Below are 71,694 nucleotides of genomic sequence, written 5' to 3'. Positions count from 1 at the left end.
GAAGTTCCCACATTTTAGAAGTAAGCAAAGGACAAAAAATTAGTTCCAGCCCTGGCACACCACCTGCGCTTTGAAGCCCACCAGGGTACATGAGGCATGGAGCTGAGGACCAGATGCCCACCCACAACCACTCACACTGCCAGCACCTTGGGGCCCACCCAAGGATCTGAGGTATGGAGCTGAGGACTGGACCCCCCTCCCACAACCAGGCACACCGTGCTAGTTCCTCAGGGCCCACCCAGGGACCCAAGTCATGGAGAAGGGGACCTGATCCCCCCTCTCACAACCAGACACACTGTGCCAGCACCTCAGGGCCCACCTGGGGACCTGAGGCATGGATCTGAGGACTGAATGCACCCCTACAACCAGGCAACTGCACCAGCACCTCAGTGCCTACCCAGGGACCTGAGACATGGATCCGGGGACCAGACCCCCTCCCACAACCAGGCACACCATGCTGGCACCTCAGGGCCCACCCAGAGACCCAAGACATGGAGAAGGGGACTGGACACCCCCCAACCAGACACACTGTGCCAGCACCTTGGGGCCTGCCTGGGGACCTGAGGTACGGATCCAGGGACCAAACAACTCCCCCCCCCAACAAGGCACACTGCACCAGCACCGTGAGGCCCACCTGGGGTCCCTAGTCATGGAACCGGGGACCAGACACTCCCCATAAACAGGCACACTGCCAGCACAAAGGGGCATGCCAAAACCATCACCTCTATGTGGGTGTCCCACCACAGCTACCACTATAACCTTGGCTGCTGCAAAAGTGGCCAGATGCCGCAACCACCACACAGATGGTCCACCAGCCACTGGAGTGCATCCTTGTGGAGAGTCACCAGCAGAGAAAAAGAAAAGAGGATGTTTCTCTCCACAAAGCCCATTCCAGAGTGACAGAAGAAGCATTTGCTCTATGATAATATTGGGGGACCTGATCACACCTCTCAGCATTGAACAGATCATCTAGGCAACAAATCAACAGCATAGCCATTATTCTTTCAGAAGGAGAGAAGAAAACTAGGGTAATTTAGAGGGGGGATGGGGAGAGATTGGACAAGGGGCATAAAGAATAATTATGATTTCTAACAGTGTATATGCTAGTAATATTGATTTGATCAACATATCTCAATGTTGAACCCCCAAAATTTGTATAATCAATTTTGATTCAATAAAATTTTTTTTTAAAATACAAATTTTAGGAGATACACACATTTATAGTATAGCAGATAGATAGCTGGGATAAAAAGATGACAGATACACAAACATACATGCATATACATATGTATATATTTATATTCCTGTGAAACTACTACCCATCTGAGGTATATACCTTGAACACTTTTCTTATTCTACATCATTTACTCATAACTTATGGTCTGTACCCTTTCTTCTCAGTTTGAATCCCCCATACTTAGAGAAACCACTATTCTTTTATTATTGATTTGTTTTCTTGTTTGAGAATTTCATTCATGCTGCATCTACCTCCTTTTTACTTTGTCTTTTTCTCAAAATGTTGTCTATAAAATTTATCTACATTCTTGCATGTGTCTGCAGTTGACTGTTTATTGCTGTGGATTACTTCATTGTAGAAATGTACCACTATTTATTGATCTCATTTTATAGAGATAAACATTTGGGTCGATTCCAGTTTTTCAACTATTATGAACAGAGCTGGTACAACATTTTTGTACATATTTTGGGGTGAACACATACACTCATTTCCTTTGGGCTGATACGTAGGAGTGCAATTGCTGGGTCATACAGTGAGTGGTGTTTAGCATTAGTGGATACTGCCCAACAGTTTTCCAAAGTGGTTGTATTCATATAAGTTTTCACCAGCAGTGTTGGAGAGTTCTGGTTCCTCTATCTCTTTGCCAATGCTTGGTCTGATCAGTTTTCAATTTTAGCCATTCTGATGTATGTACATAGATTGTGTTTAATGGGTCTTAAAAACAGTGGTACATAGGTCAGGACTTTTTTTTTTTTTGTCTTTTCTTTTGGGGAACCACTACTTCTTGTTTTCAGTTGATTTTTAAATATATTTCATGCATTTTGTAGCTTATATCTAGAACTCCATTTTGAGCTAGTTATTTTTATTTTATTTATTAAGAAATATATTTTAGAAGACTTAAATTTGTGTTTCCAGCATAACCTAAATTGTCAGAAAGCTGGCAGTAAAACACAAATGATCTCATTACTAGTTTTCATAGCTGCTACATTTTGGATATATTAAGATAATTTCACAATAGTTTTAAACATCTATAAGTTAACTTTTTGAATTCCAAATTGTCATTATCATACTTAAAGTTCTATTTAAGCCAATGATAGTTCCTTTATCTCTGGAGTGGTGTCTTCCCAGTTTCATTTGATTGCGTTCATATATCTACTTGCCCACATATATTATTGAAAATCTGTCCTTTTATCACTTCCGTGTATCACCTCTTCTATCGTACGTGATCTTTCCTATGGTTGTGGTCTATCTAGGATTTCCATTCTGGTGTCATTGGTCTACTGGTCTATTCCTGTGTCAATACAACATCATCTTATTTTCTATAATATTGTAATATCTCTTACTATCTTGTTGATCAACTCATTGTTTTTCTTTATTACTGCCTTGGTTGTACATGAAAACTTCTACTCCAATATAAGTTCTACAATAGATTTATCAAGTTTCAAAAAAATTACCTGGGGTATTGTGTGACATATTGCTTTGACTCTGTAGATCAATGTGGCTCGAATTGACGTTTATACAAGGGTACTTAAAGAAGTTCATGGAAAAATGAAATTAAAAGATAATACAAACCATTCCATGAACTTTTGGAAGATTTCTCATAGAATATTATTTTCAAACCCATTAACATGGCATATTTTTCAATTTATTTACATCTTGAATGTCCTTAAATACAGACTTCTACTTTCCTCCACAGAGGTGGTGCATATGATATTTTTCTTAGATACATCTATAAATAGCTAAAAATATTTCAGGTACATTATAAGTTTTGAAGCCATTGTCAACGACATATTTTATAAAATTCCATTTTTATTTATTACTAAGATATGGAAATACAATTGACTTTTCTCATTTTATTTATCTCCAGCAGTCTTGCTAACTCTCTTATTAAGCCCCCCAATGTATCTGTATATACTTTAGATTTTTCTATATATGCAACGATATCAATTATGAAGAAAGACCTTTTTTTCCTCGATTCTTATAACTTTTACTTATGTTTATTGCCTTACTATGCTAGGTCCTGATGCTATTCATTAGGTATGATGTTTGCTGAAGATACCCTTTATCTTATTAGGGGAATTCTCTTTATTTGTAGTTGGCTGTGAGTTTTATCATGAAGGAATTTGAAATCACCCAATGATCATTTTTTTCATCTCTTGGGATTTAATCAGTTAAGGGTTAATATGAGAACAGAAGCCATACTATTTCTTTCAGCAGAAGGAATTTAATATACAGGTTTTGTTATTCGTGTGCCAGAAGGCTTGTGAAACACAAAAGTAACATTGCTTAGAAGTCTTGAACCACCCTAAGGACACAGCTTCAGATTTGCTAGACCACCGGTAATGTGAGTTTGTGCTGCACACCCACGTGAAGCCTGGCTTGTAGTTACAACTGCTTCTCTTCTTGAGTCCCTGCTCTGCCCAGCCCAAGGCAATCTTCCCTGCACTATGTATAGAGTGGGCAATAAAGTTGCTGACTTCTTGGTCACCTCAACCCCGAGGCAGGGGAAGACCGGGTTTTGTGGAGCCCAACATTTGTGTAAATGTGGAGATCACTCCTGTTAAAGAGAAAATTATTCTGACACTGGTTACCATGGAAAGGAAGATTGTATCCAGGACTATTGGGATAGGTGCCAAGACTATTACAGTAAGGGAGCGTGATCCGGCTTAACTCTGATATGGCAATGACAGGTGAGGGTTTGTAGCCAGGAGCATGGTGCAGCGGGGAGAGGGGTGTCCGTGGATAGAAAATTACTTAGAGGAGACATCAAAGGTAGAAAGAATCTTGCTAAACCAACTTAACAGGATTCTTGCTGAAAGTAGTCTAGGGTGATCAGATATCAAGAGTGAGAGATGAAGAATTTGATCAGATATTAAGAATGATCAGATATCAAGAGTAGGGGGATTCTTGCTAAACTGACTTGGCAGGATTCTTACTACAATTGGACTGGGCAGGACCAAGTGCTGGAGTGAGCAGGACCAAAGCCATGTTAGGACCTAAAACCGCCTGGGCTTTAGGAAAAAAAGTATGCTGTATTTTTATGATAGCATGCATTTCTCTGAGTTTCCTCTTTTCCCGTGGTTCTATTGTATTTTGAAACTTGGTTACAGAGCAAGATGACATTATTCACATAAATGTAAAGTTGTTTTCCTGTCAGCCTGTAGCTGCAAACTTGCCATGAGATACCTACTATCCAGATCCAGAGAAACCAATTATGACATTATTGGGAATGTTGTCAATAAATCTATGCTGATTCCACCCTGAAGCAGGACCCTGAGATAACATCAAGGATGAGAACAGAAGCCAGAGGAGCCTTGGCAGGAATTTGCACCTGGCCCCTTACATGTCCTCCCGCTTCTGCTTTTTATTTCTCACATTACATTCCCTAAAATCTCTCTTTAAAAACCCCTCAGTAAAGCTGAGTTTTGGAGATGGCTTTAGTCTGGCCAGTTTCCTTCAGATTTACTAGAAAGCTGGGTTAACCTCACACTTCTCCTCAGGTCCCAGTACTCCTGAGTAGAAGCTGACTTCCTATTCCACCAACATTTGACTTTTGGGTTGTTTGTTTTCGTGTGGGGGCAGGCAGCCAGACTTGGGTTTGGTAACAAAATTTCGTTGAGCCTAAGCCAGGAGCTCAGTGCCCTGGGTTCTGTAACAGAGGTTGGCAAGCCAAGCCAGAGTTTTGTTTAGGGCAGGCAGCCAGACCTGAGTTTGGTAACACAAGGACAAGGCCTAGTTGAAAAGAGGCTCAGAGACAACTCTCTAAAATTTGGTCAACAAGAGAGTCTTTGTCACTCTTTAGGAAAAGAATACTTTTGGGAGCTGAGGGCTTCAGCCACAGCCCCCTGACAACTGTAACCAACCAAGTGATGACCACTGAGCCACCAGTGGAAGCCCCCTGGCCTCCCCTGCAGGAATGAGGGGGGTGCCACAGGCCTCAGTCATGCCCCCTCCTTCCTCCTTCACCTACCCTATTTCCTTCCCCCATCTCTTCTCCCCCCCCACCAACTGCTCTGCAACATCTTAGAATGCAAAAACAATAATAATATTAATAAATAAATAAACCTAAAAGAAAAAAAGAAAACAACACAAAAGTTGGCAATTTTTCTTTTTTTTTCTTTTTTTTAAATTTTTTTTATTTTATTTTTTTTATTTTTTTATTTTTTTTTAATTTTATTTTGTCGATATACATTGTGGCTGATTATTGCTCCCCATCACCAAAACCTCCCTCCCTTCTCCCTCCCCCCCTCCCCCCCAACAATGTCCTTTCTGTTTGCTTGTTGTATCAACTTCAAATAATTGTGGTTGTTATATCTTCTCCCCCCCCCCCCGGTTTGTGTGCATGTGTGTGTGTGTGTGTGTCTGTGTGTGTGTGTGTGTGAGTGTGAATTTATATATTAATTTTTAGCTCCCACCAGTAAGTGAGAACATGTGGTATTTCTCTTTCTGTGCCTGACTTGTTTCACTTAATATAATTCTCTCAAGGTCCATCCATGTTGTTGCAAATGGCAGTATTTCATTCGTTTTTATAGCTGAGTAGTATTCCATTGTGTAGATGTACCACATTTTCCGTATCCACTCATCCGATGATGGGCATTTGGGCTGGTTCCAACTCTTGGCTATTGTAAAGAGGGCTGCGATGAACATTGGGAAACAGGTATACCTTCGACTTGATGATTTCCATTCTTCTGGGTATATTCCCAACAGTGGGATAGCTGGGTCGTATGGTAGATCTATCTGCAATTGTTTGAGGAACCTCCATACCATTTTCCATAGAGGCTGCACCATTTTGCAGTCCCACCAACAATGTATGAGAGTTCCTTTTTCTCCGCAGCCTCGCCAGCATTTATCGTTCATAGTCTTTTGGATTTTAGCCATCCTAACTGGAGTTAGATGGTATCTCAATGTGGTTTTGATTTGCATTTCCTGGATGCTGAGTGATGTTGAGCATTTTTTCATATGTCTGTTGGCCATTTGTATATCTTCCTTAGAGAAATGCCTACTTAGCTCTTTTGCCCATTTTTTAATTGGGTTGCTTGTTTTCTTCTTGTACAGTTGTTTGAGTTCCTTATATATTCTGGATATTAATCCTTTGTCAGATGTATATTTTGCAAATATTTTCTCCCACTCTGTTGGTTGTCTTTTAACTCTTTTAATTGTTTCTTTTGCTGTGCAGAAGCTTTTTAGTTTGATATAATCCCATTTGTTTATTTTTCCTTTGGTTGCCCGTGCTTTTGGGTCGTATTCATGAAGTCTGTGCCCAGTCCTATTTCCTGAAGTGTTTCTCCTATGTTTTCTTTAAGAAGTTTTATTGTTTCAGGGTGTATATTTAAATCCTTAATCCATTTTGAGTTGATTTTAGTATACGGCGAGAGGTATGGATCAAGTTTCATTCTCCTGCATATGGATATCCAGTTGTCCCAGCACCATTTGCTGAAGAGGCAGTCCCTTCGCCACTGAATAGGCTTGATGCCTTTGTCAAAGATCAGCTGACAGTAAGTGTGTGGGTTGATTTCTGGATTCTCTATTCTATTCCATTGGTCAGTGTGTCTGTTTTTATGCCAGTACCATACTGTTTTGTTTATTACAGCTTTGTAGTATAGCTTAAAGTCAGGTAGTGTTATGCCTCCAGCTTTATTTTTTTTGCTCAGCATTGCTTTGGCTATGCGTGGTCTTTTATTGTTCCAAATAAATGTCTGGATAGTTTTTTCCATTTCTGAGAAAAATGTCTTTGGAATTTTGATGGGGATTGCATTGAATTTGTATATCACTTTGGGTAGTATGGACATTTTCACTATGTTGATTCTTCCAATCCAAGAGCATGGGATATCTTTCCATCTTCTTGTATCCTCTCTAATTTCTCTCAGCAGTGTTTTGTAGTTCTCATTATAGAGATTTTTCACCTCCTTGGTTAACTCAATTCCTAAGTATTTTATTTTTTTAGTGGCTATTGTAAATGGGCAGGCTTTCTTGATTTCTCTTTCTGCATGTTCACTATTGGAGAAAAGAAATGCTACTGATTTTTGAGTGTTGATTTTGTATCCTGCTACTGTGCTGAAATCATTTATCAATTCTAGCAGTTTTTTTGTAGAGGTTTTAGGCTGTTCGATATATAGGATCATGTCATCTGCAAACAGGGACAGTTTGACTTCATCTTTTCCAATCTGGATGCCCTTTATTTCCTTCTCTTCTCTGATTGCTCTGGCTAGTACTTCCAACACTATGTTGAATAGGAGTGGTGAGAGTGGGCATCCTTGTCTAGTTCCTGTTCTTAAAGGAAAAGCTTTCATCTTTTCCCCATTCAGGATGATATTGGCTGTGGGTTTGGCATATATGGCTTTAATTATGTTGAGATACTTTCCCTCTATACCTAACTTATAGAGGGTCTTTGTCATGAATGAGTGCTGAACTTTATCAAATGCTTTTTCAGCATCTATAGAGATGATCATATGGTCCTTGTGTTTGAGTTTATTAATATGGTGTATCACATTTATTGATTTGCGTATGTTGAACCAACCTTGCATCCCTGGGATGAATCCCACTTGATCGTGATGAATAATTTTTCGTATGTGTTGCTGTATTCTGTTTGCTAGTATTTTAGTGAGGATTTTTGCATCTATATTCATCAAGGATATCGGCCTGCAGTTTTCTTTTTTGGTTATATCTTTACCTGGTTTTGGTATCAGGATGATGTTTGCTTCATAGAATGAGTTTGGGAGATTTGCGTCCGTTTCAATCTTTTGGAATAGTTTGTAAAGAATCGGTGTCAATTCCTCTTTGAATGTTTGGTAAAATTCTGCTGTGAATCCATCTGGTCCTGGGCTTTTCTTTGTTGGGAGCCTTCTGATAACAGCTTCAATCTCCTTTATTGTTATTGGTCTGTTCAAATTTTCTACGTCTTCACGGTTCAGTTTTGGGAGCTTGTGTGTGTCCAGAAATTTATCCATTTCCTCCAGATTTTCAAATTTGTTGGCGTATAGTTGTTTGTAGTAGTCTCGAATGATTCCTTGTATTTCAGATGAATCAGTTGTAATATCGCCTTTTTCATTTCTAATTTTTGTTATTTGAGTCTTCTCTCTTCTTTTTTTTGTTAGCCATGCTAATGGTTTGTCAATTTTATTTATCTTTTCAAAAAACCAACATTTTGATTCGTTGATCTTTTGAATTGTTTTTTGGTTTTCAATTTCATTCAGTTCTGCTCTGATCTTAATGATTTCTTTCCGTCTGCTAACTTTAGGTTTGGATTGTTCTTGTTTTTCTAGTTCTTTAAGGTGAAGTGTTAGGTTGTTCACTTGCCATCTTTCTATTCTTCTGAAGTGAGCGTTTAATGCAATAAATTTCCCCCTCAATACTGCTTTTGCAGTATCCCACAGGTTTTGGTATGATGTATCATTGTTTTCATTAGTTTCAATAAATTTTTTGATTTCCTGCTTGATTTCTTCTTGGACCCATATGTCATTAAGTAGAATGCTGTTTAATTTCCATGTGTTTGTATAGTTTCCAGAGGTTCGTTTGTTATTAATTTCTAGTTTTAATCCATTGTGGTCTGAGAAGATACATGGGATAATTCCAATTTTTTTGAATTTATTGAGACTTGATTTGTGACCTAATATGTGATCTATCCTGGAGAATGATCCATGTGCTGATGAGAAGAATGAATATTCTGAGGTTGTTGGGTGGAATGTTCTGTAGATATCTGCCAATTCCAATTGGTCTAGAGTCTTGTTTAGATCTTGTGTTTCTCTACTGATTCTTTGCCTAGATGATCTGTCTAATATTGACAGTGGGGTGTTCAGGTCCCCTGCTGTTATGGTATTAGTGTCTATTTCCTTCTTTAGGTCTAATAGAGTTCGTTTTATAAATCTGGCTGCTCCAACATTGGGTGCATACATATTTATGATTGTTATGTCTTCTTGATGGATCAGTCCTTTTATCATTAAGTAGTGTCCCTCATTGTCTCTTTTTATGGTTTTTAGTTTAAAGTCTATTTTGTCAGATATAAGAATAGCTACTCCAGCTCGTTTTTCTTTTCTGTTTGCATGGTAAATCTTTTTCCATCCTTTCACTCTTAGTCTGTGTGAATCTTTATGGGTGAGGTGGGTCTCTTGTAGACAGCATATAGTTGGGTCCTGCTTTTTGATCCAGTCAGCCAGTCTGTGTCTTTTAATTGGGGAATTTAAGCCTTTTACATTAAGAGTTGTTATTGAAAGGTGTTGATTTATTCCTAGCATTTTATTGGTTGTTTGGTTGTCTTAAGTGTCTTTTGTTCCTTGCTTTCTGATTTACTGTTTGTTTTCTGTGTTTGTTGGTTCCTTAGGTTGTAGATAGTGTTTTTGTTAGCTTGTTTTCTCTTCATGAATGCCATTTTTATTATACTAGCGGGTTTAGATTTTTCTTGGGTTTTTATGGCAGTGGTAGTTATTTTTCAGGAACCAAACCCAGTACTCCCTTGAGGATTTCTTGTAAGGGTGGTCTTGTGGTAGTGAACTCCCGCAGTTTTTGTTTGTCTGAGAAATATACTATTTGCCCCTCATTTCGGAAGGATAGCCTTGCAGGGTAGAGTATTCTTGGCTGGCAATCTTTGTCTTTTAGTATTTTGAATATATCATCCCATTCCTTTCTAGCTTTTCGGGTTTGTGATGAAAAGTCTGATGTTAACCTGATTGGGGCTCCCTTATAGGTGATTTGACGCTTCTCTCTTGCAGCTTTTAAGATTCTCTCTTTGTCTCTGAGTTTTGCCAATTTGACTATGACATGTCTTGGAGAAGGCCTTTTTGGGTTGAATACGTTTGGAGATCGTTGAGCTTCCTGGATCTGAAGATCTGTGATTTTTCCTATACCTGGGAAGTTTTCTGCCACTATTTTGTTGAATATGTTTTCAATGGAATCTCCATTTTCCTCCCCTTCTGGAATACCCATGACTCGGATATTTGAGCGCTTATGGTTGTCTGATATCTCTCTCAGATTTTCTTCAATGTCCTTGATTCTTTTTTCTTTCTTTTTGTCTGCTTGTGTTATTTCAAACAGCCCATCTTCAAGTTCAGAGGTTCTCTCTTCAACTTCGACAAGCCTGCTGGTTAAACTCTCCGTTGTGTTTTTTATTTCGTTGAATAACTTCTTCAGTTCAGCAAGTTCTGCTACATTTTTTTTCAGGACATTGATTTCCTTGTACATTTCCTCTTTCAGATCCTGTATACTTTTCCTCATTTCATCATGATGTCTAGCTGAGTTTTCTTGTATCTCATTCAGTTTCTTTAGAATTATCATTCGAAATTCCTTGTCAGTCATTTCAAGGGCTTCTTGTTCTATAGGATCTAGAGTTTGAGATTTATTAACTTTTGGTGGTGTACTTTCTTGATTTTTTGTATTTCTGGTATCTTTTTTTTGGTGTTTATTCATTGTGGCCGGGGGTTTCACAGTCCACCAGTTTGAGACTAATGACTAACTAGGATGTTGCTGTGGTTGCCAATTTCGTATGGCTCCCTCCGTGACTGCTCAGTTGGCCTCTAGTGCCTTGTGTGTGTGGTTGCCTCAGGTCTTGGGCTTCTCCGGGGAGCCACCTTTCTGGTCAGCTTGGACTCTGCTGGGCTGGTGGGTCACGTACCACAGGGTGTGTGATCTCTGTTGAGCTTTCACTTCCTGTGCAGGACTTCTCCCTGTTCCGTGTGCTCTGGCCCAGGCTGTTAGATCGTGCAGTAGCGGCCCCACCGGGTGTGTGGTTTTTGTCGAGTCTCCGCCTCCCTGGCCGCACGTCTCCCCACTCTGTGTGCACTGTGCTGGGCTGGGGCGTGTCTTCTGCACCCCTCGTCTAACAGCTGGGCCTTCAAGACCCTGCTCGGTACCGCCTCGTCCAGGAAGTCTACCAGGTTTCTGCTGGGCACAGACAACCAGTCTCTCTGGGTGCCTTTGTGGCACTATGTAGATCTTTCTCAGGTCTTGTTCACCTTTGTATCCCCCCAGTATAAACCGAGTCTAGCGCCCACCTGCAGCCTGGTCTCTGGCAGGTTCAAGCGGACCTGGGAACTCTCCTGCCACACTATTCCCAACCAGAAATTCGTTAGGCTTTTTTCCAAACTGGTGGCCGCACAGATGGTATCTGCCTCCCAGTAACAGGGAGTTTACCTGGGGCCGGAATCCAGGGTATGGTGGAGTGACAGTCGGCCCGCCCGTACTTCCTTGCCCTCCCAAAACTGGCCCGGGACGCCCTCCGCCACCAGCCCCGCCAGAGAACCGCGGAGGGAGTGGGAGCCAAGGCCGGTCCGCAAGCTCCGGAAAGCCTGGCGCCAGGCCAGCAAGTGGGAGGGCTCAGTGATGGCCAAGCAGGGCGGAGCTGCCCGCACCTGGGAAAATGGAGGCAGCACCGGCGGTGAGTGGGCTGGTGGTGCAGGCGGGGGCCGCTTGGGCATCCACCCCCCGAACAGAGCTGTGCCAGGGGTCACTCACAGTGCTGTGCCAGGTCGGGTGCTCGCTCTCTGTCTCTGGTTTGCCGCCTTTCCCAATTCTCGGCTGCTGCCGCCTCGGGCTGTTCAGTCGCAGCGCGGCTCGGGCGCTCCCAGGAATCTTCTTTAATGCTGGCCTGAAACCTCGAATCCTGAATAGGGCAGCTGGCTGCCTTCAGCGCGGCCCCGGCCTCCGGGATCCTGGCTGCATCCACAGCAGCCCTGGCGCCGTGTTCCCTGTTTCGAGACTCACTTTTGCAGCTAAGAAACAGTTCTTTTCCTGCTCCACACTTTAAAGCTGTTGTCTGTAAATGAGGCAGCCTCTCCTGCCGGGGGCAAAGTGGCGGTCACCCCCCACGACCGGTCAGCAGCAGCAGTCCTCCCTTAAGAGATGGCGAGAGGAAGGACCACAAGTTTTCCGACTGCCTGAGTCCCAGTGGCCGCCTTTTCCACCTCAGCTACTCCGCGCCAGCCGCCGCAGCCGCCGCCATCTTGAAAAGCCGGCAATTTTTCTTAAATGAGAAAACATATCACATCAAATCACAAAACCTAAAATGTTAAAAAATATTGAGCTATAAGACAATTCGGAAAAATGACATACTATTTTTATTAATAGTGTGGTCTATCAATCTCATATACCTGCACACACTCCATCTATATTTTTGGCTGATACTCTTTGATTACCTTCATATGTGAGAGTAATTTTTTAATATAATTTTGTAGGTAGAATATAGATAGAAGTCAATATTTCTTCTGGCATAGTTGATTGAAATTTCTTTTGATTATTGATAGTTTTAGAGACCTTCTTTACACCCACAACTCATTATTGGGAATGTCTCAAAGTTTTGAAGATCATTGATAAATTTGGGCAAACCTTTATTATGTTCTTTCATAAAAGAGCAGTAAGTTTACAGGTTATTCCCACACATTGCTTGGGCCTCCATCAGGGTTTTGAAAAGGAAAGGGCCCTGGAAATGAGCTTCATTAGCTTCATGGTGACAAATTTGCTTCTTAAAGCCCTTTGCGCTCTCTGCTTAATGGGGTGAAGTTCTCCCTTTAGGCATCTCAATTGGAGTGGGTCTGTGTTTTATCCCTGCCCCATAGAACCTTCAGGACCATGAAGACCAAAACTACAGTGTACCATGTTCCAAACATCCCTTGGGGCACCTGAGGCAAAAATGCTTTAGCGTTCAGCTCTCCTTCTTTCACAGGTACTCACCCTTCACTAGATTTTGGTCTGAAAATTCCTTTCTTTCTTGCCAGAAATTTATAGGAAATTAAAAATTATGTTTTTCTAGAATGTTCAGTGTTTTTCTAGAATGTTCAGTGGTTTTCAGCTGAAAGGTGGATCTGAATACATCTCATGGAATCACCAGGACTGGCCCCCATTTCTCTTTTCTATCAGCATTCACTCTCTTAGTGATCTTGTTCTTGATTTAAACATCATTTAAAGGTGATCACTTCCAGATTTGCATCTGGACAAGCCTTTGACACTCCAGGGATTTCAATATCTTCACCTGCAGTGTTCAGTGAGGCTAGGGTTACAGAATGATTTCCCAGCCCCGCCTCATTCCCCAAGGGCACATGGCACCCAAGTTCCCCTTTCGCGGATGGCTCAGCTGTCACTCATTCATTGGCTTCCTGTTAGTGCTTCCTTGGCCCCACCCCACATTTGGGGCATTTCCTTCCCTGAAAGAGGGACCTGGACCCAGGCTCTGGCCCTGGCAGATGCAGACATGCTGGCCCTGCTGCTGCTGCCCCTGCTGTGGGGGGGTGAGTGGGCTGTGGAAAGAGGGGTGAGCACAGGTGGGGGAAGACTGGGGCTGCATCTGAATCTCTGTGTCCCCCCAGGGTCCCTGCAGGAGAAGCAAGGGTACGAGCTACAATTGAAGAAGACGGTGACGGTGCAAGAGGGCCTGTGCGTCCTCGTGCCCTGCTCCTTCTCCTACCCCTGGAGGTCGTGGTATTCCCCTGGCCAACTCTATATCTCCTGGTTCCGGGACAGCGATCACATATACTATGATAAACCTGTGGCCACAAACAATCCAGACAAAGCAGTGAAGACAGAGACCCAGGGACGATTCCACCTCGTTGGGAATGTCACGACCCAAAACTGCTCCCTGAGCATCAGAGATGCCAGGATGGAGGACACAGGAACCTACTTCTTCCGAGTGGAGAAAGGAGATAATGTAAAGCATAACTACATACATAAGAAGCTGAATGTGCAGGTGACAGGTATGGCAGGGGCCCCAGGAGAGGACCCTGGAACGTGGAGACCCCTGTATTAGGAAAGGGGTAGGAAAGGAGAGCATTCCCCTGCTCCTGGTCTTGGGGCTAGGGTGGTCAGAAGAGACATGGGACCTGGAGCCAGCTCAGGCCCTGAGGCCCTGGTCGCTCTCATGGTCCCACTGTGGATCCCTCCCCCTGCCCCCTGGGGCACGGGCATCTCCCTCTCTCCTCCTCAGCCCTGACAGAGAAACCTGACATCCACTTCCTGGAGCCTCTGGAGTCCGGCCGCCCTGCAAACCTGAGCTGCAGTCTGCCAGGGTCCTGCGAAGGGGGACAACCTCTCACCTTCTCTTGGATGGGGGATGCCCTTACTTTGATGGGCCCCAGAACCCTCCGCTCCTGGGTGCTCAACCTCACTCTGAGGCCCCAGGACCATGGCACCAACCTTACCTGTCAGGTGAAACGCCAAGGAGCTCAGGTGTCCACAGAGAGAACAGTTCAGCTCAATGTTTCCTGTGAGTGCTGGGAGAGATGACTGGGTCACTGAGGGCAGTGGCAGTGTGGTGAGTGTGTGTGTGTGGTATGTGTGTGTGTGTATATTGTGTGTGTGTGGTATATATGTGTGTATGTGTGTGTGTGTGTGGTGTGTGTGTGTGTGTGTGTGGTGTGTGTGGTGTGTGTGTGTGGTGTGTGTGTGTGGTGTGTGTGTGGTGTGTGTGTGTGTGTGTGTGGTGTGTGTGTGTGTGTGTGGTGTGTGTGGTGGGTGTGTGTGGTATATATGTGTGTGTGTGTGTGGTGTGTGTGTGTGTGTGGTGTGTGTGTGTGTGGTGTGTGTGTGTGGTGTGTGTGTGGTGTGTGTGTGTGTGGTGTGTGTGTGTGGTGTGTGTGTGGTGTGTGTGTGTGGTGTGTGTGTGTGGTGTGTGTGGTATATATGTGTGTTTGTGTGGTGTGTGTGTGTGTGTGGTGTGTGTGTGGTGAGTGTGTGTGGTGTGTGTGTGTGTGGTGTGTGTGTGGTGTGTGTGTGGTGTGTGTATGTGTGTGGTGTGTGGTGTGTGTGTGTGGTGTGTAGTGTGTGGTGTGTGTGTGGTGTGTGTGTGTGTTGTGTGTGGTGTGTGATGTGTGTGTGTGGTGTGTGTGGTGTGTGTGGGTGTGTGGTGTGTGTGGGTGTGTGGTGTGTGTGGTGTGTGGTGTGTGTGTGTGTGGTGTGTAGTGTGTGGTGTGTGTGTGGTGTGTGTGTGTGGTGTGTGTGTGTGGTGTGTGTGTGGTGTGTGTGTGGTGTGTGGTGTGTGTGTGTGGTGTGTGTGTGTGGTGTGTGTGGTGTGTGGTGTGTGGGGGTGTGTGGTGTGTGTGGGTGTGTGGTGTGTGTGGGTGTGTGGTGTGTGTGCTGTGTGGTGTGTGTGTGTGTGGTGTGTAGTGTGTGGTGTGTGTGTGGTGTGTGTGTGTGGTGTGTGTGGTGTGTGGTGTGTGTGTGTGTGTGGTGTGTGTGTGTGGTGTGTGTGTGTGGTGTGTGTGTGGTGTGTGTGTGGTGTGTGGTGTGTGTGTGTGGTGTGTGTGTGTGGTGTGTGTGGTGTGTGGTGTGTGGGGGTGTGTGGTGTGTGTGGGTGTGTGGTGTGTGTGGGTGTGTGGTGTGTGTGCTGTGTGGTGTGTGTGTGTGTGGTGTGTAGTGTGTGGTGTGTGTGTGGTGTGTGTGTGTGGTGTGTGTGGTGTGTGGTGTGTGTGTGTGTGTGTGGTGTGTGTGTGTGGTGTGTGTGTGTGGTGTGTGTGTGTGGTGTGTAGTGTGTGGTGTGTGTGTGGTGTGTGTGTGTGTTGTGTGTGGTGTGTGTGTGTGGTGTGTGTGTGGTGTGTGTGTGTGGTGTGTGTGGTGTGTGTGTGTGGTGTGTGTGGTGTGTGGTGTGTGGTGTGTGTGGGTGTGTGGTGTGTGTGGGTGTGTGGTGTGTGTGGTGTGTGGTGTGTGTGTGTGGTATGTAGTGTGTGGTGTGTGTGTGGTGTGTGTGTGTGGTGTGGGTGGTGTGGGTGGTGTGTGTGTGGTGTGTAGTGTGTGGTGTGTGTGTGTGTGTGTGTGGTGTGTGTGTGTGTGTGGTGTGTGTGGTGTGTGGTGTGTGTGTGTGGTGTGTAGTGTGTGGTGTGTGTGTGGTGTGTGTGTGTGGTGTGTGTGGTGTGTGTGGTGTGTGTGTGGTGTGTGTGTGGTGTGTAGTGTGTGGTGTGTGTGTGTGTGGTGTGTGTGGTGTGTGTGTGTGTGTGTGTGGTGTGTGTGGTGTGTGTGTGTGTGTGGTGTGTGTGTGTGTGTGGTGTGTGGTGTGTGTGGTGTGTGGTGTGTGTGTGTGTGGTGTGTAGTGTGTGGTGTGTGTGTGGTGTGTGTGTGTGGTGTGTGTGTGTGGTGTGTGTGTGGTGTGTGGTGTGTGTGTGTGGTGTGTGTGTGTGGTGTGTGTGGTGTGTGGTGTGTGGGGGTGTGTGGTGTGTGTGGGTGTGTGGTGTGTGTGGGTGTGTGGTGTGTGTGTTGTGTGGTGTGTGTGTGTGTGGTGTGTAGTGTGTGGTGTGTGTGTGGTGTGTGTGTGTGGTGTGTGTGGTGTGTGGTGTGTGTGTGTGTGTGTGGTGTGTGTGTGTGGTGTGTGTGTGTGGTGTGTGTGTGGTGTGTGTGTGGTGTGTGGTGTGTGTGTGTGGTGTGTGTGTGTGGTGTGTGTGGTGTGTGGTGTGTGGGGGTGTGTGGTGTGTGTGGGTGTGTGGTGTGTGTGGGTGTGTGGTGTGTGTGCTGTGTGGTGTGTGTGTGTGTGGTGTGTAGTGTGTGGTGTGTGTGTGGTGTGTGTGTGTGGTGTGTGTGGTGTGTGGTGTGTGTGTGTGTGTGTGGTGTGTGTGTGTGGTGTGTGTGTGTGGTGTGTGTGTGTGGTGTGTAGTGTGTGGTGTGTGTGTGGTGTGTGTGTGTGTTGTGTGTGGTGTGTGTGTGTGGTGTGTGTGTGGTGTGTGTGTGTGGTGTGTGTGGTGTGTGTGTGTGGTGTGTGTGGTGTGTGGTGTGTGGTGTGTGTGGGTGTGTGGTGTGTGTGGGTGTGTGGTGTGTGTGGTGTGTGGTGTGTGTGTGTGGTATGTAGTGTGTGGTGTGTGTGTGGTGTGTGTGTGTGGTGTGGGTGGTGTGGGTGGTGTGTGTGTGGTGTGTAGTGTGTGGTGTGTGTGTGTGTGTGTGTGGTGTGTGTGTGTGTGTGGTGTGTGTGGTGTGTGGTGTGTGTGTGTGGTGTGTAGTGTGTGGTGTGTGTGTGGTGTGTGTGTGTGGTGTGTGTGGTGTGTGTGGTGTGTGTGTGGTGTGTGTGTGGTGTGTAGTGTGTGGTGTGTGTGTGTGTGTGTGTGTGGTGTGTGTGGTGTGTGTGTGTGTGTGTGGTGTGTGTGGTGTGTGTGTGTGTGTGGTGTGTGTGTGTGTGTGGTGTGTGGTGTGTGTGTGTGGTGTGTGTGGTGTGTGCGTGCGTGTGTGCGTGTGTGTGTGGTGTGTGTGTGGTGTGTGTGTGTGTGTGTGTGTGTGTGTGTGTGTGTGTGTGTGTGTGTGTGTGTGTGCAGGAGAGAGAGAGAAAAAGAGAATGATAACTACTAACAGCTCATGTGTGGGTCTGAGCCTTGGGAGTCTGGGTGGGGAGTGGGCCAGAAGGACAGCCATCACCACCGCCCTGGTTTTCACGGCCCCTCCCTGGCTCCCTCCCTGGCCCACGCTCATCCCACTCCTCACCTCTGAAGTGAGATCCATATCGTTCTATCCCAGATGCTCCACAGAATCTCACCATCAACATCTTCTTCAGAAATGGCACAGGTAGGAAAAAACCTTTCTTCTCCTAGGCTGGGACCTACCTTAGTGGCCCCCTCAGAATGGAGGTAGAGAATCAGGTCATGATATGGGAGGTCAGATATGGGAGGAGAAAGGATGAGATTGGCCACCCTCCAGACCCCATCTTCTGCATGGCTCATGTGCACACGTGCATGCACACGTGCATGTACACACAACCCCTCACATTCTGCTCTAAGCTGTGAAGGGACTGGATCCTACCCACCACCACCCCTCCCGTGGTCTGCTTCTTACCACTGTGATCAGGGACCGATCCAGGCCTATCTGATTTCACCATGGCTGTGCTTTGTGTTCTCCTCCTGCCCTCTGCAGTCCTATTTCTTGCTCTGCTAATGTAACGTATTTCCCCAAACCATTGGCTGCTGTCTCTTCTCTCTCTGCCACACAATCCAGGCATGTCCCAGTGAGATATTGAGCCTCTCTCCAAAGATATGAGGCCCAAATGCTTTTGGTCAACCTCCTAAGTGTTAAAGACCCAGCTTTTGGACCAAAGCACAACCCAACCAGCATGGGCCGGGGATGGAGAGGGAGGTGCCAACCAGGTCCTGAGAAGGAGAGAAGGATGGAGACTGTCAGCCTCCCCTTCCTTATCTCTTTTTTCTCTGTCTCTCTTTGCATCTCTCTCCCTAAAGACCTCAAGATCCTACAAAACACCCCATCCCTCCCCATCCTGGAGGGCCAGGCTCTGCAGCTGCTCTGTGCTGCTGACAGCAACCCCCCTGCAGAACTGAGCTGGTTCCAAGGGTCTCTGGTTCTGAATGCCACCCCCGTCTCCAATACTGGGACCCTGTATCTGCCTCGAGTAGGGACCACAGAAGATGGAGACTTCACCTGCCAAGCTCGGAACTCACTAGGCCACCAAAGTGTCTCTCTGAGCCTCTCTGTGCTCTGTGAGTATGGAGACCCCTGGGAACAGGACTTTGGGGCCCTGAGGAGGGGGCACCTGCTGACCCCTCTCCTCCCTCCGTACAGACCCCCCACAGCTGCTGGGCCCCTCCTGCTCCTGGGAGGCTGAGGGTCTACACTGCGGCTGCTCCTCCCGAGCCCAGCCACCCCCCTCCCTGCGCTGGCAGCTTGGGGAGGGGCTGCTGGAGGGGAACAGCAGCAACTCCTCCTTCACGGTCACCTCCAGCTCAGCTGGGCCCTGGGCCAACAGCTCCCTGAGCCTCCACAGGGGGCTCAGCTCTGGCCTCAGGCTCAGCTGCAAGGCCTGGAATGTCCACGGGGCCCAGAGGGTCACGGTCCTGCTGCTGCCAGGTCAGGGGGCCTGCTGTGGAGGTTGGTTGGGGTGGGGAGGGGTGAGCCCCAAGGGGAGGGGCATGGATCCCAGAGTGAAGGAAGGTGGGAGAGAGGGGCTGGGGTTCAGACAGGAGGTGGTTGGTTGGGAGCTCGGGGACCTCCATTTCCTGGCTGAGCAGGGGTCTGGAGCGAGTTTCACAAACATGTGGGAAGACTGAGTCCTGAGAGTGAGTCATCTCACGCTCCTCTTCTCTGCAGAGAAATCAGTATTGGGGGCAGGAGTGGTTCCTGCAGCCCTTGGAGGTGCTGGTGCCATGGCCCTGTTCTCTCTCTGTGTGTGCCTCATCTTCTTTTGCGTGTAAGCTTTGGTCCCAGGGAAGGTACAAAGGTACAAGAAGGTGTGTGGTAGGGACAGAGGTCTTTAAATCCCAGCAATGCAGAGCTTGGTAGCTTCTTTTTCTAACTTTATGGAGATATACTTCACATACCACACACTCATCCATTGAAAGTGTACAATTCAATGGCTTTAAGTATATTCAGTGTTTTGCACCCATCGCCACAATCAATTTTAGAACATTTTCATTAGCTCAGAATGAAAAAAAAAAAAAGAAACCCCACACCCCTTAGCTTTCACCAGCCCCACACCCCATATTTCCCCAAACCCTAATCAATTCCCTGTCTTTCTAGATTTGCCTATTCTGGACATTTCTTATAAATGCAATCATACAATAAGTGGTCCTTTGTATCTGGCTTCTTTCACTTACCATCATGTTCTCAAGGTTCATCCATGCTGTTGCCTGTATCAGTACTTCATCCCTTTTTGTTTCTAAATAATATCCCATTGTATGGATGGAGCACATTTTATTTGTCTATTCATCCATCCGTAGATGTCTATCAATGTTTCCACTTACTGGCTATTAACACTGCTGTGATTATTTGGGTATAAATTCTTGTGTGTAAGAACTAGGAAGATGGAGCCCTCACTTGCATCTCAGGAAGGTCCCCAAGTCCAGTTCCAGGGCCTGGACGCCTGTCATCATTTTCACCATCTTAAAAAGGGGGGCGGGGGGAGGCAGCCTGTTTCCTCATGCCTGAGCTGTTCTCGCTGCAGTGTGCTTGTTTCTTCCCTTAGAGTGAAGGTCCACAGGAAACAAGCAGCCAGGAGACAAGAGGGCATGGATGATGAAGACCCTGTCATGGGTTCAGTTGCCTGGGTGAGTGAAGTGGGCATCTTCGCATGCACAGGGGGCCCTGGTGCATGTCAACTTTGAGAGTCTCAACTAAGCTCCACAGCATTTCCCCAAACTCACTCCTCCCTGGTTCCTTGGAAAGACACCTGGGAGTTGTCTTCTCTCCTGTTCTTCTCCTTCATCTTCTAGAGCCAACAGATCGTTATGTACCACCCAACCTTCTTTCTAAGGCCCTTCTCCTGCTCCACCTTTGCTGACCCCTGAACTCACCTTACCCCCTTGCCTCCATCTGTCATCCTGGACACAGTCTTCCTCTGTCATCTTCCCCAAACTATTACTTTCCATCCAAACTATTACTTTCCATCCAGCCTGGAATTTCAATGCTGCTGCTGTTTGCTGCTATTGCTTAGAGAATCAAGTCCACGTTCCCTGGCCCATCACCTGATGGCCTCTCCAGCCTGTTTCCTGCCCTCCGATCCTACCCTGTCGTCGGTCCACACTGGCCTTCTGTCTCCATGCAGACCTACCCTCTTACAACTTTGAGCCTTTTTAGGTATAGTTCTTTCCATCTGAAATGCCCTTCCTTCCCCATTTCTACCAGTTCACCTTGTCTGATCCTTCTAGCTCTAATCTCAATATCTCCTACTCTGGGAAAACTTTGCCATCTCCCTCCAAATTGACAACTATCCCTCCTGCTCTGTGTCCCCACAGCCCCACGTGCTTCCCTGCCCTGAGGGGCTCATCACACAGTGTCACTGCATTTACCTGCTCTTTGTACTTGTGAAGTTCTTGAGGACAGGAGCTGCATCTTCTTCAGCCCTTGTAATTTTCTCTCACTCTGTTCCTGTCCAGCATGTCCCCTCTTTCCTTTTTTAACATTGAGCTCGTGTTGCCTTGAGTGGAATTATCCAAAATGCTTGGTTCATGACCAAGCTGTCATCACTAAAATGAGCATTTTTCTCTTTTACTTATTCATTTTTATTCATAATAAGATAAATATCTGTGGACCCACCATTCAGTCTGACACCTAAAACATTGGTGGTAACTTATAGCTCCTCATTTTGCTCCCTGATGCATCCTCAGTAACCACTGTTCTGAATCTTTTCTTTCTAGTGTTATCACATAATACTTGAAATGTGCTCTCTTTAGTTTTAATTGCTTCTGAGCTTTCAAAGAGTATCACACTCTGTACATTCTTCGTGGACTTTCTTTGTTCACTGCACTTTGTATTATGAAGATTTATTCATGTTATTGCACAAAGTTGCAGTTTATTTATTTTCCCCACTGTATAATATTTCGTTTTATAATGATGTCCATTACATAAGCTCATATTGATGCACATTTCACTTTTTCCTGATGTGGCTGTTATGAACATTCTTACTCATGTCTCATTGTATTTATTTTCAAGAACTTTCTTTAGCATTACCTAAGAATTTAATTGTTGGATCACAGGGAATGAGAATGTCCATTTTTATGAGATTACGTCAAATGGTTTTCCAAAGCAGGTGTATCCATTTACACTCCCATCTATGCCTATGAGATTCTGTTTTCCGATAATCTCTCCTGCACTTTGCTTTCTCAGTGTTCTCCATTTGTGTGTGCATGTGTGTGTGATCCCTCTCTCTATCTCACTGTAGTATTTATTTGCATTTCTTTGGTTATCAATGAGGATGAAAAGTCTCTCTATGTTTTCATTTTCATACGAACACCTCCTCCATAAAATGAGTGGTCACCTCTGGAGTCTACTTTTCTGTTAGGTGTTTGATCTTTTCTTACTGAATTTTTCAGTGAACTTTATCATTTTATACTATTTTTTTTCTGGTAGTATGTATTATAAATATCTTCTCCCAGTCTTCACTTTTCTTTTTTATTCTTTTTAGTGGCTGGTTGGTATGGGGATCAAAACCTTTGACCCTGGGGTTGTTAGCAGCATGCTCTATCCAATTAGCTAACCGGCCAGCCTAGCCTTCACTTTTCTTAAGGTGGCCTTTGATGAACATAAGTTCTTAATTGTAATGTAATCGTATTCACCAATCTTCTCTTTTCTATTGAGTATCTTTGGGTCTCATTTAAGAAAATCTTTCTCATCTTAAGATTAGAAAGATACTCAAGCATAGTTTCTACTAAAAGTTCCATGTTTTCCTTTTGACATTTAAGTACTTAGTCCACCTGGGTTGATTTTTGTATGTGAGGTACTGTATTGATTCATATGTGCTCCTTCTTTGTTTTTTTTTTTAACACTTCCTTCCTCCCTTCTCCATTGATCTGCTATGCCACTTCTTTCATGTATCTACACTCTATATATGTTTTGACCTCTTTCTTTGGTCTCTAGCTAGTCCATTCCAATGGTCAATTTTACTGTCCCTGAGTCAGAACAGTCTATAGAGTCAATAGAATCTATAAATTCAAAAATAAGTCCTGATATTTCCTAGAGAAAAATCCTCTCCTTAGTCTCCTTCAGTCGTGTCTTGGCTATTCTTACCTCTTTGTTTTTCCACGAAAATGTTAGAATCAGTTTGTCAAGTTCCTAAAAATATTCCTTTTGATGTTTTCATTGGAATTACATATACTCTGCAGCTCAACTTGGGAAGAATTTACTTGTTAGTAAATGCAAGTCTTCCTGTCCACAAAAGTAGGTATCTCTCTATTTGTTTAAATCTTTTTTCATGTTTTCAAGAAAGATAAAGAATTTCTTTACACAGATCTTGCATATCTTTTGTTATTTTTCTTCCTAGGAACTAGTTTTTGCTATCCTTTGAAAGGGCATTTTCTGATTCCTTATTGACAAAACACAGCACGAAAGTATTTTTAAAACTATGAGATTTTCTTTTTAATTAAAAAATGTCTCAAGTTATTCTTGGATGTCCTTTAAAATCTTGTTGCATTGGTAGCTGAAGAACTCTTAGACCTTACTGATAAGTCGGCTGCTCTGTTCTTTTTAAGAGATATAAATACCAACTGAAAAATTAGTGATATTGTTATTTTTAATTGTCATAGATTGTTGAAGCAAAGCAGCTGAATGCGATACCAATGTAGTGTTACTTCCTGCAAGAATCACCTCATCGTTCTGGGCTTCAGGTTCTGAGCAAGAAATAACTGGCCTCATTTATACTCTGCAGATGTGTTTGTATTCTAAGAGATTTCAGATTTCAGAAACTATCCACTTGTCTGAATAATCACTTTGATAAGGAAGTGAGGACACACAGACCTAACTTCACCTGCCAACGGAACTCCATGTGACACCTCAGACTGTGGGCAGAACATGACTATAGATAGAACAGCAGCCAGTTACTTTTCATTTCCCCACCATTTGGCAACACAGAGCTTCTCCTTTTTCTTTCCCACATTGATGGGGTTGAATTTCTCTGCTGGGTTGCCCTAGGGCATTCACTACAACTGTGCAGCTTTTTATAGTTTCACCCACCCCTTCCAGAGTGTCAGCTGTCTGTGTGCAAAGAACTGTCTTCATTCTCTCAGTAGATTCAGAAAGTGAAATTCAATTACATTTTTAATTGGTCATATATCCTTGAAACTTGCTAAGTTCTTCTATTAGTTCAAATAATGTGTGTATACATACATACATATATATATATACACATATATATATATATAAAGTATTTTAAATAATTTTTAATGGAAAAATCACAAATTGGTCTTGGATATTATTTAGAATCTTCAGGGATTTAAAATTAGTATATCATCTGCAAAATCATAACAGCTTATTTCTTCTCCTTGTATACCAAGCACTTCATCCTTTCTCCTTGCCTTAATATGCAGGATAAGACTGCACTCAAAGTCAAATGGAAGTGGTGGTTATGGTCATCTTTCATTATGCCTGACTTTGAAGGAAATGCACCCACTATCCCGCCATTTAAGTTGGTTTTTGTTAACCTTCATAAGGTTAAGGAAATTTCTTTCTATCACTAAATAAGTTTTTCTCATAAATTTCTGTTGAACTTGAAAAAAATTTTTTTAAATTATGAATATTCATGAGATACAAAGCTAATTGTCACCACTTGTGCCCATGATGTGAGGGCCAGATTCATACTGGGAGCATACCCATTATGGAAATTAGTTTTGTACCCCGCGTCCCCCACCCAATTATCCCCCAACCTCCCTCCCCCCCCACTCCACTTTGTAGCACTAGGAATGTTCGCTACCTCTGTAACAGCAACGCACTACTGTGGTCTTTCTTTCCTTCCTTCTTTCTCTGTTAGCTCCCACATATGAGTGAGCACATGTGGTATTATCCCTTTGTGCTTTGCTTATTTCACTCAACATAAGGTTCTCCAGGCTCATCCATGTTGTTGCAAATGGGAGTACTTCAAACTTTTTTATGGCAGAGTAGTATTCCATGCTGTATATATACTACAGTTTCCTTATCCAATCATCCATAGATGGACATTTAGGTTGGTTCCATGTCTTGGCTATTGTAAACAGAGCTGTGATGAACATGGGAGTGCAGGTATCTCTCTTCTGGTATATACCCAGCAGTGGGATTGCTGGATTGTATGGAAGATCTATCTGTAGTTGTTTGAGAAACCTCCATACTGTTTTCCATAGTGGTTGTACTAATTTACAGTCCCACCAACAGAGTAGGAGTGTTCCCTTCTCTCCACACCATCACCAGCATTTGTTATTCGCTGTCTTTTTAATTATAGCCAGTCTATCAGGAGTGAGGTGGTATCTCAATGTCATTTTAATTTGCATTTCCCTGATGACTAGTGATGTTGAGCATTTTCTCATGTATCTGTTGGCCATTTGTATGTCTTCCTTTGAAAAATGTCTATTCAGCTCCTTTGCCTATTTTTTAACTGGGTTATTTGTTTTTTACTGTAATTGCTTGAGTTCTATGTATATTCTGAATACTAATCCCTTGTCAGTTGCATAGTTAGCAAAAATTTTCTCCTACTCTGTAGGTTGTCATTTCACTCTATTGATTGTTTCCTTTGCTGTGCAGAAGCTTTTTAGCTTGATATAATCCCATTTGTTTATTTTTTTCTTCTGCTGCTTGAGTTCTCAGGCTCATGTTCATAAAACCTGTGACAGACCTAATTGCTGAAGTATTTCACCCATATTTTCCCTTAGTAATTTCACAGTTTCAGGTCTTATACTTAAGTCTTTAATCCATCTTGAGTTGATTTTAGTGTATGGTGAGAGATGCATATCTAGTTTCGTTCTTCTGCATGTGGATATCCAGTTTTTCCATCCCCACCTGGTGAAGAGGCAGTCTTTTCCCCAGTGTAGATTTTTGTTGCCATTGTCCAATATCAGATGGCTGTAAGCCTGAGGGGTAATTTTTGGGTTCTCAATTCTACTCAACTGGTCTGAATGTTTATTTTTATACCAGTACCATGCTGTTTTGGTTATAATAGCTCTGTGGTATAATTTGAAGTCAGATAGAGTTATGCATCTGGCTTTATTTATTTGTTTATTTTTTGCTCAGGATTGTTTTGGCTATTCAGTGTCTTTTGTTTTTCCATATAAAGGTAAGATTGTTTTTTCCATTTCTGTGAATAATGACATTGGTATTTTGATGGGGATTGCACTGAATCTATAGATCGCTTTGGGTAGTGTGGACATTTTTGCAGTGTTAATTCTTCCAATACAAGAGCATAGAATATCTTTCCATCTTTTTGTGTGTTCTTTCTTTCAGAAGTGGTTTGCAGTTCTTATTGTAGAGGACTTTCACTTCCTTTGTTAAATTGATCCCTAAGTACCTTACTTTTTTTGTGACAATTGTAAATGGGTTTACTTTCTTTATTTCTCTTTCTGTTAATTCATTATTTGAGTGTATAAATTCTACTGATTTTGGGCATTTATTTTGTATCCTGCAACATTACAGAAGTTATTAACCAGCTCTAGGAGCTTTTTGATAGAGACTTTAGGTTTTTCTATATATAGTATCATGTTATCTGCAAATAGAGAAAGTTTGACTTCATCTTTTCCAATCTGGATTCCCTTTATTTCTTTCTCTTGCCTGATTGCTCTGGCTAGTACCTCTAGTACTGTGTTAAATAGAAGTGGTGAGAGTGGGCTTCCTTATCTTGTTCCTGTTCTTAAGGGAAAGGACTTCAGTTTTTCCCCATTCAGAATGATACTGGCGGTGAGCCTGTCATAAATGGCTTTTATTGTGTTGAGATATTTTCCTTCTATACCTATTTTGTTGAGAGTTTTTATCATGAAGGGATGTTGAATTTTGTCAAATGCCTTTTCAGCTTCTATTGAGATAATCATATGGTCTTTGTCCTTGAGTTTGTTGTTGCGATGTACCACATTTATTGACTTTCATATGTTAAACCATCCCTGGGATGAATCCCACTTGATCATAGTGTATAATTTTTTAAATATGTTGATGTATTTTGATTGCTAATATTTTGTTGAGAATTTTAGCATCTGGGTTCATCAAGGATATTGGCTTATAATTTTCTTTTTTTGTTGTGTCTTTATCTGGTTTTGGTATCAGAGTTATGTGGGCCTGATAGAATGAGTTTGGGAGAGTAGCATCTGTTTCAAGTTTTTGGAATAGTTTGAGGAGAATTGTTATTAACTCCTCTTTAAAAGTTTGATAGAATTCAGCAGTAAAACCATCCAGACCCAGACTTTTCCTTGTTGGAAGATTGCTAATTACCGCTTCAATCTCCTTGCCTTTTATTGGTCTGTTCAGTTTTTCTGTCTCTTCTTGGTTCAGTCTTGGTAGTTTGCATGTGTCTGGAAACTTATCCATATCTTCCAGATTTTCATATTTTTTTGTCATAAAGCTGTTTATAATAGTCTCTAATTGTTGTTCATATTTCCGTAGTATTCATTGTAATGTCTCCAGTTTCATTTCTGATTTTTGTTATTTGGATCTTCTCTTCTTTTTTTTTTTTTTTTCTTTTTGTTAAGCTAGCTAATGGTTTATTTTATTTATTTTCTTGAAAAACCAACTTTTTGTTTTGTTGATCTTTTCTATTGTTTTTCACTTCTCTATTTCATTTAGTTCTGCTCTGATTTTAATTATTTCTTTCCATCTAGTACATTTAGGTTTGGATTGTTGTTGTTTTTCATGTTCTTTGAACTGTAGTATTAGGTCATTTATTTGAAGTCTTTCCATTCTTTTGATAAAAGCATTTATTGCAATAAATTTGCATCTTAGTACTGCTTTTGCAGTATCCCACATGTTTTAGTATGATGTATCTTTATTTTCATTAGTTTCTAGAAATTTTTTGATTTCCTTTTTAATTTCTTCTTGGACCCACAGGTCATTCAGGAGCCTGTTATTTAATTTCCATGTATTTGTATAGCTTCTAGAGTTTTTCTTATTGTTATTTCCAATTTTAGTCCATTGTGGTCTGAAAAGATAGTTGGAATGATTTCAGTTTTTTTTGAATTTGCTAAGACTGGATTTGTGACCTAATATGTGGTCTATCCTGGAGAATGTACCATGAGCTGATGAGAAGAAAGTGTATTCTGTAGTGGTTTGGGTGAAATGTTCTATATATATCTGCCAAGTCCAGTTGGTCTAAGGTGTGAATTAAATCCTGTGTCTCTTTGTTGACTTGCTGCCTAGAAGATCTGTACCATTCTGGGAGAGGGGTATTCAGATCACCCACTATTAATGGATTAGGGCCTATTTCTTTCTTTAGGTCTAAGAGTGTTTGCTTTATATATCTGGGTGCTCCAGCACTGGTTGCTTACATGTTTATGATATGTCTTCTAGCTGGATAGATCCCTTTATATAGTGGCCTTCTTTGTCTCTTTTTATGTTTTTTGGTTCAAACTCTATTTTGTCTAAGACTAGGTACTCCTGCTCATTTATGTTTTCCATTTGCATGGTATATCTTTTTCATCCCTTCACTTTTAGTCTGTGTGTGTCTCTACAGGTGACTTGGGTCTCTTGAAGACAGCATATACTTGGGTCTAGCTTTTTAATCCAATCAGTCAGCCTGTGTCTTTTGAACAAGGAGTTTAGTCCGTTCACATTTAGGGTACTTACTGACAAGTGTTGCTTAATTCCTGTCATTTAATTGCTTCTTGTTTAGATGATTTAAACATCTTTTGATCATTATTTCCCCTTTTATTTCTCTTCTTCAATGTTAGTTGGGAATTTAAGGTGGAATCATTTAGCTTCTTTCTCTTTCTTGCTGGCATTTTTGTTTTAACAGTGGGTTTTGCTCTTTCTTGTGTATTTGTGATAGTGGTCACCATTATTCAGATTCCAGTTGAATGACTCCCTTGAAAATTTCTTGCAGGGCTGGTCATGTGGTCAGCTTCCACAACTTTTGTTTGTCTGGGAAATACACTATTTCTCCCTCATTTCTGAAGGTGAGCCTTGCTGGGTAAAGAATTCTTGGATGGTAATTTTTCTCTTTTAGTATTTTGAATATATCATTCCATTTTCTTCTGGCCTGTAGGGTTTCTGTTAAGAAGTCTGCTGTTAGTTTGATGTGGTTTCCCCTATAAGTGACCTGATGCTTTTCTGTTGCTGCTTGTAGAATTCTCTCTTTGTCTTTGAGCTCTGCAAATTTAACTATAATGTGTCTTCAGGAGGATCTTTTTGGTTTGAATCTGTTTGGGGACCTTTGAGCTTTCTGGATCTGAAGGTCTTTATCTCGCCCTACACCTGGGAAGTTTTTTGTTACTATTTCCTTGACTAGGTTTTCAATACCTTTTACTTTCTCCTCCCCTTCAAGGATACCCACGATTCAAATGTTAGAACACTTGAGATTGTCTGCTATCTCTCTTAGATTTTCCTCATTATTTTAAATTCTTTTTTCCTTTTTTTGTTTGCCTGAGTTATTTCAAAAAGACCATCTTCAAGCTCTGAAATTCCTTCTTCTGCTTGCTCTACCCTGCTGCTCAAGCTCTCAGTTGTGTTTTTTATTTCATTGAGTGAACCTTGCATTTCTAGAAGTTCTGCTATACTCTTTTGTAAGGTATTAAGCTCTTTGTAGATTTCCTCCTTCATATTCTGGATATTATTTCTTGTTTCATCATGCTCTCTAATTAAGTCTTCTTTTATTTCTTCAAGATTTTTTAAAGATCATTGCACAGAATTCTTTTTCAGACATTTCAAGGATTCTCTGTTCCATGGAGTCTGACTTTGGAGCATTACCGTATTTTTTTGGTGGTGTCATTTCTTCTTGTTTGTTTGTACTTCTAATATTTTTTCATTGATGTTTGGTCACCTAGTAGAGGATTTGCTTTTTCTGTTACACTGAGGTTGGCTGTGGAGTGGCTCTGGTTGCAGCTGTGGTGGTGAATTGTTTTTGCTTTACACTAGGTGTGGTGGTGGTGATGTTAAACCACCTTGGTTCCTGTTCCAGAATCTGTGGTTGTAGAATGAGCCCCTAGTGCCATTCAGTTCTGCTGGGCTCACCTCAGTGGGTCAGACCCCGGAGGCTGGTGCTCCCCTCTGGGTCCAAGGAGAGCGGAAGGGCTGCCTCTGTTGAACTTTTAAATGCTCATAGGATTTTTTTCTTCTTAACCTGTTACCATGGTGAATGACAAAGACTTTCTTTTTTTTTTTTTTTTTTTTAAGACCTATGTTCTTTTTTTTTTTTTTTAATTTTATTTTGTCGATATACATTGTAGCTGATTAATGCTCCCCATCACCAAAACCTCCCTCCCTTCTCCCTCCCCCCTCCCCCCCAACAATGTCCTTTCTGTTTGCTTGTTGTATCAACTTCAAATAATTGTGGTTGTTATATCTTCTTCCCTCCCCCCCCCCCGGTTTGTGTGTGTGTGTGTGTATGTGTGTGTGTGAATTTATATATTAATGTTTAGCTCCCTCCAATAAGTGAGAACATGTGGTATTTCTCTTTCTGTGCCTGACTTGTTTCACTTAATATAATTCTCTCAAGGTCCATCCATGTTGTTGCAAATGGCAGTATTTCATTCGTTTTTATAGCTGAGTAGTATTCCATTGTGTAGATGTACCACATTTTCCGTATCCACTCATCTGATGATGGGCATTTGGGCTGGTTCCAACTCTTGGCTATTGTAAAGAGTGCTGCGATGAACATTGGGGAACAGGTATACCTTCGACTTGATGATTTCCATTCCTCTGGGTATATTCCCAACAGTGGGATAGCTGGGTCATATGGTAGATCTATCTGCAATTGTTTGAGGAACCTCCATACCATTTTCCATAGAGGCTGCACCATTTTGCAGTCCCACCAACAATGTATGAGAGTTCCTTTTTCTCCGCAGCCTCGCCAGCATTTATCGTTCATAGTCTTTTGGATTTTAGCCATCCTAACTGGGGTTAGATGGTATCTCAATGTGGTTTTGATTTGCATTTCCCGGATGCTGAGTGATGTTGAGCTTTCTAATATGAAACTATTCTAGCATTTCTGGAAATAGTTCATGGTATATATTTTTTAATATCTTTGTAGATTCAGTTTGATGATCTTTTGCTTAGCACTTCAGCATCTATAGGAATGAATCAAGTAGACCTGTCATTTTCCTTTCTCCTCCTGTTTCCTTTGTTTAAACATCAAGATAATACTGAGGAATAGGAGACTATTCTCTCTTTTTCTATTATCTGGAAGACAGCCTAAAAAATTGGAATGACTTATTTCTTAAATGACTGATAGATGTCACTTATAAAACCATCTGGGCCTGGTGTTGTCTCTTTGTGCAATTTTTCTAATTCAATCTTCAGTGAGCTTTTGTTCTAGAGATTTGTTCATTTGCCCTAGGTTTCATAATTTTTTGACAAATGGTTATGAGTGGCATTCTCTTGTCTTTATACTATTTGTTTTAGTTGGAATTACTTTCCCTATTATATTCCTGATATCAGTTATTTGTGACTTTTCTTTTTTTCTAGTTCAATCCTGTGAACTGTTTGCCTATTTTATTATTAGTTTCAAAGAACCAATGTTTGAGATTATTGATATTCTCACCATATATTTTTTTTCTATTTTATTTATCTTTATTTATCTCAACACCTTTCTTCTACTTACTTTGGTTTATTCCAGTATTCCTTTACTAATTTTTAAGGTGGATATTTAGCTTGTTAATTTATACCTCTTCCCTCTTCATAACAGTGGTGATAGATAAGTTTATCTTATAACACAGCTTTCACTCCATTTCACGTTCTGTCATTTCTGGATATTGTTAAAACACTACTGCAAGTTCTTCTTTAAATCTTAAATTATTTGGCATTAAAAATTCCATATGTGTGGGGATTTAAAAATATCTTTCCATACTTAAATTCTACCTAGATATTTTTTGGTCTGAATACATGGTTTTTTTGATATCTATTTTTAATTTATTTAAAATATTTTTTATTGTAATATACTTGATTGTACATATCTGTGGGTACAGAGTTGAATATCAATACCTGTGTGCAATATGTGATGCTCAAATCAGAATTATTAGTATATTTGACAATATACATTGTAATCATTTTCCATGGCCCTTTACAAATTTCTCCCTTACCTCTTTCCCCCTCCCCCTTTTTCACCTCTAGTAACCTCAGTTCTGTTCTCTCCTTTTGAAAGTTCAATGTATTATCATGATTGTTCTATCTTTCTTTCTTTTTATTTCCATCTTTATTTTTTAGCTCCTACTTATGAGTGAGAACATGTGGTATTTCTGTTTCTGTGCCTGGCTTATTTCACTTAATAAGATTTTCTCTAAGTTCATCCATGTTGCTGTGAATGGCAGTACTTCATTCTTTTTTATGGCAAAATAGTATTCCATTGTATAAATATATCACATTTTCCTTATCCAGTCATCTGATGATGGACGTTTAGGTTGGTTCCAACTCTTGGCTATTATAAATAGAGCTGCAGTAAGCATGGGAGTGCAGGTATCTCTTTGACATGATGATTTCCATTCCTCTGTGTAAATATCCAGCAGTGGAATTGCTAGATCATATGGCAGTTCTATCTGTAGATGTCTGGGGAATCTCCGTACTGTTTTCTATAATGGCTGCACCAATTTGCAGTACCACCAGCAGTGTAGGAGGGCTCCCTTTTCTCCACTTTTTTGATAATAGTCAGTCTAACTGGAGTAAGATGATATCTTAATGTGGTTTTGGTTTGCATTTCCCTGATGCTGAGTGATGTTGAGCATTTCTTCGTGTGTCTGTTGACCATTTGTATATCTTCCTTTGAGAAGTGACTATTCAGCTCCTTTGCCCATTATTTAATGTGGTTATTTGGGTTTTTTTGCAATTAAGTTGTTTGAGTTCCTTGTATATTCTGGATATTGATCCTTTGTCAGATGTATAGTTTGTGTATTAGTAGTCTGTTTCTGTTGCCTATAACAAAATACAAGGAAATCAGTAATTTATAAGAAAACAAAATGTATCACTTGTGATTTCTGTGGCTGGGAAGTCCAAAGTCCAAGGAAACACATCTGGTGGTGGTGACATTGCAAGATGATGGAAGCAGAGAGCAGAGTATCACATTGTGAAAATGGTGGAGCAGAGAGAGACTAACCTCCTCATTCACTCTCATTTTAAAGCCCTGAAAACCACGCCCCTGACCACCATAATTAATCCATTCATTATAGCATGGTCCTACAATCCAATCACCTCTTCAAGGCTCAACCTTTCAATTGCTGTAATAGGATTTCCCACCCTCTTAACAGTCACAGTGGGAATTAAGCTTCTAATATATGGACATTGGGGAACACAATTCACAGCAGTTTACAAATATTTTCTCCCACTCTCTAAGTTGTTTTTTCACTCTGTTAATTGTTTCTTTTGCCATGCAGAAGGTTTTTAGTTTGATATAATCCCATTTGCTTATTTTTCCTTTTGTTGCCTGTGCTTTGGGGTCATATTCATAAAAAGCCCTTACTCAGTCCTTCTTCCTAAAGTGTTTCCCCTATGATTTCTTTCAGTAGTTATATAGTTTCAGGTCTTCTATTTAAGTCTTTAATCCATTTCAAGTTAATTTTGGTATATGGTGAGACATATGAGTCTAGTTTCATTCTTTTATGGATGTCCAGTTTTCCCAGAACCATTTGTTAAAGAGGCAGTCTTTTCCCCCAATGTATATTCTTGGTGCCTTTGTCAAAGATCTGTTGGCTGTAGGATTGTGGGTTGATTTCTGGGTTCTCTATTCTGTTCCATTAGTTGAAGTGGTCTGTTTTTATATGAGTACCATGCTGTTTTGGTTACTGTAGCCTTGTAATATAGTTTGAAGTCAGGTAGTAAAATGCCTGTGGCTTTACTTTTTGTTGTTGTTCAGGATTGCTTTGGGTACACAGGGTCTTTTGTTGTTCCATATGAATGTTAGGATTTTTAAAAATCTGTTTCTGTGAAGAATGTCATTGGTATTTTGAGGGAGATTGCATTGAATCTGTAAATCACTTTGGGTAGTATGGACATTTTCACAATGTTAATTCTTCCAGTCCAAGAGCATGGAATGTCCTTCCATCTTTTTCTGTCCTCTTTAATTTCTTTCAACAATGATTTGTAGTTCTCATTGTAGAGATCTTTCACCTCCTTGGTTAAATTAATTCCCAGGATTTTTTTTGTGTGTGTGACTATTATAAATGGGCTAGCTTTTTGATTTTTTTTCCTGCTGCTTTTGTTATTGATGAATTAAAACTGCTGATTTTGGGGTGTTGATTTTGTATCTTAAACTTTACTGAAATCATTTATCAAATCTAAGAGCTTTTTGTGGAGTCTTTAGACTTTTCTATACATAGGATCATGTCATCTGCAAACAGGAACAATTTGACTTCATCTTTTCCAATCTATATGCCATTTATTTCTTTCTATTGCCTGATTGCTCTGGCAAGTACTTCCAATACTACGTTAAACAGGAGTGGTAACAGTAGGCATCCTTGTCTTGTTCCTATTTTTTAAGGATGATATTGGCACTGGATTTGTCACATATGGCTTTTATTGTGTTGAGGTACTTTCCCTCTTTACCTAATTTACTGACAGTCTTTATTGTGAAGCAATGTTGAATTTTGTTGAATGCTTTTTTTGCATCTATTGAGATAACCATATGATTTTTGTCCTTGATTTTGTTGATATGGTGTATCACATTTATTGACTTGCATATGTTGCACCATCCTTGCATCCCTGGGATAAATCCCACTTCATCACAGTGTACAATTTTTTTGATGTGTTGCTGTATTCTGATTGCTAATATTTTATTGGGGATTTTTGCATCTATGTTTGTCAGAGATATTGGCCTATAGTTTTCTTTTTTTGTTGTATCACTATCTGGCTTTGGTATGAGTGTGGGGTTTGCCTCATAGAATGAATCAGGGACAATGGCCTTGATTTCAATTTATTAGGATAGTTTAAAGACATTTGGTATTAATTTCTCTTTAAAAGTTTGGTAGAATTCAGCAGTAAAGCCATCCAGTCCTGGGCTTTGTTGGGAGACTGCTGATTACTGCTTCAGCCTTATTGCTTGTTATTGATCTGTTTAGGTTTTCTATTTATTCTTGGTTCAGTGTTGTTAGTTTGTGTGTGTCCAGAAATTTATCCATTTCCTCCAGGTTTTCAAGTTTTTTGGTGTATAGTTGTTTATAATGGTCTCTAATGATTCTTTATATTTCTGTGGTATCAGTTGTAATGTTTAGTCTCTCAGTTCTAATTTTTGTTATTTGGGTCTTCTCTCTTCTTTTTTTTAGTTACCCTACCTAATGATTGTCTATTTAGTTTAACTTCTTAAAATAAAACTTCTTATTTCATTGATATATTGTATGGTTTTTTTGGTGTCTATTTCATTTAGTTCTGCTCTGATCTTAATTATTTCTTTCCATCTACTGATTTTGAGATTGGATTGTTCCTGTTTTCCTAGTTCTTTGAGGTGTAGCATTACGTTGTTTATTTGAAATCTTTCTATTCTTTTGATTTAACCATTTATTGCCATAAACCTTCCTCTCAGAACTGCTTTTGAACCTTCCCCAGTTTTGGTAAGATGTATTTGTATTTTCATTAATTTTGAGAAAATTTTTACTTCCTGTTTAATTTTTCTTGGACCCATAGGTGATTCAGAAGTATGTTGTTTAATTTCCATGTGTTTGTATAGTTTCCAAAGTTTCACTTGTTATTGATATCTAGCTTTAATCCATTTTGGTCTGAGAAGATATTTGCAGTTCGTTCTTTTTTAAAAAATTTATTGAGACTTGATTTTTGACCTAACACATGATCTGTCCTGGAGAATGTTCCATGTGCTGATGAGAAGACTATATATTCTGTGGTTGTTGGATGAAATGTTTTTGTAGATCTGCTAAGTCCAATTAGTCTAAAGTGTGGATTAAATTCTGTGTTTCTCTGTTGATTTGTGGCCTAGATTACCTGTTCAATGTTGTGAGAAGGGTGTTCCTATCTCCAACTATTACCCTATTTGGGTCTATCTCTTTCCTTGGGTCTAATAGTGTTTGCTTTATGTATCTGGGTGCTCCAATGTTGGGTGCATGTATATTTATGATTATTGTGTCTTCTTGCTGGATAGATCCCTTTATCATTATATAGTGATGTTCTTTGTCTCTTTATTGTTTTTGATTTAAACTCTACTTTATCTAAGAATAGCTACTCCTGCTCTTTTTTGATTTCCATTTGCATGGTATATTTCTTTTTCATCCCTTCACTCTTAGTCTGTGTGTGTCTTTACAGGGAGGTGAAATTTTTGTAGACAGCATATAGTTGGATCTATCTTTTTAATCCAATCAGCCACTCTGTGTTTTTTGAGTGGGGAATTTATTCTATTTACATTTAGTGTTGTTACTGAAAGGTGTTGTGTTACTTCTGGCATTTTATGGATTTTTATTTGGTTGTTTTAAATAACTTTTGTTTCTTCTTTCCCTTTCTTTGTTTGTCTTCAGTGTTTGTTGGTTTTTGTAGGTGGTAAGATAGTTTCTTTTTCTTTCTCATTTACATTTTTGTTCTACCAGTGGGTTTTGTTCTTTCTTATGTATTCATGGAAGTGATTATCACTTTTTGGATTCCAGATACAGGACTCTCTTGAGGATTTCTTATTTATCTGGTCCTGTGGTGGTGAGCTCTCATAGGTTTTGTTTGTCTGGGAAATACACTGTTTCTCCTTCATTTCTGAAGGATAGCCTTGCTGGGCACAGTATTTTTGTCTGGTAGTTTCTTTTTTCTTTTAGTATTTTGAAAATATCATCCTATTCTCTTCTGGCCCATAAAGTTTCTGTTGAGAAATCTGCTGTTAGTATGATGGGGACTCCCTTATAGGTGAGTTGATGCTTTTCTCTTGCTGTGTTTAGGATTCTCTCTTTGTCTTTGACTTTTGTCAGTTTGACTATAATGTGTCTTATAAAGGTCTTTTTTGGATTGAATCTTTTTGGGGATCTTTGAGCTTCATGAATCTGAAGGTCCATGTTTCTCCCTATACCTGGAAAGTGTTCCATCATTATTTCATTGGATGTGTTCTCAATGTCTTTTCCTTTCTCTTCCTTTTCAGAAATATCCATGATTTGGATATTTGTATACTTAAGGTTATCTGCTATCTGTTTTAGATTGTCTTCATTTTTTATAATTCTTTTTTTCTTTTTCTTTTTGGTCTGCCTGAGTTATTTCAAAGATATTGTCTTCAAGATCACAAATTCTTTCTTCTGCTTGCTCTAGCCTGCTGCTTAAGCTCTCAGTTGTGCTTTTTATTTCACTGAATGACTCCTTCAGTTCCATGAGTTCTGTTACATTCTTTTTTTAAGTACTAATTTCTTTGTAGATTTCCTCCTTCATATGTTGGATGGTTTTGTTCAGTTCACTGTGTTGTCTAACTGCATCTTCTTGTATCTCATTGAGTTTCCTTAAGATTTTTACTCAGAATTCCTCTTCAGTCATTTCAAGGGTTTCCTGATCTATGGAGTCTGGTTCATGAGAGGTATTGTATTCCTTTGATAGGCTCATATTTTCTTGTTTTTTCATATTATTAGTATCTCTACATTGATGTCTAGTCATCTGATTGAGCAGTTGCTTCTTCTATTACTCTCCTTTCCTGGACTGTGCTGGTGATCCTCCTTGTGTCAATTCAGTTAAGTGATCAGCAGACTGCTTGCACCTCTGCACCTGCTGCTGTGGTAGCAGGCCACCCTTGCAGTGGTTGTGGTTGTGGTGGTGGCTTTGGTGGATTGCCTGCATGGCAGTTCTGGCTGCAGTGGCTGTAGGCTACTCTCATGACAATGATGGGTTCCTAGCAGTGCTGGTGGTGACAGTGACTGCAGCAGGGGTAGTTGCAGCAGTTGACTGTTCAGCTGTAGTGTCCTCAGTTGTGGCCCACACAGCTATATTGTCTGCAGCAGCAGTGGAGTTAACTTTTGTTGGCAACACTTCCTTTCTCATGTCTGCTTTGTCCACAGCAACAGTGGAGTTACTTTGTGGGAGTGACGGTGACACTGGAGATTGCAACTGCATCCTTCATGTCTGCAGTGTCTGCAGCAGCAGCAGGGTTACCTTGTGGGGACAGCACTTGGGATATGTAGTTTCAGTGGCACCAGTGGTGGCAACTGCTTCCCTTGTGCCCCTAGTGTCCTTGGCCGTGTACTTGGCAGCAGCAGCATTACCTCATAGGCGGCGGGGGGTTGGAGCAGCTGCAGCAGCAGCTGCAACTGCCTCCTTCACATCTGCAGTGTCCTTCACAGCAGCAGGGTTAATTCACAGAGGTGGCAATGGCGGAGATGCTTGCAGCCACCTCTCTAGCATCTGTGGAGTCCACTGTTGCAGTGACAGGCCATCCACAGGACTGCTGCTCTGTGAGGTGCTGCTCTGTGATGGGCAACAGTTCTGGGACAGAACAATGGTTCTGGTGACTGCAGCAGTGGTGTCAGTGCACCTATTTCAATATTCTTCTATGGGAAGAACATGTTCTGGGCACCCCTAGGCCACCATCTTTAAAACATAGTTTGTAAATTTGTTGAGACTTGATCTGTGGCCTGTACATAATGAATTTTGTAAAGGTTTCCATGTGTTTAAGAATAATGCATATCTTTTATTTCTTAAATTCTAACATTAATAATCCAGTGGGTTGATTGCAATGTTCGAATCCAAATCTTTACTGATAAATCTTCTGGACCTATCAATACTTGAGAGAGGAATGTTGAAATTTTATATTATGATAACATATTTGTCAATTTCTTGCTGTAATTCTATCAAATGTGTTTCTTATATTTGATGTGCTTTCAAACTAAAACCATATGCTTTAGAAGTATTATATCTTCTCTGGAAAATGAGCATTTTGTCACACATAATGATTCTTTCTATCCATATCAACACTTTCTGTTTTAAAGTCTGTTTGGTTGGATCTTAATATAGCTACGCCAATTTGTTATTGGTTATTTAGACACCTGATGCTTATCCATCGTTTCCACACAGCATTTTATGAATTTATGCTTAAGCGGTGATTTTTGCAAACACTATGTAACCAGGTTCTTTAAACTCCAATTTGACATCCTCTGTTGAGTTTAATTTATTGGTATTTACTGTGGTTATTAATATAAAAGAATTTCCTAAGTTTTACTTTTTGCTTAGTTCCACTTTTTCAATATCTCATTTTTCTCCTTTCTTACTTAAAAAACTAGTGTCTCTGCCTCACATATAGCATAAAGAACTTTGGTGTGCTTTCATATCTCTTGGTCTCCCCTCTCTCCACACTGTACAATGTTGATATTTCCTGTATATCTCCAGTCTTCATGCTAAGTTACTATGAACATACTTAATGTTTGTGTGTTCTTCAGTCTTTGTAAAAAACATACACAGCTACACATTTTACTGAAGTATTCTGTTACTTTTATATCCCATACTTATCACAGAATTTTCTGGGTTTTTTTTTTCTCTTTTTATTTTATTTCTTTCTCCAAATGTGTTTTCAATTTGGGTTTCCTTGTAGTAAGGCTTCCAAGGACACGTGTGTAGAAAAAATATTTTCTGCCCCTACATTTTAATTTCATTTGGCAGTAAATAAATTCTAGGATCAAAGGGATTTTTCTTTGATGTTTTAAACATTATTTCATTATTTTCTGTATCCACTATTGCTGTTTAGAAATCTTAACATCATCCTGAATCTCACACATTTGTAGGTAATCCACTCATTCCCCTTGTAAACTTTCACAATTTTCTCTTTGGGCAGCGCATCTCACAGGGCCAGTGGGAAGGGAGGAGGCATGAGGGCAGCGCCCTCAACCAGCAGATGGAGCAAGAGCAAGAGGGAGGGACCTGTGGGCCAAAGACTCAATCGGATCCAGGGTGTTACCCAAGCAGGTTTCCCTCGGGGAGTTCTGACTGGTGGGTTCAGAGAAAGCAGGTGTGAGTTCTGTGGAGTCAGGCTGGGACTGAGTCTGGTCACTGCAGAATATCTGCACAGCCCATGTGGGGTATGGGAGTCATGGGGGAGGGAGGGAGTCAACCAGGTTGTGTCTATATGTCCCACAGGGAGGTGGTCACCAGGAGGCAGTTGTATAAGGAAGATATGTGGATGAACCACCTTGAGGAACTGGGAGGATGTGGAGAGTTGGAAACTGTGTCAACAGTGACTAAGCCTGTTTCTGGCATGAAAAAGTCCAATTTGTATTCAAAATGGATGCCTACTGTCTTAGTCTGCTTTCTGTCACTGATAACACAGTACAGGAAACTGAATAATTGGAAAAGAAAAGAAATTTACTGCTTACAGTTGTAGAGGGTAGGAAGTCCAAGGTCAAGGGGTTACATCTGGTGAGGGCTTTCTTCCTGGTGAGGACTCTCTGCAGTGTCCCTGAGTCAGCACAGGGTAACACATGATGAGAGGGCTGAACGTATTATATGTGCTTTCCTCCTCTCCTCGTAAAGTTATGTAATAGCCCATTAATCCATTAGCCCACTGATCCATTAATCCTCAAAGGATTAATCCACTCATGAGGGTATAGCCCTCATGATCCAGTTACCTCCTAAAGGCTCCACCTTTCAAATCCATAATGGCAATTAAGCTTCAACAGGAGCTTTGGAGAGACAAATGTTCAAATCATACCACCAAGGCTACATGAAATTCTAAGAATTCATTACACCATGCCTGCTTCTTTGTTCCTGCTGTGACTCCCTCCTCTCCTCTTTGCTCAGGGTTCCAGGGAAAAGCCCTGGCCAGACAGCACCCCAAACCAAGGGTCCCCCACTGGGAAAGCCCCTCCCTCAGAGGAACAACAGGAGCACCATTACGCCTCCCTCAGCTTTCACGAGATGGAGACAAGGAAGCCTCAGGACCAGGAGGTTACAAGCACAACGGAATATTCAGAGATCAAGACAAGCAAGTGAGGACTCACCCAGAGCTCAGTCCTGGCTGGAGGAATCACAGCCTGTCTGGGAGAAAGAAGTCAGAGACTAACTGTAGAAGCACAAAGAACCATTGTGACAATTTTAACATTAACTACTGTGTGAGTGTCCCCAGATAGAGCAGAAAAAAGAAAGGTGATGGAATTAGAGAGACTTGAGCTCAAACCCAGGCTCCAGCACTTTCTGAGCCATTGCTACGAAGTGATTTGCTTCATCTCTCTTTGCCTCAGTTTCCCATTCTGTAAATCAAAGGTTATGTGTCCTACTTCAAAGACTGTTGTGAGAATTAAAGAAATCAACACATGGAAATCAACCAATAGATGTTCTGTCACACAGTGTGTGCTCCGTGTTTGCTGGTCTTTCTTCTTTGAGCAGAAAGATCCTGCTGGCAAGCTCTCCTGAGGCTGCGGGTGACCAGGCACAGAGAACAGGACACTGGCACATTGGTGTCACTCCCCCTCTCAGAGCTATTCAAAGCCTCCCAAAGAAAGACCAGCCCTTCAGCCTGGCATTTGGTTCATGATGTGGCATCTTGTATACTCTCCAGGGTCATCTCCTCACTCCACTTTTACCTTGTCAGTTCTTCCAGTACATCCCCACTCCTGCAGTCCCTTCCCCATCTCATTCATGGGACCCATGGGGATTTTTTCCAAAAGCCAAAGAGCTGAGTCTGACTTTTTCTTGCCCAAACCCATTCATGGCTTTGTGGTCTTAGATGATCCATCGCAATCACCTTCTGTTGGCATTTGAAGCCCTTCATGATCTCTCGGCTGTCTATTGATCCATCTTCTCCTCTTGGCCACTCTTCCTTAAACCTTTCACATTGTTTCATACCATGCTCTCTTTGCAACTTGAGATCCCTACTCCTGAAAGCCATGCCACCTTGCTCTCATCTGACTTATACCATCTTGTTCTTTAAATCTGAATTAATGAGTGTACTTGGGTTGAGAGGTGGACTGAAGTAAAAACTCATATTCTCCTTCTGAAGTTAAACTAGAGTCATGCACCACATAACAGTGTTTTAGTCCACGACAGATGACATATACGATGGTGGTTCCATAAGATTATAATGGCTATCCCATTTAGTCTAGGTGTGTAGTAGCCTGTAGCATGTAGGTTTATGTAAGTACAGTCTATGATGTTTTGGCAATGATGAAATCACCTAATGATGCATTGCTCAGAACGTATTTCCATTGTTAAGTGACACATGACTGTATGAAAATAGAGAAGGCCAGAAGTAAGAGGAGATAAAATTGTTTATTATACCAACATTAATAAAATGACTGATGTAGTCCTATTTGGTCATACAAAATACATGTTACTACACCATTGATATGAATTTTTAAGGCAATAATTCTTACTCAGCTGTATATAAATAGGTTTTATGCATATAGGCAAAGGCAGAGAAAAAAGAAAAAGATGATCCTAAATGTCAATAGAGAGTTGACTCATGAGAAAGAAGGTTGGCTAGGAAGGATGGAAACAAAGAGGAGTTCTAAAGTTCCTGAAATTCCTTCGTGTTCTATTGCTTGACCTGAGAGGCCATTACATAATGTGAGTGGTGAATGTATTTTTCATAACAAAAGTATGTAAAAATATTGCAAGCTAAGAAATGTTTGATGTTCTGATTGTCATCTTTTGTTGAAATTTTGAAGAAAAAATAATTTTCTAGAAGAGTTTGTGACAAAAGTTAATTTAATAAAAATTCATCCTTCTTAAGAAAAATCTTGGTAGATATGACATCAAAATCAAGAATATATTGATAAAGGACACTTCATCCCAGGTCCCCAAAGCCCTTCCTCACCCTCACAACAGCCCCAAGGTAATAGTGTCCCACCTTCTTCATAGATGAGGAAACTGAGGCTCCTCACAATGCCCTGGTTCACTCCTAAGTTAGTGCCAACTCTGCTTGTTCACTTTTATATCTCCAGTGCTTAGCATAGTGCTTAGCCAAGGAAAATCTCAAATTCATTTATGAAAGTTTCAAGGAGCTCAGCCTCTCACCAAATATAGTTTAATTTGTGAAGCAAATTCCTATACCACTGGTTGCAATGAGGAAACACGTAACTTGCAAACAAGTAACAAAGTTTCCAGCGTAGAGTGGCCAGTAAATACTTTTTACCATATTTCTTATTATCATTAATCTCAGTACATTCTTTGCTCTTATCCTCAGCTTCTTCGCCAGTCCCGTGCTTCTCCATAGATGGCCTAACATTCTCCAAAAGCTATCCCTCTCTGCAGGTCACACTGAGATCTCAGTTCTCAGCAGTGGCCTGACTGGCTTGGTAGCTTCCCTAAGACACACAGAAATTCACTGGTGAACTTCCTCCTCTAGGAACCTGCCAGTGAAAAGTGCTAAGTGGAATCACTCTTTACTAATAGTAAACATATTAAGTGTCCACTAGAAACAGAGTCTCCTGAAGTAGATGGAAAATAGTGTTGGGGCTGGTCCGTGGAGACATGACCTTGATCCCTTAGGATCCCCCTCCAGTGGGCATCTTTCCTTCCCTCTGCTGCCACCACCAGTCCTGGGCTATATTGCCTGATAGTCCATTCCACTTAAATAGAAAACCTTGCCAGTGAGTATTATCTGCTCTTATGGTTTCTTTGGGGAGCCAGCACAGAGGTGATTCAGAAGCACTTTGTAAGGTGCCAGGTATGTGTGGGTTGTAATCCCAGGCACCAAATGTGCACCAATGATGTGAGGTCCCATGAAGGTCATTTACCACCTTTAGTGTTGGATTCCCACTCTGTAAAGTGAACAGAATTATTAACCAGAATGCTCTTAGATTGGTTGTGAGGATTAAATGAGGTGATATATTGAAAGACACAGCCCTGAGTCTGGCACTCAGGGAGCCTTACTGAATATCCATCTCTTTCCTAGTCTCTCATCTGAGGGGAGATCCAGGCACAGACTTGCTACTTAAAGTGTGGTCCAAGGACCAGCAACATCAGAGAAATCTAGAATCTCAGAAAAAAATGCCATGTTCTTCTTCCCTGTCCCTTAGGCAGGCTGGCACTGCATGTTCAAGAGTGATCCTGAGGGCAATGGGAGGGGTGAGAGGGAAAGCACAGAGATGAGTTCAACCCACTCCCACTCCATCCCCTGACTCCTCCTTTCCAAGAGGGACCCGGCCTCTCCAAGGACCCTTTGGCTTAGGTGCCCTGCTGACCCAAGGCTCAGGACCTTGTGCCTGTGAATTTGGGTTCACTGCAAAGTTGAGAGTTTCCTTAACTCAGAGCCCAGCTATGCTCCAGAACCATGGACAGTGCCAGTCCTGGGACAGTTGTGCCCAGGCTGGGCATGGTGGATGGAGCAGTTCCTGGGGGCAGAGCTCTGACCTGTCTCAGATGCAGAGGTAAGAAGCTTGGGCTCTGGGGTTGGTGACATTCTTCCCTACAGGACAGAGGTTCTGGTCAGAGGGCATTCAAGCTTTGCCTCAGGCTCCCCTTGAAACCCCCATCATCCTAGGGAAAAGGGGGCTTAGCTACAGAGAGACAATGCACTTCGCACAGGCCAGTGGGTTCCTTGCCTCTCAGGGCTGACTCTACCTTCATCCTCCTAAAAAAACTTCTCTGTGTCATTGAGGCTCTTTCTCCCCTCACTTTTCAGCGGGTTGATATTTTGCTCATTTTAATCCCTCCTTTGTACTCAAATGAAGGAATAAAGAATCAGGAGGCTGATATATTTTTAGCTGATGGGTCTTAGAAATAAACTAAGTTTTCCTTCGCTGTATGTGAATAGGAAGCAGTTCGACTGGGAAAGAAATCCTGCGGCCTTAGTGTACCACAGCCTGAAAATACTTGCCACCATGGGCAGAGCAGGCCAGGAAAGGTCAGGTAAGAATGGGCATGGGGCAAAAAGAGGAAGATTTGATAGATACAGAAAAGAGGGGAAGCCTGTGGTTCTGCAGAAACTGTTTAGAAGTCAAAACCCATCTCAAGGGTGTGAGTGAAGGGCTTGTGGGAAACCTGAGAATGCGCCGAGAGACACACACATATTAACACCAGAAAACCACAAACATCACACCCAGGGCCCCTGTTCTCAGTCGCAGCCCCTGACCATAAAGGGCCCTCCCACAGGTGAGTCTCAGCTCAGCCATCCCTTCTTGGGGCTTCTTGTGTAATTAGGCCTGGGCTGAAGAAAGAGAAGATTCAGTTTTAGGTAGGTCCTGAACCCCACACTCTCCTGCTCTGAGACAGATGCTCCAAGAAGTCCAAGTAAGTAGAGAAGGAGACAGAGAGAGAGAGAGAGACCGCACTCCGTGAATTTCATGATGAGGGTGGGGATAAGGCAACATCTCAGTGGGGACTGGGATGGAAGGTGCCATCCAGACAGGTTTTCACTGAACCTGGGGTGAGAGGAGCTCAGCCTTCACCTGCCTAGGGGTCTTTTCATTTCCTTTGGGCATGTACCCCGTAGTGGGATAGTTGGATCATAAGGTAGATCTATTTTTAGTTCTCTGAAGGACTCTGGTTGAAATTTTCTTCCTCTGGATTCCAGAACAGTCCAGAATAGCACTGTAGAGTGCAAATTTCCAGTGATGGAAACATTCTGTGTCTGTGCTATTCAGCACGGGAGCTGCTAGTTATGTGTGGCTATGGAGGACTTGAAATGTGTCTAGTGTTATTGAGGAACGGACATTCACATTTTGTTTTAATAAATTTGCTCCTGTGGCTAGGGCTTCCCTACGTTGCTTTCTAACAAGCAGATAGAGTAGGAACCGATCACCTTAATCCAGTCCAGGACCGAGTGAGTTTGAAGCTAGTTTCTGTCTTTTTGTGGGTCTACTTCCAATTGACACTTACCTCTAATTTGCAACCCTTCTTGAGTACGAGCTGAAGGTCTGGGGTGTTTACTCTCCTCCTTGTCAGACCCCGAACATCAAATTTTGTTTACCCAGTTCCGTGAGACTCCCGAGGGTAAAGTCTAAGCAGAGCGCCGGGCTCACCTCAGTGCTCTTCCCTTCCCTCCAGGATTTTGTTCCCTCAAGTCCTGCCTGCCTTGGTAGCCCCAGACTCCATGGTTTCTGTCTCCAGTCCCACCCATGACATTGCTGAAAGCTCAACTCACGTTTCCAGTATCTTAGCCTATGCTTTCTGCTTGCTTCCTTAGCCTTTTGGTCCCTCCAGCAGAATGAGCTTTTCTTGTCTCTGGGATACCGTTAACCTTGGTAGCTCCTCAGTGTCTTCAGATTGTTTTGTGCATGTGCTTGTGTGTGTGTGTGTGTGTGTGTGTGTGTGTGCATGTGCTTGTGTGTGGGTGTGTGTCCTGTTCTTCCAGTTGGTCACTTGTTCTCAGCAGAAGTGTTGTTCTGAAATGAGCTACCTCATCATGGCTAGAAACCTCCCTTGCTTTATTGTGGTCTCTGCAAAAGGTCACTTTTTGAAAGGGGCCCTGACCCCCAAACTACACTAGCACCCTTCACACATTTTCCTCTTATGTTACTTTATTTCTTATTCATAGCACTTATCATTATATGACAAAATTTATGTTTATTTTTTATCTCTATCCCACAAGACGGTAAGCTCCATATAAGGTTTTGTCTTTTTTTTTAACCAATACCCAGAAAAGCCCCTGCACAAATTATGTGCTCAGTAGATGATTCTTGAATGAATGATGCTGTTATCCAGTGGAAAAAGACACCTGCTGTTTGTCCTCAATGATCAGTCCAAGACCCAAAAGGGTTGGATGGCCACCTAGTTTGGACAGGACCGAGGGGACAGGGTTTAGGAGGGCTCTATACCCTGGGCTGGCCGGGGTGGGAGGAGAAAATGAGAAGAGGCTTCTTTGAAGGAAGACTGGAAAATTTGAGCAGGGAGATGGGAAAGAGAGTTCATTTCTGACAACAGAGCCAGCCCAGCAAAGACTGGAGGTGGGACTGAGAACCCCAAGGGGTCACAAGGGAAGCTGAACCTCAGCCTTCTAGGACCAACCGGGCAGAAGCCTGGAAACTAAGAACACTCTGGTGGCCAGACTTTAATGTGATCAACCAAGTTTTCCACCATTTATTGAGCACTTCAGTGAATCCTCCCAACAATGTTTTGATGGGGAGTTTGGATTCTATTTTTAGAGGAGAAAATGGAAGATCAGAGAGGTTAAGTCTCTGACCCTTTCTCTTTCAGCTTTGCTGCCAGAACCCAAGGTCTAGGGAATGCACCAGCCCCTCCTCACCCATGACAGAGACACCAAGAGATTCAGGTGGGGATGGTTGAGAATATGATAGGGGACGGGGAGAGGCAATCCCACTATCTCTGAGAGCTCTGGAGCCAGGCCGACCCTGGTGGGAGCCCCCAAAGCACTATCCAAGGCTCAGGCTCAGGTAGTGAGACAGTAGTGGGGATGAAATGAGATGGTGCATTGAGCACTTGCTGTACACAAGCAGCAGAAGGAAAGCGTCACGAAAGTCACTCTGAATGACCATGCCCATCAAGTCATGGGACCTTACTTACCCCACTGCAGGCAAACAAGAAACTTTAGACACATGGTGCTTAAGGAGGGTTAAGATTATCCTGAGCATGCCCAGAACCCAGCAGAGGTGCTCAGCAAGCAGCCTCCTATTCCCCACTAGTTCAGGAATGGAAGGTTTTTCAGCCCCCTCCTACCTCAGATGCAGGAGTTCCAGCGCCCAGCCCCTCCTCTCTCATACTCAGATGTCTGTGGTCTTTAGCCCTTCCTCTTCCAGACCTAGTTCTGGCCCCCTCCACTCTCAGATCCAGGAGCTGTGCCCCCAGGCCTCTCCTCCCTGAGACCCAGTAATCCAGCCTGAGGCCCCTCCTCCTGTCCATCTGAGGTCGCCAGCCCCACCTACCTCAGGCCCAGTCCTGGTCCCCTCCTCCCTCAGATCCAGATCCAGATATCTGGGGCCTACCTTCACAGGATTACAGGTCACTGGTCCCCTGTGCCCCTCCCAACTTCACATGGAAGGCAGGGCAAGGTAATGGGTTTATTCACAGAGTTATATACCAGTGACCCCCTTTGGGGGCCCTCACATCTCAGCCAGAGACCTGGAGTCACTAGAAGGTACCGATGGTATCAGAGGCTGAGGGCTGGCCCGATACCAGTACACCCCCTGAGGCCCCTCCTCATCCAGCCCCTGACATCCCTTGCCAATAACCAAATAGAGAAGGCCTCAGCTCAGGCCCTCCAGGAGGGTGCAGCCCTGGCAGAGTGCATGACTGGCCAGTGCCCTGATCAGGAGCAGGCACCAGGGCATCCTATGCACACTGGTACAGGAGTTGGGCCTCCTGGTCCTTGGGCAGTCCAGCTTCTATGGCTTTCCTGGTCGCAGGCCATGCTTCAGAGTTCCCAGGCTGGTGTTTCACACTAAGAGCTCTACAATTCTGAGGTCTCCATGGTGGACCCACTCCCGTGCCTCCACTAAACATGGCCCTGGTGGGGGTTCTCTGCTACAACTCTGTCCCCACATTTCCATTCACCATTGCTCTACTGAGGCTCTCTGCAGTGACTCCCCCTGTGACAAATCTCTGGCGGAGCCCCCAGGCAAATTTTCCATACATCCTTTGAAATTGTGGTGGAGGCTGCCATCCCTCCATAGCTCTGATATTCTGCTAGCCTGCACACTTAACACCACATGGATACCACGAAGGCTCCTGGCTTGTATCTTTCAAAGCAGTGGGGTCTAGCAGCACCTGGGCCCAACTGAGCCATGGCTGGAGTAGCCAAGAGCACGGTGCTAGAATGCAGGGAACAGCTTCCCGAGGCAGTCCTGGACAGTGACTTGTGGTTGATGCCAGGTCTATTCCCCCAAACCATTCTTTCTCCCTAGGCCTCTGGCCCTGTGATTGGAGGGGCAGCTCCAAAGATCTCTAAAATGCCTTCAGAGTCTTTCTTCCATTCTCTTCATGATCCCTTCCTTTGCAAAGGGTTGCTGGGCTATACTCTTGGTTGTCTCTATTGTACATGCTTTTCTACTTTTTGTGGGGCAATACTGAGAGTTTTCCAATTTTTTACCCTATGCTTCCCTTTTAATTCTAAATTCTGCCTTTACATCATGCCTTAGCTGTTGTAAATCAGCACAGGTTGTTAGAATTAACCACACAGCTGCTTGAATGTTTTCTTGCTTAGAAATTTCTTCCACCAAATACTGAGGTTCATCACACTTAAGTTCTACATTCCTTAAAGCCCTCCAGCATGGAGACAATTCAGCCAAATTCTTTGCCAGTTCATAACAAGGGTGAACTCTGCTCCAGTATCCAATAAGCTCTTCCTTATTTGCATCAGAAACCTCCTCAGAATGGCCTTTACTGTCCATATTTCTATCAGCATTCTTGTCACCACCATTTAACCAATCTCTAAGAAGCTGCAACCTTTCCCTTATCTTCTTGTCTTCTAAGTCCTCACCAGAATCTAAACTTTTTCTAGCCTGCTTCACCAAATTCTCCCAGCCTCTGCCCATCATACCACAATTGGATTTCCCACCCCCTTAACATTGAAATTTTGGGGGACACATTAACCCATAGAAGTGCCTTAAGGCAAAGTTGCACCTTACTGCAAAGATGCTTTAGTGCTCAGCTCTTCTCCTTGAGCTCTTACACTCCGCTAAATTTTGTTCCCAAAATTTCCCTTTTTTGCCAGTGCTTGAATGGTTTTAAGAACATTTTAATAATGTTTCTACACAAATTTCAGCATTTACAGCTGAGAGGTGGGTCTGATACACATCTCACCAAATCACCAGGACTGGCCACTGTTTCTCTTCTATCTGCATTCAGTCCCTTGATGACCTCACTTTTGATTTAAGCATCATTTGGAAGGTGACCACGTCCAGATTCCATCTGGAGAAGCCTTTCACCCTCAGGGGACCTCGGTACTTCACCTGCAGTATCTGGTGGGGCTCAAGGAACAGACTGATTTCCCAGCACCATCTCACTCCCCAACATGTGACACTCATGTTCCCCTTTGGTGGATGGCCACAGTTATCAGTCACCCACTGGTTTCCTGTTTGAGCTTCCTCAACCCCACCCCACATTCAGGGCACTTCCTTACATGACCGAAGGACCTAGACCTGGGCTCTGGCCCTGGCACCTGCAGACATGCTGCCCCTGCTGCTTCTGTCCCTGCTGTGGGGGGGTGAGTGGGCTGTGGGAAGAGGGAAGGACACAGGTCAGGGGGTGCTGGGGCTGTAGCTGAGCCTCTGTGTCTCCCCAGGGTCCCTGCAGGAGAAGCAAGGGTACAAGTTGCAATTGAAGGAGTGGGTGACGGTGCAGGAGGGCCTGTGCGTCCTCGTGCCCTGCTCCTTCTCCTACCCCGGGAAGCCGTGGTATTCCCCTCACCAACTCTATATCTACTGGTTCCGGCAAGAGGACCACATATACTATGACAATCCTGTGGCCACCAACAACCCAAACAAAGCAGTGAAGACAGACACCCAGGGACGATTCCACCTCCTGGGGAACATCAGGACCAAAAACTGCTCCCTGAGCATCCAAGATGCCAGGATGGAGGACACCGGATACTACTTCTTATTAGTAGAGACAGAACAGAGTGGAATATATAAATATGAAGACAAGAGGCTGAGTTTACAGGTGACAGGTAAGGCAGGGGCCCCAGCAGAGGAACCTGGGACATGGAGACTCCTGTATAAGAACAGGGACAGGACAGCAGATGTTCCCTGCTCCTGGTTTTGGACCTAGGGTGGTCAGAAGAGATACAGGACCTAGGGCCAGCTCAAGCCATGAGGTCCTGGTCGCTCTCAGGGTCCCACTGTGGACCTCTCCCCCTGCCCCCTGGGGCACAGGCATCTCCCTCTCTCCTCCTCAGCTCTGACGGAGAAACCCAACATCCACTTCCTGGAGCCTCTGGTGTCCGGCCACCCCGTGAACGTGAGTTGCAGCCTGCCAGATTCCTGTGAAGGGGGACGACCTCTCATATTCTCCTGGAAGGGAGAAGCCCTTACTTCTCTGGGCCCCAAGATCCTCTGCTCCTCTGTACTCACCTTCACTCTGAGACCCCAGGACCATGGCACCAGTGTTACCTGTCAGGTGAAACGCCAAGGAGCTCAGGTGACCACAGAGAGAACAGTTCAGCTGAATGTCTCCTGTGAGTGGTTGGGAGGGATGACTGGGTTCCCAAGGGCAGTGGGAGTTGGTGCATGGATGAGTGTGTGTGTGTGTGTGTGTGTGTGTGTGTGTGTAGTAAGGAGGGAGAAAGAGAATGATAATCTGGGAAAATCTCATGTGTGGATCTGAGCCTTAAAAGTCTAGGTGGGGAGTGGGCCAGGACAGCCATCCCCACCTTCCGGGTTTCCATGGCCTATCCTTGGTACCTCCAGGGCCCACACCCATCCCCCTCCTCACCTCTGAAGCAACAGCTGTATCTTTCTATCCCAGATGCTCCATAGGACCTCACCATTAGCATCTTCAGAAATGGCACAGGTAGGAAAGAACGTCTCCTCTCCAGGGCTGTGATGGGAGCCCTCTGCAAGCTCAGGGCTCAGAACTTGGAGGGGCGACCCTCCCTCACTTCTCGGTCCCCTGGGTCTGGGTCTGCCCCACCACCGCCATTTACCAAGGTCTCCCATCGACAGACCCAGTATTGCTTTTGGCTGCTCCCTTTTCTCTTCTTTTCTAATTCATTTTTGATTGGGATTAAAAAACACACATCACAAAATTTACTATCTCAGCCACTTTTAAGAGTAAATTGAGTAGTGTTGAGTCTGCTCACATTGTTATGCAACCAGTCTGCATATCTGCAGTGATCTTTTCATCTTGCAAAACTGAAACTCTGTACACATTAAGCAACAACTGTCCATTTCTCCCTCCACCCGCTCCTGACAACTCCATTCTACTTTCTCTCTCTGTGGTTTCCACTGCTCTGGACACTGCTCCCTTCTCTAGAATTTCTGTCTCTCCGCACCTGCTCTGGCACACGGTCTCCTTCATCTCTCCTCTGACCTCCTTTGCGGGAACCTCAGTGTTCCCATTTCCACTGCTCTGCATTGTATGCCATTTCTCTCTCTCTCTCTCTCCACTCTCCTGGGCAATTTCATCCATCCCCTCACCCTGTCCTGCGGCTTCCCACAGCATCATATCCAGCCCTTGTCCTGAGCCACGAATCTGCACATTTACCTGCTTCCTGCTGCTGCTCCTCGCTTGCCCCTTCCCCATCCCCCACGTATCCAGGGTATTCTGGATGTCGCTCTAGACATCGCCCTTTCTCAGCAGCTGTACCCCATGAGTCAGCCAGTCCCGTCAATTTCACTTCTCAAATGACTTACCTCCTTTCCTTCCCTTTGGCTCAAGACACAGCTCAAGTCTCGTCCTCAGCCCTGAACCACTGCCTCAGCCTCCTCCCCAGCCTCCTGCCTCCTGTCTAATCTCTCCTGTTCAGGCCCCACTTGGCCTCAGCAGGATCCTTCTAGACCCACTGCTGATTCTGTCTTTCCCTTACTCACAGCCCCCTAATCCTTTCCAGTACCCCTTGGACAAAGTCCAATGTCCTCAGCCTGTCATTCAAGGCTCTTAAAGATCTAACCCACCCAAATCTCCCTCTGGTATCGTGTCTTGAAGCTCCTGGTCCTCTCTGCCAGGGTGCAGATAGAGGTACATTTCCCCCCATCTGCCAGGCTGTCTCAGTTCCTGGCACATCCCCACCAGGGCTGCCCACTCACTTCTCCTTTATGTGAGGACTCCCCCTCATCCTTCCAACCCTCTTCTTTCTCACAGTCTGACTGGACCACCAGGGTCATTCATTGCCCTTTCACCCATGACTAGCCCATTCTCAGCACTCGCCACATAGTCTTGTCTTTCTACTTGCAGCTCAGTGGGAGGGAAGAGGGAGAGACAGACCCCTCAGCTTCACTCACCTGGCTGTGTATTTCCTCCCCAGGCCTGAACATCTGGAACAATGGCGTGTCACTGCCTGTCCTGGAGGGCCAGTTCCTGCGCCTGGTCTGTGTGGCCAACAGCAACCCCCCTGCCTTGCTGAGCTGGTCTCGGGGAGGAAAAGCTTTGAATCCCTCTCAGTCTTCAGCATCTGGGGTCCTGGAACTGCCCTATGTAGGAGCTGAAGATGGAGGCGAATTCACTTGCTGGGCTCAGAACCCACTGGGCTCCCAGCACGTCTCCTTCAGTGTCTCTGTGCAGCGTGAGTTACAGAACAGGTGCTGAGTGACAGTCTGGTCAGGTGTTTAGGCTGTGGGAGGGCCTGAGGTCTGGGGACAACACTTCACCCTCCTCTCCCTTTCCCCAGGAAGCCCCGCTTGCTGCAGATGTGCAACTGAGAAACAGGAGGGCTCCTGGCCCCTCATTGTCACCCTGATCAGGGGGGCCCTCATGGGGGCTGGCTTTCTTCTCACCTATGGTCTGACCTGGATCTACTACACCAGGTGAGCAGGCCTGCCCCTCTCCAGGGAAGCCCAGTGAGGTGCCCCAGGGTTTCAGGTGAGGCTGAGTTGTCCTGCCCTGCCTGGCATTAGAATTAAGATGGTAGACTCTGATCTGAGACCCGTGTTGACTGTGCAGGTGTGGAGGCCACCTGGGGAGCAGGGCTGAGAGATCTGACTGAGCCCATCCTTCTCTACTTGGGACTGTGGTGTGAGCACAGAGGGACAGATGTGGGGACATCATTGTCAGCTTCTGGAAAGTCTCAACTCACACCCCAACAACTGCCCCTTTTTGTCCTGCCTGCCCCATTACCCATCTACTTACCCCAGCTATTGGTTCTGCCCCACTCCTTAGCTACATTACACCGGTCCCTTGCTCCCCTCCCTGCTCTTCCCTCTCTATCCCCAGCCCAGCGAAGGGAATAAACGTTGGCTCTTACCTCCCATTACCCAGCAGCTACCTTCTTCACACTTGAGTTTCTGTTCTCCCCAATGTCCCTATCAGTATAAACATTCATGTACGGTGGATTCTTGATGTAGTTTATATTTTTCTGTTAAAGACCATACCTCATCATAATTATTGTAAAATATCACAACATTTGATTATAAGTAAAAATTTTGTTAAACAGTACAGCATAAAAATTGATTTTACGATTTCATGTCTTTCTGGGAGTTCTCTAGAGAAAAATTATGTTTTAATTGTTCATTCTTTTCTGTTGGGCATGTTTCAACTCATGCTTTTTGTCTATTCTTTTTGTGTGTGTGTGCAGAACTTAAATTTAGTAAAACATGCATATCTAAAGACTGCAATTAGATGAGTGTTTACATATATGCACACTCTTGCTCCCACCACCAGCTCAAAGTGCAGATTCTTTCCAGCCCCTTCGTGGGTCTCTGTGCCCCTTTCAGTCAACAGATTTCCATGTTCACCATCATTCTTTCTTCTCTTCAAATAGAGGGGTATTGCTGGTTTTTGTGCTTCATATAAGTGGACTTAAACATTATATATGCTTTAGTGTCTGGCTTCCTTTTCTTAACGTGGTTTCTCTGATTTATTTGTGATGTTACGTATATTGTTTTTGTTTTCAGTATAGTATTCCATGTGTGAATATATCTCCTGTTATTTATTCATTCTAAGATACAATGGCATTATTTATTTATTTTATTGAAACATAAATGATTACACATATCTGTGGGGTACAGCATTGAATATCAATACCTGTGTACAATATGTGATGATCAAATCAGGATAATTAGTATATTCATCATTACAAACCGTAATCATTCTTTGTGTCCCTTACCCAATTTCTTGCTAACCCCCTACTCCTCCCTCTTTCCTACCTCTAGTAAACATAGTTTTGTTCTCTCTTTTTGAAAGTTCCACATATTATTAATTGTTGTTTTTCTTTCTTTCTCTTTCCTTTTCTTTCTTTCTTTCTTTCTTTCTTTCTTTCTTTCTTTCTTTCTTTCTTTCTTTCTTTCTTTCTTTCTTTCTTTCTTTCTTTCTTTCTTTCTTTCTTTCCCTTCCTTTCTTCCTTCTATCCTTTTCATTTATTTATTTTTTTAGCTCCCACCCATGAGTGAGAACATGTGGTATTTCCCTTTCTGTGCCTGACTTATTTGACTTAACATCATTTTATTTGGGCTTATCCAAGTTGCTGCAAATGGCAGAATGTCATTCTTTTTTATGGCTGAGTAGCATTCCATTATGTATAAATACCACATTTTCCTTATCCAGTTGTCCATTGATGGACATTTAGATTGATTCCATATACTGGATATTGAAAATAGAGCTGTGATAAATATGGGAGTGCAGGTATCCCTTCTACATGACGATTTCCATTCCTTTGGGTACATACCCAGTAGTGGGACTGCTGGATTGTACAGCAGTTCTTTCTGTAGTTGTTTGAGAAAACTCCATACTGTTTTTCATAAGGGCTGCACTAATTTACAGTCCCACCAACAGTGTAGGAGGGTTCTCCTTTCTCCACATCTTCACCAGCATTTGTTATTCTCTGCCTTTTTGTTGATAGTCTAACTGGGGTGAGATGATATCTCAATGTGGTTTTGATTTGCATTTCCCTGGTGATTAGTGATGTTGAGCATGTATTAATCATCTTAGCTATATCTTCTGGATAACTTGCTACAGCTTCTACATCAGCAGTTCCTGCTTCATCTCGTACTTTTATGTTCTGGTGATGGCCTCTTTCCTTAAACCTCATGAGCCAAGCTCTGCTAGCTTTCAACTTTTCTTCTGCACTGTATTCATGTCTCTCAGCCTTTTTAGAAGTGAAGAGAGTTAGGGCCTGGCTCTGGATTAGGATTTAGCTTAAGAGAACATTGTGACTGGTTTGATCTTTTATCCAGACTACTAAAACTTTCTCCATATCAGCAATAAGGCTGTTTTACTATCTTACTATTTGTGTGTTCACTGGAGTATCACTTTGAATTTTCTTCAGGAACTTTATCCTTGCATTGACAACTTGGCTGACTTTGGTGCCAGAGGCCCAGCTCTCAGCCTATCTCAGCTTTCACTGTGCTTTGCTCACCAAGCTTAATCTTTTCTAGATTTTGACTTAACGTGAGAGACATGCGACTCCTCCTTTCACTTAAACACTTAAGAGGGCATTGTAGGGTTACTAATTGGCCTTATTTTAATATGCTGTGTCTCAGGGAATTGGGAGGCTGTGAGAGAGGAAGAGAGTCAGGGAAATGGCCTGTTGGTGAAGCATTCAGAACACACACAACATTTATTAAGTTTTGCCATCTCATATAGGCATGGTTTGTGGTGCCCCAAAACAACTACAGTAGTAACATCAAAGATCTCTGATACATCACCAAACAGACAAAATAATAATAATAAAAAGTTTTAAATATTTTGAGAACTACCAGAATGTGACACAGAGACACAAAGTGAACACATGCTTTTGGTAACATGGAGCCAATAGATTTCTGGATGCAGGGCTGTCCCAAAACTTCAGTTTGTAAACAGTGCAATATCTATGAAGTTCTATAAAAGGAATCTCAATAAAGCAAAGCACAATAAAACAACATATGCCTGTACATGAAATCTAAAAAAGTCAAACTCATAGAAGCAGAAGGTAGAATGGTGTTTGCCAGAAGCTGGGGGTGGGAAAATGGGGGAGAGTTTGGTCAAAGTGTACAAACTTTCATTTATAAGATGAATAAGTTCTGGCGCTCTAATGCACAGCATGGTGACTACAGTTAATAATACTGTACTATTTACTTGAAAATTGTTAAGAGAGTAAATTTGATGTGTTCTTATCACAGGCACACACACACACACACACACACACACACAAACACACACAAATGAAAACTATAGGTGTCAATGACTGTGTTAATTAATTTGACTGTGGTAAATATTACATGATGTATAGGCATATCAAATCACCATGTTGTACACCTTGAATATATACAACTTCTATTTGTCAATCAAATATTTAGAAATAATAGAAAACTTAAAGAAGAAATGATAGATGTTGTCATTAAATATTTGTAGAGAAAAAATACAATGAAATTGCATTTGTTTCCAGTTTTTGGCTTTTATTAATTATTTTATATAAATTTTGTGATGAAAATGTAAAAAAATAGCCCTTTTTTTCTGGCGGGTATGGAATTGCTTCATTAAAAGGTAGGCATGTATTTAGCTATAATATCTAGTATAAGATGTACTATCTACTGCCCAAGAATTCTCCTGAATAGTTGAATACTAAAAAAAAAAAAAAAACCAACCAAAACTGTTTTTCCCCTGCTGTCACACCACAACTGTCATTACAGGAGACTTCTGTGACTAAATGTTTGGGCAATTCTCCCCACTAGCAAGTAAGCAATACCAAGAATATGTAGAAAAAACACTGACAAGGTGTTTTACTTATATTCTCACTCAGCAACAATCAACACAGAAGACAGACTTCTGTGACCAAATACATCAGGGTTTCCCCCCACACACCAAGCACTTCTTCAGTGGATATCAGTTTGCTGTTCTCTAATTCAAATCAATTCTGACACTATCTACCTGGAGCTTGAGGGCTGAGTCCCTACAGGTTGGAAGCTACAGGCTGAGGGCTCAGTCCCCAAGACTGCATCCATTTCAGATGCCGGTTGCAAGTTCAGGTCCCTGGAACTTATGGCTGACCAGCTATAAATCAGGGTCCCCGCAAAGCTCTCCTCAGGCTTGATTTGCTGAGCAGCTCAAAGGACTCAGGGAAACATGTTTACTCATTTATTTTAAAAGATATTACAAAGGATACAGATAACGAGATGCATAGGGTGAGGAATGGCAGAAGGTAGGCTCATGCCCTCCCCAGGCATGCCACCCTCCAGGAATCTCAACACGTTCAGCTTTCCAGAAACTCTTCAAACCTAATCTTCCTGGATTTTTATAGAAGCTTCCTTACATAGGCACTATTGACTAAATCACTGGCTATTAGTGACCAAGTTAATCTTCAGCCCCACTCTTCTCTCCAGAGGTTGAGGAGTGGGGCTAATAATTCCAACTTTCTAATTCTGCCTTGGTGTTTTCTATGAACTGCCCCCATCCTAAAGCTACCTAGAGGCCTTCAGACACCAGCCAGCTAATTAGCATACAAAAAGACATTCATCACTTTGGAGATTCTAAGGATTTCAGGAGTTGTGTATGCCAGGAGATGGGGACAAAGAACAAATGTGTATTCCATGATATCACAGCAATCAGTTCTGCAGTGGATGTCCTCCAATTCAATTCTATTGACACTATTTACCTGGAACTAGCCTCAGATCACACAGGTTTAAGATTCAGTTCCACAAACTGAGCCCCACTTCTGATACCGATTGCAAGCCTGAGGTCATTTTGCATGTGCTTCTGACCAACTGGCTATAAATTGGGGTTTCCAGAGCCCCCTCTAAGTTTGATTAACTTGCTGGAGCAGCTCACAGAAGTCAGGGAAAAACTTACATTTACCAGTTCATCATAAGGGATATTACAAAGGATACAGATGCATAGGACTAGGTGTAACAGAAGACATTCACAGTTTCTGTGCTCTCTCCAGGCATTCTACCCTCCCAGAACTTCCTTGTGTTCAGCTGTTCTGAAGCTCTCTTAACACTGTTCTTTTGGGTTTTTATAGAGACTTTATTACATAAGTAATAGATCTGCAACATAACCAGTGCCATTTTAGACAAGCCCAAGCACAAAATGGCATTGCCCACCTCCTCCCCTCCCCTCCCCCATTCTCTTTCACAAAAAGCCTCATGGGTTTGGAGAAAATGAAACTTTTGGCATTTCCACATGTGCAGAACTCTCCATTCCCATGACGTAACTCAATCCCCAACCTGGAATTACATCCCCCAGCTCTTGGTGCCAACATACCGATATAAGCTCCCACCGCCCTATGTTAGCTGCTGTCCCCCATTTTCATGGCAGTCCTGGGCTGTCCTCCATTTGAGTACAGCCTGGCAGATTTCTTTCTTTAATAAAGCTTGAATGGTACCCGGCATCTCGGCTCACTTTCTTTCATTATGGTGCCAAAACCTGGGAAATGTCTTGGCCGGGCCATGGGCTGATCCCCTCTCTTGGATTGATTGACTTCCAGCCACCCTTCCCAGACCTGCCAAAACCAGATGCCTCCAGGACTCTCTTCTTTTGCCATTTCAGACCAATGCATCCAACACCAGCCTCAATTCAGGGTGAGCCAGTAGGTCTGTCCTGCCTTCTTCTACGGGTTCCCCTGACTACTCTCTACGACTGCGGTCTCTACAAAGCCCAGGCACCTAGCTGAGGGAACTCTTCTCGTGCCCCCCAGCTATTGAAGGATGCTTCATTAATGGGTCATGGCTTTTCTCTCGAAAAGAAGGTGGACAGCAGAGAGGACACTCTTTGTTGGCATGCTTCTTCTACCAGGACTGACTGCCCTTTCTCACCCTGTAAATGGGATCCCCAAAATCCAAACCTCCATACTCTATGACCTTGGGCTGCCTCCTGGCCAATTTCTTGGCCCCCAGGGAGACATTAAAACTCAAACACCTCATTACAATGGATCCCAGTGGCCACAAGATGGCACTCAATTAAGACACTCACTGAAACAGCAAAAGCTGTAGAGATTCCTTGCTCAGGCCTCCTCCTATCTCTGAATGTGTACTTCTCTCTGTCAAAACTGTCCTATGTCTCAAATTCTCCTAGCTCATGCTTGACCTCTTCTTCCAGGCTCAGATCAATCTTCTGATCCATCAGCCCTCCACATTTCTCTCTCTTCCCTCTTCCTGGTCTGGAGATGCTCGTCCTCAACCACTCAACTCCTCCCCTTCTCCCCCTTTGTCAGGTAACAATCTGGTCTCAGCTCTGGCTTTTTATAACCCGTCTGTGAAGTGGCTGGGATGGAAGGAATTGTCTGAGTCCATGTACAGGGAGCAGGTCTGGATGGTGGCTCAGGTACATGCTCAAAATAGTAGGCAGCCTGTGGGAGCCATTGCTGTTCCTTGCATGGACCCAAATTGGGACTACCAGGCCAGCCACAGGGATTGGGATCTCCAGGATAACATGATCACACACCTACTTCATGGCCTCCAAACGCTACTCACAAGTCAGTCAATTTTGATAAGGTTAGAGAAATCACACAGAGATCCACTGAAAATCTAAGTGAGTTCCTAACCCGCTTCTCTGAAGCTTTACATAAATACACACGTATAGATCCAAACTCCTCTGCAGGCATGGCCCTCTTACAGTCTCATTTTATTATCCAATCAGCACCTGATATTCCAAAAACTATAAAAGAGATCAGGCCAAATACCAGCTCCTGGCTAATGCCATCAATGGCTCACATACTCCAAAGCTGGCTGCCTCTAGGGGCAAGCCACCTGAGAACTGTTTTAAATGTGGTCAACCGGGCCACTCAGCATGGGCCTGTCATAATCTGTCCTTACTGCAAACAGCCAGGTCACTGGGGGATTGGCTGTGCCACTTGCCAGAGAGGGAGTGGCCAAGTCCCCAACCTACAGCCTTTGGCTTCATGGCCATCCCTACCAGAGCTTCTCGGCTTTGCCCTGGAGGAGGGCTGACGATGCCCAGGGCCTGAGGCCCCCACAGAGATCACCATGGATGAGCCCATGGTAACTCTCCTCATAGCAGGTAAGCAGATCTCTTTTGTCATCAATATGTGGGCCATTTACTCTACCCTTCCTGAGTATGCAGGACCAACACCACCATCCTCTATCACAATAGTAGAGGTCACGGGATCAGAATACCACCCATGGATCACTCAAACCCTTTCCTAAACCCTATAACACACCCAATTCACACAAATTTTTAATAATGCCTCAATGCCCAGCCCCCTTACTGGGATGGGACATCCTTTTCAAATTCAAAGCTACCCTTACCCTAAACACTTTAACTCCAGCTACAATACTCCTGTTACAGGCTGCACCCAGACCTGGCCCCTGAGGCTTTCAACTTTCCCTTCCCCCTCAGACAAGGTTAATCCCTAGTATGGGAAGCTTCTTCTCCCTCAATTGCTATGTACCATTCCCCTATCCTTGTTAAATTGCTGAACCCCTCTTTGTTCCCTGATGTCCCACAGTACCCCATCACTAACAAACACCTAATAGGCTTAAAACCTGTCATACACAAACTCCTTTCTTCTCATCTCTCACGGCCTACCCGCTTGCCTTTCAATACACCCATCCTTCCAATTATAAAGCCTAGTGGCTCATACCATTTTGTACAGGACTAATCCTGACACGTGCTGTTCCCAACAACTTACTGCAACAGTACTATCTCAAGGGTTTCAGGATAGCCCCTACTTTCTGTCCAGGCCTTAGCTCAAGATTTATCTGAACTCCCCCCCCAATCTCTAGCAATTTAATACAATATGTGGACGACCTCCTCCTTTGTAGCCCCTCCTATGAGGATTCATAGGCCCACACTGTTGCTCTCCTTAGTTTCCTGGCCTCCAGGGGATATCGAGTGTCCCCAGCAAGGCCCAAATTCCTTCTCCTTCAGTCACCTACTTGGAAGTTCACCTGACCTCCAACACCAGAGAAATAAAGGTGGATCACAAGAGTCTAATTTCTGAACTCCCTACTCCTACCACAAAGGGTGAAATCCTTTCTTTCTTGGGGCTTGCAGGGTCTCTTCGCCTATGGATTCCTAACTTCAGCACACTAGCAAAGCCACTTTATGGGGCAGCCACAGGGGATCCTGTCATTCCTTTAGATCCCACAAAGCCCATTCATTCTTCCTTCCAGTGATTAAAAGCCACTCTCCTCACAGCCCCAGCTGTATCTCTCCCAAACCTATCTCTTCTTTTTATCCTGTATGTCACCAAAACCCAAGGATTGGCAGTCGGGGTTTTGGGACAAAAGGCAGGAGATATTTTCTGCCTGGTTACAAACCTCTCTAAACAACCAGACACCACAGCTCGAGCATGGTGCCCCTGTTTACGGGCCTTGGCAGCAGCCGCCTTTTTACCATAAGAAAGTTCTAAACTAACTTTTGGACAAAAAACAGTCAAGACCTTCTCAGCCCTAAGGCCAAGTCAATTCTCTCCCCTTCCCACCTACAATTTATTCACCTTACTTCTATTGAAAACTCCCAGTTCTCCTTTAAACCTTGCTCTCCCTTAAATCCAGCCACTCTCATCCCCAAACACTCATGACCCTTAGAACACAATTGCACAGAGGCTTTAGACCTTTTTCTCAATCCCTTTCCACATATCTCCCCACATCCCATTACATGGTTCATAGATGGGGGCACCACCTCCATGCCTGCCCCCTGGGTGGGTTATGCTATAGTAAACCTAACACAAGTGATTGAGGCTTCACAACTCCCAGAGGAGGTTGGGGTTATATGCTGTAGAGGACACCAAACCTCCAATGACCCCATAGCCCAGGGAAACAAACTGGTGGCTCTAACTTCAAAACAGGCTGCTCAATCACCAGGCCCCCACTCTTCCTCTCCTGCTCAGATCCTTCTCATGGTGCCTACGCCCTTATCCCAATACACACTCCAAGAAATACAATACCTCCAATAGTTGGGGGCACAGAGAAAGGACAACTGGTATACTCTATCCAGTCACTATGGCCTCCCTACCACACAAGCTGAGCAAATCCTTTTAGATTTCCATAATTCAGTTCATATAGGCTACGAACTCCTACTATGCCTTCTTCAGCCCTTATATTACTCTCCCACAAAAGGACATGCTATCTTCTAACCCTGGTAGATAGCTTTTTGTGTCGATTTGAGGCTTTTCCCTGCACTTCAGAGGATGCTACAGCAGTAACACATGCTCTCACCTCAGAAATCATCCCTCGTTTTGGCCTCCCCACCAGTCACTCACTCACCTATGGGCTGCCCCTCACAAGCCTACAGGCCTCAGCCCCCTTGAACTTATGTACAGTAGGCCCTTCACTCTCACGCCTCTGCCTTCCAGTTCATCACTTTGAGGCCAGTATCTCCCTACTTTTTTGCTCATTAGGGATCTTCTTAGGGAACAGGCCAACCTTCTATTACCTCATCCTTTCCCACCACCCTTTCAGACTTTAAACTGAGCCAGAGACAGAAAATCTATATTAAAACCCGAATCCCAAAGCCTCTCTCACCATGCTGGGAAGGGCCTGATAGAGTACTTCTCACCACCCCCATTGTAGTGAAAGTACTAAGAAAGGCCCCTTGGTACCACTTATAAAGAACTAAGAAAGAACCATTGGTACCACTTGGTAAAACTAGCACCTGAGACTTTACCCAAAGAATCTGTTAACAACAAGCCAGAGGGTCCCTCTGCTTAACCCCGAGCCCTACATCTCCTTACACTTCATCCATTTTAGAACCCACAAAACTAAAAATCTCCAGGACCTTTGCTCTTCCCCCAATCCCAGAAGAAGGATGATCCTTCCTTCGGTGATTATCCTCTCACCCTTGCAGGCTTCATGTCCTTCGCACAAGAGCTACTATTACACTATCTGTTCTAGTACTTGCTACAGGATTGGCAGCAACTGCCCCCAAAGGGTGTAACATTATAAGATTTCTCCTGGCACTCCTTTACCTCCTATCAGTAGGATGCTCCTTAGCAATTTCACTGTGGCAATGTCCCCTTTAAATTCTTTTAGCTCCCTAAACCTTTGCATCCTTCCCGTGTTTTTCCTCCTATCTCAAGCTCCCCCTTACCTGGAACATGGAGGCTCCAGGTCTGCAGGGACGCTGCAGGCCTCAGTGAATCAGACTGGTCCCCGAGTGATTCATCTGTCTCCCACTTTGGGAGAAACTTTTTGTGGCCACCCTCCTCCCTGTCAATGCAGCCCATTGAGTTACCACAAATGTCTCTTCACTTTCCTCTAATCTCACCTCAGTGGGGACTGTCAGCGTTGTGTGGGGCCTGCCCACGCTCTGCCTCATTAACACCAAATGCTACCACTCACTTACCCCCTCCTCGTCCATGCTCTAAAACTGGAATGTATTTCCTTTGTAAAATTACCTTATCCTGTTGCCTGCCCCCCCAACGTGATTTCTTGCTTATACTTTTGGCTCTTCCCTGACATCACCCCCCAGACAGATGGAGGGATGGAGACAGGACTGAGACTAACTTCGGCCCCTCCCTCTCAGGAAGTGCCCCTGCTCCCGTAGGGCACTAATTGTACCTTTTAATTGGGGCAGGGATCCTTCCTGCAACTGGAACTGGCATAGCAGACCCTGCTACTGCCTCTCAATTCTATCAAAAACTCTCAAAAGAACTAAGCATAGATAACATCTCCTCCCTGCAGTGACAGGTCACCTAACTCAGGACAGTTGACAGTTGCTTTGCAGAACCATCAGGCCCTTTACTTCCTTACAGCTGAGAAGGAAGGCACCTGCCTCTTCTTGGGGGAGGAATGCTGTTATTATGTAAATGAGTCCGGGGTGATCCAAAACAATTTAAACCTTTTCACTGAACCCTTGGCTACCCTGGCTTATGCCCCTACTAGGACCCCTAACTGTGCTGGAACTCATCCTACTTTTTGGCCCCTGTCTCTTTTGGTGTTTCTCTAATTTCTTGCAGGAATGTATGCATGCTTTCTCAAACCAAAAGGTCACCAAATTGTTCCTTCAAGGAGGATATCAGCCCCTCAGAATCAGTGACCCTTCCCCAGAGGAATACAGTCTCCCCACACAAAACCAATACCCCGCCACCTAATTGTTTTACCCGCCAACATGTCTTTTATTTTTTCCATATCTTCGCCCATCTTCAGCAGGAAGTAGCTTCAGAAGAATGAGACTTCTGCCCTTTTCCCCTTTTTCCTATACTTAAAAGGCAGGAATAATAGCTATGAAACATAACCAATAGCATTTTAGACAAGCCCAAGTACAAAATGGCGCCAGCCACCTCCTCCCCTCCCCTCCCCCATTTTCTTTTACAAAAAGCCTCATGGTTTTGGAGAAAATGAAACTTTCAGCATTTCTGCATGTGCAGAACTCTCCGTCCCAATGACCTAAGTCGATCCCCACCCTGGAATTACATCACCCAGCTCTTGGCACCAACATGCCAATATCAGCTCCCACCACCCTATGTTAGGGGCTGTCCCCCATTTCCAGGGCAGCCCCGGGCTGTCCTCCATTTGAGTACAGCCTGGCAGATTTCTTTCTTTAATAAAGCTTGAATGGTACCCAGCATCTCAGCTCACTTTCTTTCAATAAGCATGATTGAGTAAATCATTAGTGACTGGTGACCAACTTAACCTTCAGTCTGTCTCCCCTCTCCAGAAGTGGGGGGCAGGGCTAAAGTCACAATCCTCTAATTCTGCCTTGGTTTTTTCAGTGACCAGCCCCCAACCTGAAGCAACCTAGGGGCAACCAGCCATCAGTCAATTCATTAGCATAGAAAAAGTTGAAGATTCCAAGGATTTTAGGAGTTTTCTGCTGGTTTGTGGGAGGAAGACCAAATGCGCAGTTCACAATATCACAGTGGTTATACCAATTTACATTCCCACCTTCACGTATGAGAGTTGTAATCTTTCTATACCCTTAGCAGTACTTTTGTTGTCTGCATGTTCAATTTTAATCACTGAATCTGTTTGAGGTGATATCTCATTGTGGTTTTAATTTGCATTTTCCTAGTAAGTAATGATGTTGACCAGCTTTTCATCTGCTTGTTGGCCACTTGGATTTCCTCTTTGTGAAATGCTTGTTCTGGTTTCTTTCCCATTTATAAATAAAAATTGGGCTTTTTCTTAATAATTTTCTAAGTTCTCTATTCCAAGTATGAGTGCTTTAAATTGTGACTACCTTTCCCACTTGTCACTATCTTTTCTTGATGAGGAAGAGTATTTCATTTTTATGAAATTCCATTGGTCAATCTTTTCATGTTTGTGTAGTATTTTTTGCTGTCCCATTTTTAAGGTCTTTGTGTGTGTCAGAATCTTAAAGATCTTATTAAATATTTCCTTTATGCTATTTTTTTAAAATTATGATATGATACAATTTATTGTTCTGCTGTACAGCACAAAATAATTTAATGGATACATAGATTTGTTTAGCCACCACCACCACAACCAGAATACAGAATGATTCCATCACCCCAAATATTTCTTTGTGCTATTCCTTGATAGTCATGAAACTGGTGATTTTGATGAGAAATCATAAACTTGTCTTTTTCTTGGTTTGCTCTTTGCCTTGCCAGTAAATTTTCATTAACAAGCTGTTCTTATGAAGCTGTTGATAAGACATAGTTGGGATAGTTGAGTCAAGATCATAAGACTCTTCCTGCCCTTTTCCTTAAGGTAACATCTCTGATGGTAATGTCACAAATTATTTGCCTAAGATGTTTTCAAGACCCTTGGGGTTGCTTTCTACAGCATAAGCCAGTTGAAATTAGCTCTGGTGATAAACCTCTCTTCTGAGCCTGTGTGGGTGTCCAATTGATGACCTTTTGATGTCCACTTCCAGATCATGCAAATCTGCCAGTTTTTGAACATGTGACCCATGAAGGCATGCAGACAGCTTGTACTTGAGCAGATTTCTGAAGAACATCTTCAAACTCCTTATCCAATCACTTCCCTACAAGATCCTCACCACCCCTCACCCACTCTCCACAAATATCTCTAGTATCTCACCATTGAAGAGGAAGATTTGAAATTATACTCCTGTCTCCCCACTTGGCTGCTTCTTGAATAAACTTTTTTCTCTGCTGCAAAGACTGGTGTCTCAGCCTATTGGCTTACTGTGCGTCAGGCAATGAACCCCTTTCAGTTACAGTCTCGCCTTCCAACCAACTTTAACCGCTGGAAAATACTAATGTGTCCTGCGTAACTACAGTTTTGTTTTTTTAATAATATCTTGTGACATTATTAATTCATGATCTTATATATTGAAAACCCTAAAACATCCACCAAAAATCTGTTAGAACTAATAAACAAATTCAGTAAAGTTGCAGAATACAAAATCAACATACAAAACTTAGTAACATTTTTATATGCTGTCGGGAAAATGTAAGGAAAATGATCAGGACCCCTCGGGTGTTGGGAGTCTTGCCGAGCATCTGAGGTGGGTATACACGTGTGAATGGGTGTTCCTTGTTATTGTCTAATGTGACTGTGCATGTGCATCCGGGTGTTTTTTGGATGATGGACTTGAGTATAAAGGACTAACGGCCCAGATGCATGAAGCTTCTAGAGGACACTCTGGGAAGCCATATTATGTCGACTGCTCCTAGCTCTGAATAAAGCCTATCATTTCTTCACCCACAGCTCCAACGCCCTTTTCCTATTACCGAGCTCATAGACCTGCATGTGAAGGGTTTGTGACCCAGTCTGGACAACAGGCTTGAGGGGTCTGTGAGACCTAGCCCTAGGTCTACATAAGCCAATAGTAAACTCTGAAAAAGAAATCAAGAAAGCAATTTTATCTACAACAGGAACAAAACATAAGATATGTAGGAGTAAGGTTTACCAAAGAGCTGAAAGATCTAAAAACTATAAAACATCAATGAAACAAATTGAAGAAGATACAAATAAATGGAAAGGTACCCTGTGTTCTTGGATTGGAAGAATTAATACTTTCACAATGACTGCACTACCCAAAGATTTAATGAAATCCCTACCAAAACACTCACACCAATGACATTCTTCACAGAAATAGAAATAACAATTCTAAAATTCATGTTGAACAACAACAACAACAACAACAACAAACCCCGAAGAGCCAAGGAAATTCTGAGCAAAAAGAACAAAACTGGGCACATCACACTATCTGACTTCAAAATATATCACAAAGCTAAACATGGTACTGGCATAAAAATAGACACATAGACCAATGTAACAGAATAGAGAGTCCAGATATAAATTCACACACTTACAGCCAACTGATTTTTGACAAAGGTGCCAAGCACACACACTGGGGAAAAGACGGTCTCTTTATTAAATTGTTCTGGGACAATTGGATATACACATGCAGCAGAATGAGACTAGATCCCTAGAACTCCCCATATACAAAAATCAACTAAAAATTGATAAATGATTTAAATGTAAAACCTGAAACTTTGAAACTACTAAGAGAAAACAGGTGAAATGCTTTATAGCATTGAACCAGGCAAGGATTTTTAAAATAAGACCTCCAAAACACAGGCAAGAAAACAAAAATAGACAAACGGGATTATGTCAAACTAAAAGATTTTGTTCAGCAAAGAAAATAATTAATAGAATAAAGAGACAACCTACAAAATATGAAAAAAATATTTGCAAAGTATGCATCTGACAAGGGATTAGTATCTAGAGTATATAAGAAACCTAAACAATTCAACAGCAAGAAACCCAATTAAAAAATGGGCAAAAGATCTTAATAGGTATTTCTCAAAAGAAGACATTCAAATGGCCCATGGGTACATGAAAAAATGCTGAAAATCACTAATCATCAGGAAAATGAAAATCAAAACCACAAGATACCACCTCGCTCCACTTAGAATGGCTATTACCAAAAAACAAAAACAATGACAAAACAAGTGTTGGTGATGATGTGGAGAGAAGGGAACACTTGCACACTGTTGGAGGGATTGTATATCAGTATAGCCACTATGGAAAACAGTATGGAGGTTTCTCAAAAAATTAAAAGTAGAACAACCGTATGACCCAGCAATTCCACTACTGGTTATATATTTAATGAAAATGAAATCAGTATGTCAAAGAGATATCTACATTTCCTTGTTTATTGCAACACTATTTACAGTAGACAAGATATGAAATCAACCCAAGTGTCTAACAATGGTTGAATTGATAAAGCAAATGTGGTATGTATACACAATGAAACACTACTCAGCCATAAAAAAAAGAATAAAATCTTGTCATTTGCAAAAACATGGATGGATCTGGAGGATTTCATGTTAAGTGAAATAACTCAGAAACAGAAGGACAAATACCACATGATCTCACTCATATGTGGAACTGGAAAAAAGAGAGAGAGTCGATAGAAGCAGAGGAGAAGAGTGGTTACCAGAGACTGAGGAGAGTCAGGGGAAGGGGAGAGAAAGGGGTGGATGGGGGCAGGTTGGTCAACAGATACAAATTAGAAAATTTTGCAGTTAGAAAGGAGGAGTAAGTTCTGGTGTTCTCTTACATAGTATGGTAAAGATGGTTAATAGTAAGCTATAGTGTATTACAAAATAGCTAGAAGAGAGGCTTTTGAATCTTCTCACCATAAAGAAATGATAAATGCATAAGGTGAGGGATATGCTAAATACTCTGATTTGATCATTGCACAACATATATGTATTGAAACATCAAATTGTACTGATAAATATGTACAATTACACTGTGCCACTAAATAATACATTAAATTAAAACATATAAAATGCCATGTAAATGGCATCATATGGTGTGTAACCTTTTGAGACTGGTTTCATTCACTCGGCACAGTGCTTCTGAGATTTATCATAACTTTCTTTCTATTGCTGAGAAGTATTCCATTGTATAGAATTAGCATGTTCACCTGCTGAAGTGCGTATGGGTTGTTTCCAGTTTGGGGCAGCTATAAATAACACTGCTGCGAACATTTATGTACAAGTCTGTATAGATGCATATTTTCATTTCTCCTGGATAGATTCCTAGGAGTGGAATGTTGGGCCATGCGGTAAGTTTATATTTAACTGTATAAGAAACTGTCAAACTGTTTTGGACAGAGGCCATACCATTTTGCATTCCCACTAAGAATTTCCAAGAGTTCTAGTTTCTCCCCATCATTGCCAGCGGTTGGTATCATCACTATTTTAGCCATTATCACAGGTGTGTAGTGTATCTCCATGTGGTTTTAATTTGCATCTCCACAATGATGCCGAGCGTCTTTTTATGTGCTTCTCTGCCACCCACATATTCTCTTTGGTGAAGTGTCCATTCAAATCTATTTCTCACTTTTAAATTATTTTTGTTTGTTTTCTTACCACTGAGTTTTGAGGGTTCTTATATATTCTGAATACAAGTTTTATATCAGATATGATTTGCACAGGTTTTCTCTCAATTTGTAGCTTATCTTTTAGTTATTTTTACATTGTATTTCACAGTTAATTTTTTTTAATTTAAATGAAGCCCGATTTATCTTTGTTTTTCTTTTGTTGGTTGTGCTTTTTATGTCACATCTAAACACTTTTTGTCTAACTCCAGGTCACAAAGATTCTCTTCCACATTTTCTTCTAAAATTTTATACTATTATATTTTAGAGTTAATTTTTAGATAAGGTACAACAAGCTTTAGGTTGCTGTTCCTTTTCTTGGCATATGTAAGTCCAATTATTTCAACACCATTTGTTAAAATGATTATTTTTTCTCCATTGAATGAATTTTGTGTCACTGTCTAACACTGATTGGCCATATGTGTGGGGGTCTAGTTCTGACCTCTATGGTCTGTTCATTGATCTATGCACCTAGACCTTTAGAATATGTGCAAATACCACAGTGTCATGATTACTGTAGCTTTACAGTAAGCTTAAAATTGGGCAGTGTGATTTCTCTAACTTTCTTTTCTTTATATAATTGTTTTTCACTATTTTAGTTCTTTTGCCAGTTCACATAAAATTTGCAATCAGCTTGTCTGTGTCTACAAAAAGTACTGCTGGGATTTTAGTTGGAATTGTGTTGAGTCTATAAATCAATTTGGGGAGAATTGACATCTGTAACATGTTGAGTCTTCCAGCCCATGAATATGTCTCTGCATTTATTTAGGCCTTTAAGATTTCTGTCATCTGCATTTTGAAGTTTGGTATGGATCCTCCACATACTTATACTGTGATTTTATACATATATACATATGTGCATATAGTTATCTGTATAAAGGTATATATATATTTCATTATCGGTCTATGTGTATCTATGTATCTCAATTTATTTTTTGATCTACTGCATACGGTGTTTTTAAAAATTTAAGTCCTGAATCATACTTTGCCAGTATGCAGAAGTACTTCATTGATTTTTATGCATTGGCTTACTATCCTGTGACCTTGCTAAATTCAGTTATTAGTTCTAGTAAGATAACTTGCAGTTTTCTGCATGGATACTCATGTTGTCCATGTATGGGGTAGTTTTATTTCTTCCTTTCCAATCTTTTCTTTACTTTCCCTGCCTCATTGCCCTGTACAGGACTTCCAATATGACGCTGAGCAGGAGCAGTAAGAGCTTTGTTTCAGATATTGAGGAGGAGGTGGGAAGAAACACTCAGTTTTTCAACATTAAATGTGATGTTAGCTGAAGGTTTTCTTTAGTTGCCCATTATCAAGCGAAGAAATGCCCAGCTATTTCTAATTTACGAGACTTTTTAAAAAACAATGAAGAGGTGTAGGATATTTTCAAATGCTTTTTCTGCATTACTTGATATGATTCTGTGATTTTTCGTCTTTGAACTGTTAATATTATGGTTTATAACACTGATTAATTTTCAAATAGTAAATCAGCCTTGCAATCCTGGGATAAACCCCACTTGGCGGCTGTGTATCACTCTCTTTACGTATCACTGGATTCTGTTTTGAGTCTATGTTTGAGTGTTCTTGTGTTTATGTTCATAGGGGAAATCGGTTTGCAGCTGCTTTTTGGGGGGAATTGTTTTCGTCTAGTTTTCATATCAGGATAACGCTGGCCTCATGAAATAAGTTGGAAATTGCTTCTTCCCTTTTTATTTTCTGAAAGAGATTATGTAGAATTGGTGTTATTCTATAAATGTTTGATAGTTCTACAAGTGAAACTATCTGGGCATGGATATTTATTTTTCAGAAGGTTTTAAACTTTGAATTTAAATTATTTAATAGTCTTGGAACTTATCATGTTGCTTATCTCAGCTTCGGTTTTAGTAGATTGTGATTTTTTTCCCTGGAATTAGTCTATTCTATCTAAGTTGATAAGTTTATGTGCATAGAGGTGCTTGTAGTAATCCCTTATTATCCTTATTTTAATACCTATGGAGGATGTAATGATATCCCATTTTTTTCATGATATTGATAACTTCTGTCTCCTCACCTTTTTAAAAAATTAATCTTGTGAATCTTGTCATACATTTTACTGACATTTTCAAGTACCAATATTTGCATTTAATATTATTATTGTTATTTTTGCTTAAATAACAGAAATTTACTTTCTCACAGTTCTGGAGACTGAAAGTCCAAGATAAAGGTGTGAGCAGGGTTGGTTTCTTCACAGAAAGCTCTTTTTGTCTTGCAGATGGTCGTTTTCGCCCTGTGTCTTTACATTGTCTTCCCTCCGTCTTGCATTCGTTGTTTTGTAATTGATTTCCTGTAAAATATGAGGATTGCCATCTGAGCCGTTTTTAAACATCCAATTGTGTGGAATCAATGATATTCACAATGCTGTGTGGCCACCACCTCTGTCTACTTACAAAACATTTTCATCATTCTAAACATAACCTCTGTACCATTCAACAATAATTTCTCATTATTCCTTCCCCCCAGTTTCTGGTAACCTCTGATCTACTTCTGTCTCTAAAACCCAAATATCACATTGTACTCCGTAAATG

At 42.5% G+C, this 71,694-nt stretch overlaps 2 protein-coding genes across 3 annotated transcripts; both read left to right on the top strand.

Annotated features, from left to right (window-relative positions):
- The first annotated feature begins 13,412 nt into the window (after positions 1 to 13,412).
- LOC134373210 (sialic acid-binding Ig-like lectin 5) lies at positions 13,413 to 40,366 on the top strand. Of its 2 annotated transcripts, none has more exons than XM_063090771.1 (9): positions 13,413 to 13,449; positions 13,528 to 13,911; positions 14,142 to 14,420; positions 17,645 to 17,692; positions 18,358 to 18,615; positions 18,698 to 18,982; positions 19,223 to 19,322; positions 20,097 to 20,178; positions 40,175 to 40,366. In XM_063090771.1, exons 1-9 carry the CDS (start codon positions 13,413 to 13,415, stop codon positions 40,364 to 40,366), a joined length of 1,665 nt encoding a protein of 554 aa, XP_062946841.1. The 2 variants fall into 2 exon arrangements, with proteins under 2 accessions (XP_062946841.1, XP_062946839.1); XM_063090769.1 differs by having other exon boundaries at positions 18,698 to 18,997; positions 19,232 to 19,322.
- A 9,072-nt stretch (positions 40,367 to 49,438) lies between these two features.
- On the top strand, positions 49,439 to 52,910 carry LOC134371871 (sialic acid-binding Ig-like lectin 14). The gene is given in 7 exon segments (XM_063088780.1): positions 49,439 to 49,475; positions 49,554 to 49,937; positions 50,166 to 50,444; positions 50,735 to 50,779; positions 52,233 to 52,490; positions 52,596 to 52,731; positions 52,868 to 52,910. Coding segments are annotated over 7 exon segments (1,182 nt in total).
- Positions 52,911 to 71,694: the final 18,784 nt, after the last annotated feature.

The sequence above is a fragment of the Cynocephalus volans genome, chromosome 3 (genome assembly GCF_027409185.1).
Source record: "Cynocephalus volans isolate mCynVol1 chromosome 3, mCynVol1.pri, whole genome shotgun sequence".
Classification (NCBI taxonomy): domain Eukaryota; kingdom Metazoa; phylum Chordata; class Mammalia; order Dermoptera; family Cynocephalidae; genus Cynocephalus; species Cynocephalus volans.
The sequence above is the reverse complement of the archived record's forward strand: the minus strand, read 5'-3'. Positions and strand labels throughout refer to the sequence as shown.

Bases quoted from the DNA above. Each gene is read 5' to 3' on its own strand.
- LOC134373210 (XM_063090769.1), top strand. From the start codon at position 13,413: ATGCTGGCCCTGCTGCTGCTGCCCCTGCTGTGGGGGG. The intron at 19,323-20,096 runs GTAAGCTTTGGT...TTCTTCCCTTAG, and splicing joins TGCCTCATCTTCTTTTGCGT to AGTGAAGGTCCACAGGAAAC. The intron at 20,179-40,174 runs GTGAGTGAAGTG...CTCTTTGCTCAG, and splicing joins TCATGGGTTCAGTTGCCTGG to GGTTCCAGGGAAAAGCCCTG.